This window comes from Pinus tabuliformis, chromosome X (assembly GCF_031772625.1).
Source record: "Pinus tabuliformis cultivar Carrire ecotype Pingquan chromosome X, CPIR1, whole genome shotgun sequence".
Classification (NCBI taxonomy): Eukaryota; Viridiplantae; Streptophyta; class Pinopsida; order Pinales; family Pinaceae; genus Pinus; species Pinus tabuliformis.
The window spans coordinates 1,002,040,736-1,002,112,824 of NC_142308.1; the positions used below are offsets into that span (position 1 = coordinate 1,002,040,736).

General features: G+C 34.3%; 1 protein-coding gene across 1 annotated transcript; it reads right to left on the minus strand.

Moving 5' to 3' along the window:
* Positions 1–25,615: 25,615 nt before the first annotated feature.
* Positions 25,616–26,488, minus strand: LOC149143117 (phospholipase A1-Igamma3, chloroplastic-like). The gene has a single exon (XM_089451684.1). It carries the CDS (start codon positions 26,486–26,488, stop codon positions 25,616–25,618), a length of 873 nt encoding a protein of 290 aa, XP_089307810.1.
* Between the last annotated feature and the right edge of the window lie 45,601 nt (positions 26,489–72,089).

Consider the following 72,089-nt stretch of genomic DNA (forward strand, 5'->3'; position numbering starts at 1 on the left):
AATTCATGCAGGATCATGACATAATCTATAAATTTATGGGAATTTGGCCCAGAGAATCAAATATTCTTTGATGGATCAAAATCAAGTGGTAGTTGAAAGCTCCTTTTGATCTTCGTCTTTGCGCCACGGGTTTCTTCATAGTGATCTTCGAAGATCTCGATGACCATAAGTGCATTTTGCACAATGGACCATATTTCATGAACAACGTTGAGTTGTTCATGAGGCACTGGCAACCCTGCTACAGCTCGGAGAACAAACAATCTTTAGCTACCCCCATCTGTGTCTCACTGTACTCTCTGCCAGAGGATTTATGGGAATGGATATTCTGGAAACAATTGGAAACTCCATAGGTGACTTTGTCGAATTCTCAAATATCACCAGGCATCGATCATTCTCCTCCTGCGCTCGAATTGTGTCTACATGAACATATCACAATCCCTCTCAGAGTCTGTGGAAATAGAGTACCAAGATGAAATCTGGTCCCATCATCGAATCAGGTACCAATCCCTGCAATACAATATGTTGGCAACACTCTTTACCGCCGCGGTACTTATTCTCTCTTTCGGCATTGTTTAACTCACCAAGAGGTTGAAAAAGCATTAAATGATTTCCATTGTGGAGCATGTGGTGGTCATTTGTTTGGGCATGCCACTACCCAAAACATATTACGTGCTAGTTATTTTTGGCCTTCCATGTTTAAATATTGCATAATTGCAGTTGGAAAATGACATAATTGCCAGGTCCATGATCATAAGATGCCAGTGCCTCCATCTCCTCTTCACCCTATTATAGTTGTTGGTCCTTTTGCGAAATAGGGGATAGATTTCATCACCTGTAACCCTCACTTGGCCAGGAAGCAATGCGTACATATAAAGACAATGATGAAGCTGCAACAATTTTGATTTTCAATCATGTGATTTTTTGGTTTGATCTCCCACAAGCTATTGTTACAGACCATGGTGGTCATTTTTGTAACTTTCTAAACACTGAACTATCAAACATCTTGGCCTACGCCATGATAGCTTTACTCCTTATTATCCACAAGAAAATGGTCAAGTCAAAGCCTTCGATACAATTTTAACAAACATGATTAAATGGGTAATTGGTATTCATAAAGGAAACTCGCATACCATGCTTTCTCCAGCACTCTGTCCATGCCGTACTACCACAAAAACATCTATGGATTTTACTTCCTTCCAAATTGTTTATGTCTTGGAGGCATTATTTCCGCTTGAATGTGAAATTCCATCTATGAAACTAGCCATCGAATTATTACCAGCTACCTCTATAGAGGAAGAGCGTTTTTTACACTTAGCACGTTTAGATGAAACTCTCTTTGAGGTTGCATTGGCTAGCGAGGCTCACAAAAAATGAGTTAAATATCAATTTGATCAAAATTTGAATCCTCGTTCATATGCATAAGGTGACCTAGTATTAGTTTATGATCAATCTCATGACAAGTTAGGTGCAAGAAAATTTGAGCCCATGTGGCATGGCCCTTACATTATAAAATGTGTATTAGCTAAAGGAGCCTATGAGCTGGTGGATTATCATAGTACTCCTTTATGAAATCCTCGAAATGGTCTTTATGTAAAGAAATATTATACATAAAATATTTCGTGGAGATTTGTACATTATTTAGTAGTTTTTAGGTGTGTGAAATAGCTTATATTTTACAATTTCTTGCTACTTCTCCTGCTTATCTTATTTTGCGCTTGATTTGTAGATGTCGATGTTCGCTCAAACTTACGTTGGATTTGTTGATGGTGCTAGTCATATAACTCAAAATTTGTCTTTTGCAACCTGGGTTATTTATTCACCGAGTGATGAGTTAGTCTCTATTCATGGAATATGGCTCGATCAAACAACAAATACTATAGCAGAATATAGTGTAGTTATTGAACTATTATATGATGCCATCTCATTTGGTATTCGATGTTTGATTGTTAGGTTATATTCACAACTTGTAGTATTACATTTCAACAATGTGTATGTAGTAAGAAGTTCATCAATGTTAAGAATTTTTTTACAGGTCTGTCTTTTGGAAAGGCAGTTTGATTACAGTAAATATCAACACATTCCAAGAAATTCAAACACATAAACTGATGCAATAGCTAATCATGTGTTAAATAGACATTTGCTACATTTATAAAGTAAAAAAATATTCATCCACATACTGATCAAATATAAGTTGGAATCAAAGTAGTAGTCTTCATTAGTATAAAGTTGGTATAAACCTACACCATACCAAAATGTCATCCGAGGAAATAAGGCCCCGTGGCCTTTATTATCCGAATATGTCAATACAAAAATCAAAATGTGACCCAAATAAATAAACAACTAAGCATGATTATGCTCATGATAGAAAACTATGGCACGGTCAACCCGACACAACAATCACCTAAGTGGTCCTGGAACTCCAACCATGTGTCGTTGGTATCAAAGAGGTATATCATCTACCTAGTCTCTGGGATGTCTAAATTCAACCTATCGAGGTTGTGTTCTAGCTCTGTTAATGCCTCCACTGCATCTAGGTTAGCTGTCGCAACTATTGTAGGCTCCTCACCTCGCCTGTCAAAGTGTCTTAGCCTTGTTGGTCGGATTAGGCACACATCTACATATGCATTTCAGATAATTAGCCTTTGAAGATTAAAAAACACACAAAATATTAAAATTAGAAAAAAATATCAAAATATCAAAATTATTACTTAGGTCGCCCCACTACACTCCTTTTGGATGTGGGATATCAGGGTCACCTATGTAATCCATCACCACGTATGGTAAGTCATCAATATAAATGATTTGTTGACCCAACCAGAAAAAAAAAACTCAGGGGTATATCTCACCACCAGTCCATTGCCTCCATGAAGTGCCATAAGTGGGGCCCATCTCAGCATACGTGGATCTTTGGGACCTCCCTCATCCGCTAAAATTTTCTCTCGCCAAAGGAGTGGAATCCTCTCTAGGGAAAAAGAAACCAAAATTTCACCATAACTGAAGTTCTTCAATTTTTCATTTTTGCATCTGGTTAGCTATCCTTTCATGTGCATAACCACTACCTCCGACCAGTTAAATACCATGGATTCCCAACATTCCATGGCAGTCTGCATCTATGCCCGTGTGGTCAAATGAAGAGTTGTGCTACCACACAATTTGATGAGAGTAAAAACTATGGTCCTTAAAGGCAGGATCCTAATGGTCTGAATGTCAATATTGCCATCCTTGAGTTGTGCGCTCTCACAAAAACATCTTAGGTACCCATCAATAGTGTCTCCATCTATTCTCTGCCCAAATAAAGAAATATCATCTCCTCTAAGAGAAATCCCAATCAGGAAGTAGATGTCATCAACATCAATGGTAACAGGATGATCTCTGATCACAAATCATTGTTCCTGGTCATTCTAGGTCCTTACCAACCATGTCATTAGATCTACTTGAGCTTTCATCCTAGGAAAGCCAATTTTTCAAAAGGCCATAGGTTCTTAAACACTGTAAAGTAGTTGGATTTGCTAAAGCTGCTAAATCAGTGGCTTCATGTTCTCTCCCTCCATTCCGTTATGGAATAATCAATAGACATGAAATAACATTTAAAAAGAGTTAGAATCAATCTTGAAGCCAAAAGCTCATTTTTTTGGGTTTATTTTAATTGTTTAAAAAGTCTCGGTGCCTGATGGAGACAGCCCGCACAAGGCCAAGGGAACATATTTTGACAAAATCTCTCCAAAAAAATATTGCAAGCCAAAAATGAAAATCTGAATAGATGAAACGATAGATCATGAGGATATCTCTCACCTCGAGGAAATGGTACGCAATTTCATCCACCTGTTGGCTCAAAATTAGTCTCGGAAGTTCGTCGGTAAAAATGCCCATTTTATCTGCTCTCAAATGGTAAAAGTTGAATTAATTTTTCAATTTTTATAGGTTTTTGAGAAATTAAAATATTATTTTTTATTATTGGGACCTTTAAAAGTGAAAATTTTATGTTTTTTCCTTAATACGAATCAATTATGATGATTTATTGAGTTTTAAATGTGTAGAACATGTTACAACGTAAAAATAAATCATTTTGACTATCAAAAAACTTTTATTACCTTTCATGCTCTTAAAAAATTATGAAAAGTGAAATCATGGTGTCCTCTTTGAGCCCTTCTCAGACTCTTGAAATATGGAAATATAAAAGTAAATGAACAATAGTCCACTCAGTATAAGTTCATGCCTTTTACCCCTTGACTAGACTCATTAAAATTAAACAGTATAGGACTCGATGATCATAACAAGACCAAACCATTCCTTCTTAGGCTTCGTTAAAAATACTTTGATGGACTCATCTGAAGGATGAGCTTACAAGACAAGCATATGTTATCCTCCTCAAGCTTGTAAGAAATAAAGAGGTACTTGCCAGCAATGGTGGGGGAAAATTGGGAAAAGATGTTCATTTTACATTAATCATAAAGGAAGTATGTCGCTCTTGAATACAACACTTCATCACACTAGTGTCCGGGTTGGGAAATCCATTTGTCTCACAGTTAATCGAACACCATTGAAAGTCTTCAGCTAGTTTTGAGTATTATTGTTAAGTCAAATGCTGCCAAGTCAATTTTCATGTCGTAATGTTTTAAAGAGAAGTTCAACCTTAGTTCATGTTCCTTTTCAAATTTTAGCCTTAAATCACATCGTCCATCCCCGAATCTATCTTTGTAGGCTATTTTTCAAAAATTGAAACTATGATTTGTGTCGCAGGATTTCCTACGACGGGTCACTTCCTATCAACTTCACCTCATTGTCTAGGAAGTTTATCTAGAAACCTTCATTACCTTGAGGCCTGCATGCGTTAATGGTAGGTTTCTCGCCTTCAGCGATAGGTTCCCATCATTGGCCTTCAATCGAATGTTTCTATGACTGTTTAGATCACTTATTCACACTTTATATATTGTACTTGAAGTACCTTGAGAGCCATTGTCATTATTGGTGGTTTCTCTCGCACTTGTTAACGATTCATATCATTGGTCGGTAATCAAGTGGTTTCTACCATGTTCGACTTCGAGACATTCACTCGCATGGTTAGATTCATATTATGGATAGAGAAGATGAAGATCAAGACCCTAGATCTACTTTCATCAATCCAGGTTGCGAGGAGTTTTATATTCATGATTATGTGGACAAAATCATAAATGGATGGCTGCGTCCATACTGTGTCTACTATCGATATGATTCTGGAGATTTTCCGTATATTCTTTAAGTTAGCATTACTCTAAGGATGGGAATTCGTATAAACCCAAGTCATATAAATCCCAAGATAAATATTCTAAACCCAAGGGAATAATATTAAACCCAAGGAAAAAATATTAAACCCAAGGAAAAAATATTATACACCGAAGGAACATAAACCCTAAGATAAATATTTGTCACAATCCAAAATTGGAATATGGTTGACCATGGTTTATTTTCATATTGAGATAATGTTTGTTGCAATGCGACGTTGGACAATGGCTGACAATCATTGACCATGGTTGATCTCCATATTGAAAATTATGTGTCACAATGCGATGTTGGACCATGGTTGACCATGGATTGCCATGGTTCATCTCCATATTGAAAAATTGTTTGTCACAATGCAATGTTGGACCACGGTTGTGACAATGTCACATTGGACCAAGAGACAATCTTTGTCTCAACGTGACCACGGTTGACAAGGGTTATTGACGATGGTTGAACATGATTGACCATGTTTGATCATGGTTGAGACAACCTTTTTCACAATGCAACATTGGAACATGGTTGACCATGGTTAATTTTCATATTGAGACAATGCTTTTCACAATGCAATATTGGTTGATTTTCATATTGAGAAAATCTTTATCACAGTGGACAATGGTTGACCATGATTGTAAACCCAATGAATTTATATTAAACCCAAATATTAATATTAAAAACCCTGTGAACAATATTATACCCTTGGAATATGAAGCCTTAAATTAATAAACCCTATAAATTATTAATTTATACAAATTTTTAATGAAAAAATTCAAAATATAATGCAAAATCTTAAAAACAAATGAATAATAGATAATGATTTTTTCAAAAGTAAATTCATAAAAAATAAAAAGAAACGAAATAAGAATTTGTAAATTCATAAATCCATTTACTATAATCTCATTTGAATATATTAAATTTAAAAAAAACATATCATGTGCAACATTATTGATGGAATTTTAAATCTACAAATTTACAATTTTTTTAATGTATGGTATATTTTAAAAATTGATATATATATAAAATCAATTTACAATATAATTCATTTCAAATTTTAAAAATAAAAATACATTTCAAAACATCAACCTTAATTTCTAAATTTCATAATTTATTAATCATGGAGGAACTTATCATGGAACTTACTAATATAAATAATGTACTTCATAAGTAAGATATTTGAATGTCATATTAAGTAAAATATTTCAATGTCAACTAATATGTACAACAAAAAAGAAATAAATTTTCATGGTTAAAACATTTTTAAGAATTTCAAGTAATGTTATTATTTTAATATTGGGCTATATTGTTTTGTTAATTTTATGTTTGAAATGCAATTTCTTTTTTCAAATTTTGCATTTAAAAAAATTACATCAAACTAAAAACTTCTTAGATTTTAGATTAAAATAGATCAATATTGATCTTTAAAGAAAAAAACTAATAAGATCAGCTTGCAATTTGGAAATTTGTTATAAATGGTTGCTAATAATTCATTCATGCTACTTTGCCTAATTCTCCATTAATCCTACACTAAAAACCTAGGACAAACCAAATTCATAGTTTAGCTACCTTTATACATTTGTATTTTAAAAGTAAATTAATTTTCCATAGGACACTCCTTCAAACTATTAACATCTAAATAATACTCAGTTACCAAATTTACACCCGATACATAATTGATCTTCGTGAGATTCGTTGCATAAGCTGCTCAAAACTTGTACTTCTCATTTGTGCGGCGATGCATATTCCTCTTGAGGGTAAATGTCCCATAAGTCGGTCTCATGTTCCAGTATCAAATTCCCAAACTTCTCATAGAGGTTGTCCATGCTGAATTTTCCACTAGAAGACACATGTGGTAGTGTACAAATATAGTTATCTTCCGATACTGGTAAAGTAGACACAGAAGTAAGTTGTTGCCACGATTATAGGAAAATACCTTGTTATATATGGTATAGAAAACTTTTTTATTAATCGAAGAAGGCATTTCACTCACAACTTGTAGACCACATTCTTCTAGGGTGAGCAGGAGATTGGAGTAGACAATATGATATTCAAACATGTTGAGGGACATCTTAAACCCAATATGCATGGAATTTATTTGCATCATAGTGAAGACATAGGAAAATACCATGTTATATATTTTCTTATATAGAAATGAATGTTATAAATAATAATGAAAAACTTATCATGGAGGAACTTATTAGAATTGGAATAATCTCAAATCCCTAGGAAATTGGTGGTTGGGGAGCCATGTGGCACAAATCTAATTTATTAAATTTATTAAAAGTAATGGATCATTTTACTAAATAAAATTTGCTTATATATAAATGAATGTTATAAGTAATATTGAGGAAGTTATTAGAATTGGAATAATCCCAACATGGAGGAACATATTAGAATTGGAATCATTTCAAATCCCTAGGAAATGGCTTGGTGGGTTGCACCAATCTAACTTTTTAAATTTATTAAAAGCAATGGACCATTTTTCTAAATATGTATATATTTTTTTATATATAGATGAATGTTATAAATAATAATGATGAACTGATTAGAATTGGAATAATATCAACATGGAGGAACTTATTAGAATTGGAGTAATCTCAAATCCCTAGGAAATTGGTGGGCGGTGAGCCACTTGGCGTTTAAATTTATTAAAAGTCAATGCAACCTAAGAAACTGTGTAATACACTACATCCATTGATAAACATTAAGAATAAGTAGATTCCCCTTGAGAATAAATCTAGGCCCTCAATTAATAAAATTAAAAAATGCAAGAAACCTCCTTCCATCTAAAATTCATATATATACCCTAATAAGTAGATACCTCTTGAGAATCAATCTAGGCCCTCAATTAAAACTAGCAATTGCACTGGAAGTTGTGGAGGAAACGCGATCAAGCTTAATTCGAGAAGAACCATCACATGTAAAAGATGATCGAAGATAAGAATTAGTAAATCAGATGTCATTTAATTGTAGAAGATGAATGATTTACATTATGCAAAATCTTTTTCTTAAGTGTACCATCTTTTGATCATTTATCAATTATTTAAAAAAAAATCATTATTTGGTCTTAGGTTCATCCTACAATCTTAAGTGTTACGAATCATAGCATTGACCCTAAGTTTTGGAAATCATAGCATTGAGTTCCTGGTTTTCAAGTTAGTAAATTTGACACGGTTGCATATCAGAGTTTGCTTTTCTTTTTTTCTTTTTCAAATCACTCTATTGAATATTTTTCTCCTCCACGGGTTTTCTTTGTTCAACGGTAATCTTAATAACAGAGTTTTTTTTTGTTCAACGGAGAAGGTCGTTGAATTTGTCAAATCTATTTTACAGTTACCGTGGCCACTGCCCGTACTACCAATAGGAGACTTGTACAATGATAACTTTACGGTAATTTTATTAACAGTGTTTGCTTCTTTCGGTCAATTGAGAAGGTCGCCGAATTTGTCAAATCTATTTTAGAGTTCCGGGGCCACAGCCGGTATTATGAATTAAACACACGTTCAATGGTAATCTTAATAACAGTGTTTCCTTGTAGGTGTGTCGAGCATCAATAGCTCAGCTGTTCAATGGTAATTATGATAACATTGTTTAGGTGTTCAAGTCAAATCAGAATTTTGTTCTATCAATAACTAGATTGTTTAATGGAAATCTTCATCACAGTGGTTCCCTGATTTGGTCAGGCCATAATCGGTATTGCAAAATAATAATAGCCAGTTATTTTACATCAAGTGGATAAGAATCTAACTCAATTGTTTGACATAAAGTGGATAAGAATCTAGAAACACAATTAGATTAGAATCTAGAAACACAATTAGATTGTGAATATTATTTTTTAAATTTTAAAAAACTAATAAGAATGTGAATATTATTTTTGGAAATTTTAGAAACACAATTATAATGTGAATAATATTTTTTAACTTTTATATTTAATTTAGAATGCGAATAATATATTTCTTAGTTCTATTTTAATTTAAATGTATTATACGTTTTTAATTTGTATAATTTAATAGACCATAATGGATACTAGTTGTTAGGTGGATAATATAAATTTGAGATATAATATTAAAATTTTAATTAATAAATAATAATTGTCAAGTGGATAGTAGTTGTTAAGTGGATAATAGAAATTTGACTTATACAAAATATTTTAGAATATAATATTCATATTAGTATATACAAATTAAAGGTTGATATGATTAATTTAAAAAAATGGCGTATCAACTAATGTCATACGAAAATATTCATGGTTTTTTGGGATGTAGTATTCATAAGCCATAATATTGTCCAATGGTATTGTAAATCTCTATAGTTAATAATCTTGTTCCATACTTTTTTAAATGTATAAATGTTTAACCTTGTTCCATGTTTTTTTAAATTTATAAATAGTTAACTTATATATCAATTATTTCTACAAGTAATAATAATAATACTAATTTAATATATATATATATATATATAGATATATTCTTCGTGATATGAGATGTACCATGTAGTAAATGTTTTGATATTTCTTACCAATTGGCCCCTATAAGTGTTTACCATTCAACTTATATGACATCCATTCTATATATATATATATATAATTTGTTAATTATTTTTTATGTTTTAATAAATTATAAAAAAAAAAGTTATATAAAACAAAAATAGCCTAAAAATGTAACATTACATTAACTATGAAATTTTTAGATTGCAAGTTATCACTCTTCAGCTATTAAAAATCTCTAATTCTATCATACATTTTTAATAACACCAACATAGGTCCATCTTAAGTCCGGATCTACCATACCCTGAGAGGAACCAAATCTCTTTTTACATTAGAAGTGTAACCAACCTCCTGAGCCTACCCGAAAACCCTCCACTAGGCTCCACAAGTTTAATTTTTTTTCCTTTGTTTACGGTGAAAATTCACCCTTAACACAAGTGTTATCTTCCTCTTTATGTCATGACCATTTATTAATTCTGCAACTATACTTATCTACATCCTCTTGCAGCTTTTGCAGGTTGGTGATGGGATATTTAGAACTCCTTATGACAAACATGGCATAGATGATTGAACCATAATTAGATGCATTTCCACCTAAATTGTTCTGCATGCCCCATGGTCTTATGCAAATCTTACAACAGAGATACCATCTAATATTAAAATCAGTGGCCATTACCATTATGATCATCTCAGAAGGAAGTCTTAATGAAATCATTATTCTTAATTTACACTGCCATCATCATTAAGCACAATTTTATAATTCTGTGGAAGGAAAACGAGTCCTAACATGTAGCTTGTAACATTCGTTAGTTACTTTTCCCCGTCAACATTTAATACCTTAATTGTAATGCACTTAACCTGATCATGCATCAGAATCATAGTTCACTTGTAAGTATCAATGGACATTAGATTAAGTCTACTATAGCTAACACGAGCATTGTTTTTCATGTAGAGTCTCACAGGTTTGTGATATTACTATTAAATAACACATAACTACCCAACCCTCATGCATGGCATAGAAAACCATTCCCTTATTAATTATACAGTTAAACATTATTTCATAATTCACTCACATACATAAGCATTTATCACCTAACAATAAGGCCTGCTATGATAACCATGTTTAGGTTCAATATTTATGAACATACCATAAAGAGGTTAGTATAAGTAGTTCCATCCACATTGATGGCCCCATGCAATCCTTATCAGGAGTAAGAGAATTCCATAGCCACAGTGATAGTAATCCAACTAATAAGCCTCTACCACTAACTTTACTTTTAGAGGTAATAGTGTAACATGCATAAGGATGAAACCATTGACACAGTTACAGATTACACTACCAACATAACTTATGTAATATGAATACAGAATCATTATCTAGATAACACATAGGTTAGAAGTAATACATATTCACTATCCAAAATAGCTCAACATGCTATACTCTTCCCCAATTAAAATCCATAAATGTCATATTCATAAACTGCAATTATTTCAGTACCAATACAAAGTGCAGCATTTATATAACTGAAACAAATAATAAGAAGATAAGGGTAAGAGACTGACGTACAACACATCCCACGCATGTGAATCCATCTAAAATAATCACTTGGAGGGAGGAGCACCACCACCTAATCATGAATCACCTATGATTCCCCCCGAGCCGAATATCTTGCTAAGGATCAGTTGTCCTCAATTGATCAATGCACTGGGTATTTAATACCCTCTTTCATGATTTAGTTACCATTAGCGATGTCTCTCTTTTATGTATTTTTCCATTTGCCTAGGTCTTTTTCGTAAATCTCGTCTTTATCTCCCACAAGGCTTTTCCTCATAAAAGCTTACCTTTATCTCCCGCAAAGATTTTATGTCCGATGGATATTTATCTCTTATCCATCTGATGGATATCCATTCCATCCAATCTTATCTATAATCACATCTGGAAGCTTATCATGAAAGATTCATCTCTATCCCATTCCTCATGGTATTTGGCAAGAATATCCTCTCTCTTGGTGCTCCACCTTCCAAGTGATTAATTTTATTAATTCATTTAACAACACATTTTCTTTTCATATTAAATATCACCTATCTTTCCTCAGCTTAGGTTTAGAATAGTTTAACCCACAAAGGATGGTATCACACCTAGCTTTAACTCAAATTAGGTTTACAATAATTTAGCACAGAAGGGAGGATATCACACCTACCTTCAACTCATCTTAGGTTTACAATAATTTAGCACGTAAGGGATGGGTGTTACATACACCCCCACTTAAATTTTACACCGTCCTTGGTGTATCACTGCATCATATCCTCGTTCGCAGGTAGCTGGTTTTCGAATCAATAGCTCTCATGGCTCTGCCTTCTGATGAAAATTTTCTAATGTACATTGGTCACAAGGAGTGTTCCCTGCACCTCTCCTTCCATAGATACATCGGTCTGAAGGAGTACTCTCCTTTCATAGCTACCTGTAACATATTTTTTGAAACCATTTGTGAGAATTTATATATGCAAAAGCTTAACTATGATAAATATCATAATCTGTTACTTAATATTATTAGAGAAACTATTTCTTATCAGTTATTTTATCTGAAGAATGCATGTTATCTGGTTGCATTCTATTCCAGCCTTTGTGTTCTTGACGAACATGTGTTTCTTGTAGTTTCTCTGCATTCAATACATCAGTTAGCATATTCTCCACATTAATATGCCTGCAAGGTCATAACAGATTAGTTCACATAAAAATATAGATCCATCATATATATTCATCGTGATTGTATGTATGGCAAACTGTAATTAACCATTCTTAGCTATACCAAACTTACTTTCCTTTTCTTTTTTTTGTCTAACCTGCTGGTCGGTTGCCTTGCGAGACATTTATCTAATGTCTTCATGCATATCTGCACAAATGTGTATTATACCCTCGGATACACATATCATATTTCAATCATATAGCACATGTAATCATACAGGTATTGTATGCACTGTTGTACATAGCACCATCTGTGCTACAGCCCATCATACCATTCCCATGATATCACCTGCATTACAAAAACTTTGTTGACATATTCTCCTACCATGTTAGTATCATGCCAACCATTCCTTTAGTAATTAAAACAACAGTGCTCATTTCACAAGGAATTTGTATGAGCATGGTTCATTTCTGTAATCAAAGAAAGTTTTTTCAAGTGCAGATCATTTCCAGCATTCATTTGGTTACAATATCAGTGGTATAGTACTGTATTCATGCATATTTTCATCATACCTTTTGCTTAGTGTCCTAAAGCAGACTATTAACTCACAGATTATCAGATCATAATTCATCCCATATGATTTACTATTTCTCTTTGTATGCACCAACAAATTTTTGGGCACGCATAATTTAGTATAGTTATACCTGAAAGTTTTTACTACTTTCAATTCTACACTGTTTTAGTTGTAAGTGTTTATGATCTAAGGGCACTTACATGTTAGCTCCTTTTTAACATTAAATCACCCTTAACCAAAGGATGAATTATCTATTTTATGAATTCCTGTTTGAATTGTGCAACCTTTCTTATGTTGTCGAGACACATTATCAATGCAATCCAATAAGTGAACCTCTCAAAATTTCTTGATACAATTTATTCGTTTCAATTGATATGATATCAATCTATTTAAATACATTGTTAAGTACCATCTAATTAACCGAGTAGTCCATACCATTTGAGCACTTCATAAATTACTATGGTTTGCACTCAAGGATACTTATAGGTTTTGTTATGCATATCCATCGGAAGATGCATATGTCCTAGAATCTGTTTAGGTTAAGATTTCCCCTTAACCACAATTTCTTCCATCCTAAGAACAAATCACATTGTATGTAGATGCATTAATCAAAGGATTAATTTGAGTGGCAATTTGTACCGGTTATATATTTCTGTACTATAACATGTTCTCACCATCATTTACCTTGGTATAATGTTTTGGTGGCAATTATACCATTTATATGTTGTTTTTATAGCATGATGACCATTGTTTAATCTCTATCAAGAATTATAGTCTAGTTTTATGAGAATTGGGATTCTTGCATTCATGAAGGCAACATATGTAACTGGGTTACTTCAAGTAATGATATCTTCCCCCTATGTGCATTACTTACTTTTAGGTAATTTGTTCCCTATTGCATGCTATAACAACTTTAATTATAAGACTTTTCCTGTAAGACTAATAACCTACAATTGCCATGTCTAGCCTGACTCTTAAACATAATCATGCACATTTGCCTATTTATTTTTGGCACATAAAAATCCATGCATGTATGCTAACAAAATATAATTTCAATAAGCAACTCAAATCCCCTGCATGGAGGAAACACCAAATTTATACATTCTACGCATATTTGTAAGCATTGTTAGCAGTCTAACATTGATTCTACAAGTCACAACTATGCCCAACATCTAGGCAACAAAACCTACAGTCTATCAAAACAAAACAAGAACTCCACACTACTTTACCAATATAATCATTAGGTCAATCACACACTTTTCCTCTACAGAGCATACTACCCCTTAATAGGCATTGATGTAACCAACATCTTTATGATTGTTGAGCAATGAATTTTACTTTCTTTCGACATGTAAGAGACCATCAATACCAGAATTCATCATAAAGTGCTTACATGGAATATTCATATGACTCATTACTATGCACGGATATTAAGCATGATCCCTTTTAAGACATTTTTATCTGAATGACCACTCAACCAAACTATGGTATAGAAAGAATTCATGTTCATACACAGGTATATGTATCATAACGATAATGATACAATTATGGACTTTCTCTATTATACAATCCTCCTTTCAAGTATTAGGTGATTTTATTTAGCCATGCATCTAAATGTACCATTTTTCTTTTATTTTTTTAAATATGCATAGCGTCACTATTCAAAACTTAATTTTTTCTTTTCACTTCTTATAAGAAGTATGTCCGTCATGTCTCAATTTCTTTCCCAAACTAGAAGGGTTCATATCGGTTAGATATTTCTGGAGAACCTTATCTATATGCGATTTATACATTAAAGTATGCAATTAAGTTGCAAAGTTTCATATTGTTAAGAGGTGTTTATAAACTTAGCACACTCAAGGACGCTTCCATATAACATGTTAACATTAGATTCTCCTTAGTCACTTTTTCGAAGAACCATCACACTCCGTTGTATATAGATGTATTAACACAAGGATTTTGTTATGCCATTTCATGCTCTTTATACTATTATTGTTATTCATGGGAATCTTTACCATTGCATGACACATTACTAAGGTTTAACATTTCCTCCTTTATATAATCATACTTTCACGACTAGTCGCTGGCTTATTGAGCCATTTCACTCAAAGAAACTTTTCCATTTCCAAAATGTTAACATGGAAAAAACTATATTAAGAGATTTTTTCTTCTGGGCAATCACAAAAACTCATATTTAGTCGACCTATGAAATTCTTAACTTTATCTAGCCTCAAGAACAAAATGCTTTCAGAAAATATCTCTTATAAGAGAGTAACACATAATCAATCGTGAATATCCAAACTACAAGGATTGGGGTGTCTTATTCTGCATGTCTGCAACAAATTTTCACAATGTTTTCAATAAAGAAAGGGCAATCGAATGACATGGGAACAACCAATTTTTTTTTCTAAAGTATGGCAAATTTATTTTCAAAAATTTCACCATCTTAAATAGGTTTTCAGTAATGATTCCTTCAGCATGGAAGGTCGAGTGCTTCTGAGCATCCATATTTTGCCAAAATTTCATAAGTGGTCTTTGCTTTCTTTTCAAATTCCCCAGGTAGAACGACTTTACATACAATCTCCATATAAAATATGAAGACAATTAAGCATCCATATTTATGGTGGTAATTTTAATTATCTAAGTATTATTTCTAATTGAATGAAAACTGCGACTTCTCCTCATAGAAAGAAGAAAGAAAGAATTTTTGAATCGAGGCACATTAAGGACCAATATCCATAACAATAATAGGCTTCAAAAAAAAGTTCATCAAATCGGCCTTATTCAGATAGAGATGCATAGTCATGTGAACAGACTCATAGCTCTGCAAGAGACAACGCCGCTAAATTCACTTTACGCTTGCACATAACTCACTTATCCTTTTCCCTTAGAAGGATCTTAGAGGATGCCAACATACTTTACTTCCCTGAAAGGGACCAAATCTCTTTTTACTTTAAAAGTGTAACCAACCTCCTGAGCCTACTTGAAAACCTGCCACTACGCTCCATAAGTTTAAATTTTTTTTTCCTTTATTTACGGTGAAAATTCACCCTTAACACAGGTGTTATGTTCCTTTTTATGTCATGACCATTTATTAATTCTGTAGCTATACTTATCTACATCATCTTGCAGTTTTTGCATGTTCGTGATGGGATATTTAGAATTCCTTATGACAAACATGACATAGATGATTGAACCATAATTATATGCACTTCCACCTAAATTGTTCTGCATGCCCCATGGTCTTATGCAAATCTTACAATAGAGATACCATCTAATATTAAAATCAGTGGCCATTCCCATTATGATCATCTCAGAAAGAAGTCTTAATGAAATCACTATTCTTAATTTACACTGTCGTCATCATTAAGCACAATTTTATAATTTTGTGGAAGGAAAACGAGTCCTAACATGTAACCCATAATATTGGTTAGTTACTTTTCCCCATCAACATTTAATACCTTAATTCTAATGCACTTAACCCGATCATGCATCATAATCATAGTTCACTTGTAAGTATCAATGGACATTAGATTAAGTCTACTGTAGCTAACAAGAGCATGCTTTTTCATGCAGAGTCTCACAGGTTTGTGATATTACTATTAAATAACACATAACTACCCAACCCTCACGCATGGCATAGAAAACCATTCCCTCATTAATTATACAGTTAAAATTTATTTCATAATTCACTCGCATGCATAAGCATTTATCATCTAACAATAAGGCCTGCTATGATAACCATGTTTGGGTTCAATATCTATGAACATACCATAAACAGGTTAGTACAAGTAGTTCCATCCACATTGATGGCCCCATGCAATCCCTATCAATAGTGGGAGAATTCCATAGCCATAGTGATAGTAATACAGCTAATAAGCCTCTACCACTAACTATACTTTTAAAGGTAATAGAGTAACATGCATAAGGATGAAACCATTGACATAGTTACAGATTACACTACCAACATAACTTATGTAATATGAATATAGAATCATTATCTAGATAGCTCATAAGTTAGAAGTAATATATATCCACTATCCCAAACAGCTCAACATGCTATACTCTTCCCCAATTAAAAGCCATAAATGTCATATGCATAAACTGAAATTCTTTCCGTACCAATACAAAGTGCAACATTTATATAACTGAAACAAATAATAAGAACATAAGGGTAAGAGACCGACGTACAACACATCCCACGCATGTGAATCCATCTAAAACAATCACTTGGAGGGAGGAGCACCACCACTGAATCATGAATCACCTCTGATTCCCCCCGAGCTGAAGATCTTGCCAAGGATCAACTGTCCTCAATTGATCAATGCACTGGGTATTTAATACCCTCTTTCATGATTTAGTTACCATTACTGGCATCCCCTTTTTATGGATTTTTCCATTTGCCTAGGTCTTTTTCGAAAGTCTCATCTTTATCTCCCACAAGGCTTTTCCTCATAAAAGCTTGCCTTTATCTCCCACAAATATTTTATGTCTGATGGATATTTATCTCCCATCCATCTGATGGATATCCAATCCATCCAATCTGATCTATAATCACATTTAGAAGCTTATCACGAAAGATTCATCTCTATCCCATTCCTAATGGGATTTGGCAAGCATCTCCTCTCTCTTGGTGCTCCACCCTGCAAGTGATTAATTTTATTAATTTATTTAATAACACATTTTCTTTTCATATTACATATCACCTATCTTTACTCAGCTTAGGTTTAGAATAGTTTAACCCACAAAGCAGGGTATCACACCTAGCTTTAACTCAGCTTAGGTTTACAATAATTTAGCACACAAGGGAGGATATCACACCTAGCTTTAACTCAACCTAGGTTTACAATAATTTAGCATGCAAGGGAGGGGTGTTACATACTCCCCCACTTAAATTTTACATCGTCCTTGGTGTATCACTGCATCATATCCTCATTCACAGGTAGTTGGTTTTCGAATCAACAAATCTCATGGCTCTGCCATCTGACGAAATTTTTTTGATGTACATTGGTCACAAGGAGTGTTCCCTGCACCTTTCCTTTCATAGCTGCATTGGTCTGAAGGAGTACTCTCCTTTCATAACTACCTGTAACATTTTTTTCAAACCATTTGTGAGAATTTATATATGCAAAAGCTTAACTATGATAAATATCATAATCTGTTACTTAATATTATTAGAGAAACTATTTCTTATCAGTTATTTTATCTGAAGAATGCATGTTATCTGGTTGCATTCTATCCAGCCTTTGTGTTCTTGTCGAACATGTGTTTCTTGCAGTTTCTATGCATACAATACATCAGTTAGCATATTTTCCACATTAATATGATTGCAAGGTCATAACAGATAAGCTCACATAAAAATATAGATCCATCATATATATTCATCGTGATTGTATGTATGAAAAACTGCAATTAACAATTCTTAGCTATACCAAACTTACTTTTTTTTTTTTTTCATGTAACCTCTAGGTCAGTTGCCTTGCCAGACATTTATCTAATGTCTTCATGCATATCTGCACAAATGTGTATTATACACTCTGATATGCATATCATATTTCAATCATATAGCACATGTAAGCATACAGGTATTGTATGTATTGTTGTACATAGCACCATTTGTGATACAACCCATCATACCATTCCCATGATATCACATGCATGACAAAAACTTTGTCCACATATTTTTCTACCATGTTAATATCATGCCAACCATTCCTTTAGCAATTAAAACAACGGTGCTCAGTTCACAAGGAATTTGTATGAGCATGGTTCATTTATGTAATCAGAGAAAGTTTTTTCAAGTGCAAATCATTTTGATATTTGATTTGGTTACAATATCAGTAGTATAGTACTATATTCATGCATATTTTCATCATACCTTCTGCTTAATGTCCTAAAGCAGACTATTAGCTCACAGATTATCAGATCATAATTCATCCCATATGATTTACTATTTCTCTTTGTATGCCTCAACAAATTGTTGGGCATGCATAATTTAGTATAGTTATACCTGAAAGTTTTTACTACTTTCAATTCTACACCACTTTTAGTTGTAAGTGTTTATGATCTGAGGGTACTTACATGTTAGCTCCTTTTTAACATTAAATCACCCTTAACCAAAGGATGAATTATCTATTTTATGAATTCCTGTTTGAATTGTGCAACCTTTATTATGTTGTCGAGACACATTATCAATGCAATCCAATAAGAGAACCTCTCAAAATTTCTTGATACAATTTATTCATTTCAATTGATATGATATCAATCTATTTAAATATATTGTTAAATACCATTTAATTGACTCAGTGGTCCATGACATTTGAGCACGTCATCAATTACTATGGTTTGCACTCAAGGATACTTATAGGTTCTGTTATGCATATCCATCGAAATATGCATATGTCCTGGAATCTGTTTAGGCTAAGAATTCACCTTAACCATACTTTCTCCCATCCGAAGAACAAATCAAATTGTATGTAGATGCATTAATCAAAGGATTAATTTGAGTGGCAATTTGTACAGGTTATATATTTTTGTACTCACTATCCTTTACCTTGGTATAATGTTTCCATAGCAATTATACCATTTACATGTTGTTTTTATAGCATGATGACCATTGTTTAATCTCTATTGAGAATTATAGTCTAGTTTTATGAGAATTGGGTTTCTTGCATTCACGAAGGCAACATATGTAAGTGGGTCAATTAAAGTAATGATATCTTCCTCCTATGTGCATTACTTACTTTTAGGTAATTTTTTCCCTATTGCATGCTATAACAACTTTAATTATAAGATGTTTCCTGTAATACTAATAACCTACAATTCCCATGTCCAGCCTAACTCTTAAACATAGTCATGCACATTTTCCCTATTTATTGTTGGCACATAACAACCCATGCATGTATGCTGACAAAATATAATTTCAGTAAGCAACTCAAATCTCCTACATGGAGGAAACACCAAATTTATACATGCTATGCATATTTGTAAGCATTGATAGCAATCTAACATTGATTCTACAAGTCACAACTATGCCCAACATCTAGGCAACAAAACCTATAGTCTATCAAAACAAAACAAGAACTCCACAACACTTTACCAATATAATCATTAGGTCAATCACACTCTTTTCCTCTACAGAGCATACTACCCCTTAATAGGCATTGATGTAACCAACATCTTTAGGATTGTTGAGCAATGAATTTTACTTTCTTTTGACATGTAAGAGACCATCGATACCAGAATTCATCAGAGAGTGCTTACATGTAAGATTCATATTTCTCATTACTATGCATGGATATTAAGCATGACCCTTTTTAAAACATTTTTATCTGAATGACCACTCAACCAAACTATGGTATAGAAACAATTCATGTTCATACATGGGTATATGTATCATAACGACAATGATACAATTCTGGACTTTCTCTATTATACAATCCTCCTTTCAAGTATTAGGTGATTTTATGTAGCCATGCATCTACACCCTAAATGTACCATTTTTCTTTTATTTTTTTAAATATGCATAACGTCACTATTCAAAACTTAATTTTTTCTTTTCACTTCTTATAAGAAGTATGTTCATCATGTCTCAATTTATTTTCCAAATTGGAAGGGTTCATATTGGTTAGATATTTCCCCATAGCCTTATCTATATGAGATTTATATGTTAAAGTATGCAATTAAGTTGCAAAGTTTCATATTGTTAAGAGGTATTTATAAACTTAGCGCACTCTTTTTACCATCAATCAAGAAGCATTAGGACTTGCTTCTTATTAATTACCATGGTTTATATATATTATTGTACTCAAGGACGCTTATATATAACATGTTAACATTAGATTCTCCTTAGTAACTTTTTCGAAGAACCATCACACTCCTTTATATATAGATGTATTAACAAAACGATTTTATTATGCCATTTCGTGCTCTTTATACTATTATTATTATTCATGGGAATCTTTACCATTGCATGACACATTACTAAGGTTTAACATTTCCTCCTTTATATAATCATACTTTCATGACTAGTTGTTCGCTTATTGAGCCATTTCACTCAAAGAAACTTTTCCATTTCCAAAATGTTAACATGGAAAAAACTATGTTAAGAGATTTTTTCTTCTGGGCAATCACAAGAACTCATATTTATTCGACCTACGAGCTTCTTGACTTTATCTAGCCTCAAGAACAAAATGCTTTCAGAAAATATCTCTTATAAGAGAGTAACACACAATCAATCATGAATATCTAGATTACAAGGACTGGGGCATCTTATTCTGCATGTCTGGAACAAATTTTCCAAATGTTTTCAATAGAGAAAGGGCAATCGAATGACATGAGAACAACCAATTTTTTTTCTAAAGTATGGCAGATTTATTTTGAAAATTTTCATCATCTTTTTTAGCTTTTTAGTAAGGATTCCTTCACCTTGAAAGGTCGAGTGCTTCTAAGCATCCATATTTTTCCAAAATTTCATAAGTGGTCTTTCCTTGCTTTTCAAATTCCCCAGGTAGAATGACTTTACATACAATCTCCATACAAAATATGAAGACAATTAAGCATCCTTATTTACAGTGGTAATTTTAATTGTCCAAGTATTATTTCTAATTGAATGAACACTGCGACTTCTCGTGATAGAAGGAAGAAAGAAACAATTTTTGAATCGAGGCACATTAAGGACCAATATCCATAACAAGAAGAGGCTTCAAAAAAAAGTTCGTAAAATAGGCCTTATTCAGATAGAGATGCATAGTCATGTGAATAGACTCACAGCTCTGCAAGAGACAATGCCGCTAAATTCGCTTACTCTTCGCTTGCACATACGTCACTTATCCTTTTCCCTTGCAAGGATCTCAGAGGATGCCAACACACTTTACTTCCTAGAAAGTAAATCATGATTCACAAACTAGTTAATAAAATCAATAAACTTATATGCATTTAAAACGCCAAATCAGGAAATAGATTCAAGTATATACTATTGTTGTATCAGAAAGTCACAGGGAATAGTAAGCAAAACCAGCATATATGTCTGTACGCACGCGAGTGAATGGGCTTGAGAAAATTTTGGTGAGGAACGGGGTTGGGGATTAATAATACACTTCAACCTTAGATGGATCGATTTGTTCGATCATTGTCTTCTTGTTCCTTTAACTCGGCCGAGAGTGATGGTTGAATCCATGCATAACTATGCGCAAAGAGTCATTGCTTCGCTTTCCTACCCACAAGGTAAGTGTTTTTTTTCTTTTTCTTACATAGACAATCTGAAGGCATCGTTGAGAGCACAGCCAGTTGCTGCACTACGCTCCCCTTCAACAAACTCATAAACAACTATGATATTTCCAACCACCTAGCCAACTCTATCCTAATGATCGGATTTGTTCTCTTACTTATGTGCACGGAGGAGTGAGTATTTGCTAAGAATCTAGATAGTCCTTATGCATTCTTCTGCCTCCTAGGATAAGCCAAATCTAGCCAATGATCGATCGCTAAAAGTAGGAAACATTAGATACTTGTCGCGATTTCCTCACAAATAAAAAACCTCGTCGTTGCTATAGAATTCTTACAGACACGTCTTACTCCAATAATTTCTTTCTCATCTGATCCACATCCTTGTCCTATCCATATCTTGCTTTTACTTAAGACTTCATGCATACCTTATGACCGTGTGTTTATCGCTTGGAAAAAAAACATTATGTTTATCTCTTAATCTGATAGGTTGAGAATAATTGTTAACCACCTTCGTATTCAACTCCTCATCGATAGAAGGTGACAATCCAAATTCTAATTTTTCCTCAACTTCCTACCAACTCTCTTACCTCCAAAATGGTGATAAAGCAGGCACTAGTAGCACTGCGTCTTTTTTCAGTGATTTTCAGTATGCATCGCTACTTTTTTTATTATAAACCTAATCTCATTCTCGGGTCAGAATTCGCTGATCATTTCATTCACCCATCCGACCGAAGGAGCAAGCCAGAGACAAATTCAATGCACCCAGAAAATCGATCTAATTCCTCTGTGCCATTTCATTAATAGAAGGCTCAAGTTCTCGACATTTATGTAGGCGTATTCTACACACAATTTTGGCTCGCAGTGACAGTCATGCTATAACCCTATCCACAAGAATCGAAAAGGGACATGCGAGTAGTTTGACTAATAAAACGGTCAGCGAGATCTTTATGTCGATTTTGAGAATCGCCATTGAAGTTCACCAAATATCTTCTCACAATAGTTTGAATCGTGTTTTTATGGTAGATATAAATTCAACATCATAAAAAACCTCTAAAACATCTAAAACCTTGAAGTTTGACCACTGCAACTTAAATTTACAAAAATCCCTACCAAAATTTTATCCGTTTAATTAGAATATGAATATTATGTTTAATTAAAATATGTTATATGTTTTATAATATTGAAATTTTAATTCAATAATTAATAATTGTCATATAGATAGTAGAAATTTGACATGCACAAAATATTTTAGAATATAATATTCAAATTAGTATACACAAATTAAAGGCTGATATTTATCTGTAAAGTATTTACGTCCTTTTTATCTTTTTAATTAAATTGATTAATTAAAAAAAAGGTTGTGTCATATGAAGTTACTCATACTTTTTTGGGATTTGGTATTGATAACCCATGATATTGGCGAGTCCTATTTCAGATCCTATTGAAACATAAATGCAGTCTGACATGCTGGGAGTATAGCAGTTTCTTTGCATTTATATTTCCTTCAAAATTGACTTTGGCGTTTTAGCAGCAAGAAAACTGTTATTTCCCTTGCATGTTAGAAGCATTTATGTTTCAATGGGGTCTGAAATAGGAACTGCCCATGATATTGCACAATGATATTGTAAATCTCTATTGATGTGGTATTAATAAGCCATGATATCGCCCAATGGTATGGTAAATCTCTATAGTCAATAATCTTGTTCCATGTTTTTTAAATGTATAAATATTTAACTTATATATCAATTATTTTTAGAATTAATAATAATAATACTAATTTAAAATAAAGTTATGATTTCTTTTAATTTTTCTATGTACCATGTAGTAAGTATTACTTTAATACTTTTTACAAATTGATGCCTATTTATATGACATCCACACACAGATATATATATATATATATATATATATATATATATATATATAAAATTATAATTTGTTAATCATTTTTTCTATTTTAATAAATTATAATAAAAAAAAAATTGTATTAAAAAAAATTGTTTGAACATGTAATATTACATTCATTGTGAAATTTTAAGATTGAAGGTGATCACTCTATTCAAAATGTCTTAAATATAAATATAAATATTATTATTACTTTTATATTTCATATTTTTTTAATTGCGCCGAGAGGGAACAAACTTAAATGGTAAATGTAAACAACTCGTATAGGGTAGATCTCACATAAAAACGTAAACATGTAAATGTAAACGTAATGTTTAACATTTAACATTTCTAATCTAATGTAGACACTATTTAAAAATCAATCTAATTATTAGTATATATAAACACAATATAAATTTATAATATCCAAAACCCTAATCTATTTATTTGGATTATATTATAAGCATTATTTATATAAAGGCTATCATGTACTAACATGCACTTATAAATTGAGAATGATAAATGCAATAATCTACAAATAAAAATATTTTGATTATTTTATAATTAAAATAAATTAATAATGAGGATGAATATTATGTGTGAATGAAAATTGAGTTGTCTTTAGTAAGATTTTTTGGATGTTTTGGTGGTGGGTTTTCTAGTCTATTTTTTCTAAAATTCCGCAAGAATTTATGGAAATGACAGCCATGGCATGTAGGGTGGAGCTTGCAAATACGCATGGAAGAAGTCTTTCTCTGGAAGATAATGGAACGCCAAAAAATTGCCTTGCCTTCGATTCCGATAGAGTCAAATAACTAGTTTTATCCCCATGGCATCTCGACATTTATCCTTGGCACTTCCATAATGAAATAGGTCAGAATCATTTTATTACACGTTAATTGATAAAAGAGAAAAGGGTTAGCTTCTGATAGAGGGATCTAGGCAGTCTTATAATACAACCACTTGTGCTGGTCACATGATTGGCTCAAAAAGAGCACATCACATGATTTGCTCGAAGAAAGCCCACGGTGATAATAAAGTCTTGGAAAAAATTCAGTCAGTGATCTTGCTGGTTCACAGGGGTTTCGGAGGAGTCAATCAGTCATCTTATTAGTTCTTGTTCTTCTGCTGCTGTTGGTGCAGGTGCTACCACCAAAAGCAAAATTCTAGGATCTTCTATGAGTAAGTCGCAGCGACTGGAGCAGGGTCTCTATTCCCTGAAGATTTGAAAGGTTTGTCGTTCCCGACATAACCGTCAATTAGATGAAGATAATTCTTTAAACTGTGGGCGTAAGCAGGATCAAGATTATGAAGCTCTTTCAGAATGGGAGAGTCGTTATTATTCAAAACAATTTTCACGCCCACGTGAAAATATATCCAGGGAAACCAATCCAACATTTGACTCAACCATGTCCAGCAGTTCTCGTTGAAAACAAGTCCAGGAACTTTGGGAACAATATCGTTCTTGAACAATATCGTTCTTGTTCACCAACCGCAACACCTTCACTCCCACCTCTGCCATTCGCAGGGCGAATGCTCTATTCCCAACGCGTGGGCTCCTAAGCTGTGTCCAGTTAAAGTTACGCTCAAACTTTCTTCCTTGTATTCATCTACCAGTCTTAAAATTTCTGAAATAACAGTATCTCTTGCAGATATTGAATTGTCTCCATGAGAAGTGTAACAGCTCAAAACTCCCTCCTCCACTCGGACGTCGTTGTCGTTGAAAGGAGCAACAGACGATAATCTGGCTCCGATGCGCTTGTGTTTGAGAGGAGTAATTGATAATCTGGAAGGAACTAAAATATCTCTTGTGTCCTCTATCCATTCTTGAACCATTTGGGTTCCTCTCCACGCTACTACAATATCCCGCCGTCCTAGTCTTCGTATCTCTTGAGTATCTGTGCAAACTGCAATAAAGCCAATCCACACAGATTGCTCTATTTTCCTCCGTAAGATATTTGTGTCCGCATACAAATATTTGGTCATTTTATAGCCCTTGGGGTAATACTGGGAATCACCGGCCATTTCACAGCTGTCGAACAATTTATCAGGACTATAGTTAGCCCCACCATAACCATTCATGAAAAGTTCACTATCAAACACATCGTAGCACAACTCTGAAAAATCACCATATCTGAGAATCTCAGCTTTGAATACTGGATTAATGGGATCTAATAACCCATTCCACGACTCTTCTCCTTCAATATCTTGCCACATATCTGCAAGCGCTATGTTTTCGTATCGGTCCATCTCTTTTAATAGTGGGTGTCTTGAAGAACACGCGATCGATTTTCGGTTTTGGGTCCGAATCAGTTTTTTATGGAGAAGAGTGCCCTTGCTGCTTGAAGCTGTAAGGAATGAAGGGAGCATCCCCATCCTTCGTAGTACTGAATATAGGTGATCTATGAAGCGAGACACGAATTTCTGAATCTCAATGTCCTCAAGTATAAAAAGGCTGGATATCTTAAAGACAGTTCTGCTTCTGTGGTTTTATGCAAGTTGTTAGCTTAGTTTTTCTTATGTGCAATGCCAATCCCAATATTTGTATCTTACCAGAGCTTGGTACCCATATATATATCAATATCATACACGAAATTCATTAGCAGCAGCAAGTGGATTGATTTCCTGGATTCGAAGTTAGTAAATTTGACACGGTTGCATGAGGCCAATGTTGGAAATTTCTTGTAATTTCAAACACAAATTAACTGAACACAGAGACAATGCTTTGTTTTTCTCCACATGATCTTTAACACAGGGAAGCAAATAAAATCTCTGAGCAAAGTAGAGTTTCTCAATCAAAATAAACTTGTATTAATTCATAATCTGCCTGATACAAATTTCTTCCTCTCTTTCAGAGGGATTCACCAAGAACTTCCACCAAAAAGAAAATTACCCTGCCTCTTTTACAAATAATTTTACACTGCTGTGTAAAATTCTCATTCACTGCTATGTTAAAAGTTTTTACATTCACTGTTGTAAAATAGAAATTCTTACATAGGTTTACTGCTGTAAAAATCTTTTTTTCAATACAGTGTGAATCCCTTGTTTTTCATTCGCTGCCGTGAACTCTTTTTTTCATTCCATTGCACATTTAATGAATACAAAAACATATACCAAAACCAAAATTTTTTTAATAAAGCGTTGACTTGCCCATACCTCCGTGGTTTAAAAAACTATTAAAATTAAAACCTTTTACCAAACATTCTATGAACTACATTAAATTACATTCATTTTTTTACTGACAAAGTCGGTAGTCAACAAAAATTTAATTCACGTCAAGTCATGGTGCAACAGGCCCGTTGATTTAATGCAACAGTTGACACAATTTCCTCGGAAGCCCTTTTAACACGAACTTTACGTTCCGGGAGATGGGCGGTTTTGGAGACGTACACTGGACGTGTGTCGCTCGGTCGGGGTGATCGGATCCCTCCTGACAAATATCGCTTTCTGCAAAAGGTGGTGCGGGAAGATACCGATGGTTTTCTGAATTAAATGCCGCATCACTGTTCAGCTGTTACGACAGTTGAAATTACGATTTCAACACTCCCCTTTAATTTCAACTGCTGGGTTATCAGTGATACCCAGACATTTCCTCAAAAATTCGAAGCTTTTCTCGTCCAACAGCTTTGTCAAAATGTCTGCAACCTATTCCTGAGTCATGCAATGTTGTAAAACAATTTCTCCATTGCTTACCAATTCCCTCATGTAATGAAACCTTGTGTCAATGTGTTTCGTTCTCTTATGAAACACCGAATTCTTGGATAATGCAATAGCTGAGCTATTGTCACTAAAAATTACCGTTCCTTTTGCCTGGTCTTGGCCCAAACTCCTTAACATCCTTCTCAACCAAACTGCTTGACATGCTGCTGCTGTAGCTGCCACATATTCTGCCTCTGCTGTAGACAACGCCACGATAGGCTGTTTCTTAGAAGCCCATGAAATGGATCCTAAACCGATATGAAAGACATAATCGGATGTGCTTTTCTGATCATCTACACTTCCAGCCTAATCACTATCAGTGTATCCAAATAAATCTGAACATTCTGAGACAGTATATAGAATGCCAAACCTTTTAGTACCTTTGACATACCTCAGAATCCTTTTTGTTGTCTGCCAATGTGCTTCTTTTGGCCTCTCCATGAATCTGGAAATTAAACTAATAGCAAACATTATATCCGACCTAGTTGCAGTTAAATACATAAGGCTGCCAACTATGCTCTTATACAAGCTAGGATCAAAATCCTTGCTGCTGTCTTCTTTGCTGAGTTTTAATCCCATTACTGTGGGAGTGATTGCTGCCTTGCTGTCTTGCATATTGAATCTCTCCAACACTTCATTAACATATTTTTCTTGTGAGATAAAAATCCCATTTTCATTTTGATCTACTTCTATTCCTAAGAAGTATCTCAACAAACCCATGTTAGTCATTTCAAATTCCTCTTTCATGACTGCTTTGAAATTTTCAATGAGGTAGTCATCATTACTTGTGAAAATTACATCATCAACATATAACACAACAATTAGCAATTTACCATCCTTTTCTTTGATGTAGACGGTGGGTTCTCCCTCACATTTTTCAAATCCATTCTCCAGTAGATAGGAATCTATCCTACTGTACCACGCTCTTGGTGCTTGCTTCAGCCCATAAAGATCTTTCTTCAATCTGCACACTTTGTGCTCTTGGTCTTTCTTCTCATAGCCAAGAGGTTGCTCAATATAAACCTCTTCCATTAACACTCCATTTAGGAATGTTGACTTCACGTCCATTTGGTAAACTTTCCACTTGTTTTGTGCTGCTATGGATAGCATTGCCCTCACTGTTTCCATTCTTGCAACTGGTGCGAAAGTTTCCTCATAATCTCTCCCATACTGTTGTTTGTATCCTTTGACAACTAGCCTTGCTCTGTGTCTTTCTATTTTGCCTTCAGCATTGCACTTGGTCTTGTAGACCCATTTAACTCCAATGACCTCTACCTTTTGGTAGTTCAACCAAATCCCATGTCTTGTTTCTCTCTATGGCATTGATCTCCTCATCCATAGCTTCTATCCATTGCCTATTTTTAATAGCATCTTCGAAATGAATAGGGTCATCAACATGACAATACAAAGCAAACAAGGAATTCATTCCTTCATCATAAATGTCACTTAAATTTCTGAACTTCTTACCTCTCTCATTTGGTGTGCAAGTGCTTGAAGAAGCACTTGAATTTCCTCCTTGTGGTGCGCTTGGAGAAGCACTTTCATTTCTCCTCAAGGGTGTCTCTTGCTGTCCTTGGGTTGGTACTGCTGTTTGGGGATGTATTTCAGCCATCTCCTCATCATTTTCATCATGAGACAAACAATTTTTAACATTTACTGTTTTCTCTATGCTTCCATCCCAAGCTTCTTCCTCAATGAACTGAACAGATCTCTATTCACAAAAAACTTCTTGGTAGATGGGATATACAACATGTAAGCTTTGGATTCCTCACTGTATCCTATGAAAATACATTTCTCCTCTTTGTTGTCCAACTTCTTCCTTAGCTGATCTGGAATGTGTGCATAGGCCACACATCCAAAAAATTTCATGTGGGTGACTCCTTGCTTTCTCCCACTCCATGCTTCTTCCGACACTTTATTCATAACTACTTTTGTAGGACACCTATTCAAAATATATATTGCATAGTGTACAACTTCAGCCCAATAATCATTTGGCAAATGCTTTGCCTTCAACATGCTCCTTGCCATATCCATGATGGTCTTGTTCTTCCTTTCAGCAACTCTATTTTGCTGCGGGGTGTACCTAGCTGTAAATTGCTTATGAATTCCATTTTCTCTACAAAACCATAGGAATTCCTTGGAGATATACTCACCTCCTTTATCAGTTCTTAGAACTTTGATATGCAACCCGCTTTGGTTTTCTACAAGTGCTTTGAAATTCCGAAATTTTTCAAAGACTTCACTTTTCTTCTTCAGGAAATAAACCCAAGTCATTCTGGTAAAGTAATCAGTGAATGTTAGAAAATATTGGCTGCCTGCTAATGATGGAGTTTGTATCGGTCCACATAAATCTGAGTGGACAATCTCTAAGGGTGCTTTTGCTCTTATGCTTTTCCCTGATGTAAAACTTTCTCTTTGTTGTTTCCGCAATATACAACCTTCACAAACGCTGTCCGGTTTCTCTATCAATGGTAGTCCTCTTACCATTCCTTTCCTACTCAACAAGTTAAGACCTCCAAAGTTGAGATGTCCAAATCTCAAGTGCCACAACCAATTTTCATCCTTTGGTACGCTTTGGAAAGCCTCTTGGGTAACTGTTGCAATTACTTCTTTGTTTTTCAAATCCCCCCTTATTCTGAGAGGGAACATCTTGTTCCTCGTCATCTTCACTTCAGCAATACATCTTTTGCTGGGTGCTCTATCCATGATGGTGCATACATCATTCTCAAAGAAAACATTGTACCCGTTTTGAACAAGTTGTCCAATACTTAAGAGGTTACACTTCATTCCAGGAACATAATAGACATCTGCTATGGTTTTCTTTTCACCTCTCTTTGTAAATATTTTTACTTCTCCTTTTCCCATAATAGAAATTTTACTATCAGTCCCAAGTGTGACTTGTGATTTCACATTCTGATCTAAAGCAGAAAACAAGGCTATGTTTCCTGTCATATGGTTGCTGCAACCAGAATCTAGAAACCATATATCATCACTGTTTGTTTCAGCCATATTACAAGATAACATCACATTATCTTGGCATATATTTTCTCTAGTTATATTTGCATTAGATCTATTATTTATATCATGCTGCTTCTTCCTACATTCATTTGCATAATGCCCATATTTTTTATAGTAATAACATTGGACATTGGATTTTTCATACCTTTGTCCTTGAGCATGATGTTGTCCACTTTGTTGGTTGCTGCCTTGGCCTTGGTTCTGATTTGGATTGCTGCCTCTTCCTTGAGCATTTGCTGGACTCTTTCTTCCACCTCTGTTTTGGCTTCTGCCTCTTCCTCTCTTGTTTCCTCTGCCTTGACCTCTTCCTCTTCCAAAGGACATCTGGGTCTTGAAGGCTTTCTCTAGAGATGAGTTTACATTTCTACTCAACCTCTGTTCATGTATTATCAGTGATGCATGAAGTTCATCAACTGAAAAGTTTGAGAGATCCTTTGTCTCTTCTATGGTGGTGACAATCACATCAAACTTTGAGGGTAGGACCCTCAATATTTTCTCCACAATCCTCCTTTCTTCAAGAGTTTCTCCATGAGATCTTATTTGTGTGACCAGAGCGATCGCATGTGTGAAGAATGAGTCAATATTGTCTGACTCCTTCATGCACAGATTCTCAAAATCTCTCCTCAGCAATTGTAGTTTTGCTGTCTTCACTTTCTCCATGCCTTGATAGGTTGTCTTGAGAGTTTTCCATGCTTCTTTGGATGCCTTGGCTGCTGCTATCCTTGGAAACACACTCTCATGCACTGCTTGATACAAAAATACGAGGGATTTTGAATCCTTCTTCCTATTTCTCTTCAACAAATCTTTCTCTGCCTGTGTGAAGTTATTAAAATCATCTTCATCTGCTGGTTCTTCAAATCCATATTCAACAAGTTCCCATAAATCTTGTGAGGCAAACAGGGCTCTCATGGTTATTGCCCAATAGTCATAGTTTTTCCCATTAAACTGTGGGAGCTGAGTATTAAAAATACCCATACTAGTGATGGTGTTGGCCATTCCTTGCACTCTTAGCTATGCTTCAGATATTTGACTGTGTATTTAAAAAACACTGACTTTCTTCAACAGCTACAAAAAAAAAACTTTGAGAAATACCTTGGATTCTTTTGCCTAAGACTTCATTCTGTTGGAGAAATTGTTGCAGCAAAAAACTCCTTCCTTCAGTTCCTTTGACACCTTCAAAGAGCCTGGATCTGCTCTGATATCACTGTTGGAAATTTCTGGTAATTTCAAACACAAATTAACTGAACACAGAGACAATGCTCTATTTTTCTCCACATGATCTTTAACACAGGGAAGCAAATAAAATTTCTGAGCAAAGCAGAGTTTCTCAACCAAAATAAACTTGTATTAATTCATAATCTGCCTGATACAAATTTCTTCCTCTCTCTCAGAGGGATTCACCAAGAACTTCCACCAAAAAAAAAATTACCCTGCCTCTTTTACAAATAATTTTACACTGTTGTGTAAAATTCTCATTCACTGCTATGTTAAAAGTTTTTACATTCACTGCTGTAAAATGAGAAATTCTTACATAGGTTTACTGCTGTAAAAATATTTTTCTACTCATTTCATTCACGGCCAATATTTTTTTTATTTCAATCTCCAAAAACTTCTTCTTCTTGCGCTGCTGCGCATATTACATTTCATATATTGAAATTACAAAAAAAACATTACATTTACTGCAGCATCGCACCTCACATTAGCACCCCTGTGCATTACCTATGCTTTGAACAACCCTCGACATTTTCACTGCAGTGTGAATCCCCTGTTTTTCATTCGCTGCCGTGAACTCTTTTTTTCATTCCATTACACATTTCAATACATATGCGAATGAATACAAAAACATATACCAAAACGAAAAAAAAATTAATAAAGTGTTGACTTGCCCATACCTCCGTGGTTTAAAAAACTATTAAAATTAAAACCTTTTACCAAACATTCTACGAACTACATTAAATTACATTCATTGCTTTACTGACAAAGTCAGTCGGGGTGATCGGAGCCCTCCTGACAAATACTGCTTTGTGCGAAAGGTGGTGCGGGAAGATACCGGTGGTTTTCTTAATTAAATGCTGCGTCATTGTTCAGCTGTTACGACAGTTGAAATTACGATTCCAACAACCAAAGGATTGACTTTGACTATGAATTGTTTACATGGTATTCCTCTGCCTTCAGGTTTTAAATTTTTAATCGTTCAAACGTGCGCACGTCTCTTTCAGGTTCCCCACTCCCTTTCCCCCAATTCTAAGGGGTTCCAGGCAAAATGATGATATAACAACGTAGTGAGGGGTTCTAAGCAAAATGATGAGATAAGAACGTTAATCGACATCCTTCTCCCATATCATTAGAGATCACTGGTGTTCTTCCTCGAAAGAATAGCTTATTATTTTTTTTTTCAAATCACTCTGTTCCGCGTTTTTTCTTTCAACTTTGTTCAACGGTAATCTTTTTGTTCAACGTAGAAGGTAGTTGAATTTGTCAAATCTATTTTACAGTTACCGTGGCCACTGCCTGTACTATCAATAGGAGACTTGTCTAATGATAATCTTTTTTTTAGGAAGAAAAAGCATAATTGTATTATATTGAGACTATATAAAGGATCCAGATAGTACATTGTCAAGCATTTGAAGATGGAGAGACTAAAAACAAAAGGAACAAAAACTAGAGGAAGATACAAAAGTCCCTCTATGAAGAGAAGGCGGTTGTGCAGCTACACATCAGAAATGGTTCCAAAATGATCTTACAGCATATGCAGATTCTCAGATGAAAACAGAGATTTTTCAAGACACTTCATATACCATACATATACCGAGATGAAAAACGAGAGGGGGAAAAATAGCAGACCTCGAGATGCTTGAAAGGAGATTAGAAGCCAGGAATAGAGAAATATTGTATGACATAAGATTCCTTGCCAAAAGTTACCTTCATGGACCAGGTACCTGTTGCTAGAAGAAGACCATCGTTTGACAGGCAGTCAACTTGCTGGTTCTGAGCCCTGGAAATATGCTGAATGGAGCTATCTCTCATAAGTCCCCAGTAAAACATAATCCTGTCCATCCAGCCTGTGAGGTGTGGGTTCCTGATATTGCACTTTCCTTTGACATGATCGACCATGATCTTGGAGTCTCCAAAAATTGAAATGGACTGTATATAAAAAAAAATGTAGAAAGCCAGGAGACCCGCAAGGGCACACACCTCAACCATGCTGTTGGTGCCCTTTATAGCATGCCATGAAATAAAATATTGAAGATTCTCATTCATTATAATGTGTAACCCATAGCCACAGGAGTTTTGCTGAGCAGCGCCATCAAAAAACGCCCTTGGGGTCCTAGAGAGATAATCTTCATGCACATTTCTGTTGACAGCTTTCGTTTTGGATTGCTTTTTCAGGACAGAGTCATAGATGGATATGATATGTTGTAAAATATCCTTGAGAGGCTCTTTTTCATCTTTGAAAATTTCCCTGTTCCTCCATCTCCATGCACACCATAGGACAATAATAATGAGAGATCTCCATGAATCTCTTTGCCCATTCCACCATTCAAAAGTTGCATGTGTTGAAGCATGTAAAACAAGAGGAAAGCCATATAATACTGCCAATTCATGCCATATTTTCTGAATAGATTGGCATTGGAAGAACATATGAAAATTGGATTCCTCTTCTGATTCGCACATTAAACATCTGCTCGGTCCATGCCATTTCCTTTTCTTTAGATTCTCCCAGGAAAGATTTTTATTGTGGAACACCAGCCACAAGAAGTAAATTAATTTGGGAGAGCATCCAGTTTTCCAAAAAGCTGATGGAAATTTAGGATTTGAATGCATGGTCTTAAACCCAATCAGCTTTGAATAGATATCCTTTACACAGACTTGTGTATTTTCTGTTTGCGCCTTCCAGATTAGATAATCATGTTGTTTGGATCGATGAAAACCACAACATCTCAAAACATCCCTGACAACATTCCATTGCCTTGCCGTAGGTTCTGACATACCTAGATCATAGGCCTCTTTCCATAAAGGAAGTGGTCCATGCCATCCTGCTATAAGCTTATCCCACGTAAAAAAGCCTTTGCTATGGAGGAATATTAGAAGCCTTTCGGGGATGGAGATGCTCTCTCTCCCACACATGATGGGATCTATCCCAATGAGGATTCTGCTGCCAGATTGTAAGTGCCATTTTAGATTCTTTAGGAAAAATTGCTCTATTTTACAAAAATTGAGCCATATAGCTGACCCGAACTTGGCTCCAATCCTTCCTAATCTGAACCAGTATTCCATGTCTTTGCCTTTCAAATATTTAATTTTTATAGTAATGCTCCACGGCCCTTCCCCAAAAATGCCTCTCCACAGTGACTTGCACAGTAGTGCTTTTCCGAAAACCCTCAAATCCAATAAACCCCAACCTCCTGAACTCTTCGGCATAGAGATTTTTTCCATTTTAGCAAGATGATATTTTCCATGTTTCGACTTGCTGCCCCATATAAAGTTTGCAGTTATCTTGTTCATTTTCTGGATGATACTTGCAGGGAGAAAGAAAATGTGTGCCCAATATATAGCAAGTTGAGTTAGAACTACTTGAGTTAGAACAATTCTTCCTGCCAAAGATAGACACTTGTATTTCTAGGCAGAGATCTTTTTATAGTATATATCTATTAACCATTGCCAATCTTCTTTAGAGTAACCCTTGGCCTTTAGCTGGAAACCCAAATATTTTAATCCTTCCTTAATAGACCTCGTCTCTACTCCAAACAGCACAGAAATCCATTCCATTGTTTCCATATTGGCGTCATTGTGGAAGATAATGGATTTAGATTTGTTAATTTGTAAACTAGTAGCATTCTGGAACCTGTTTAGAATGTCATTAAGACATATCCATGAGATTCTGCACAGCATTGCAAAAATGAGCACATCGTCGACAAATAAGTTGTGCGAGATGTAGTTTTTGCGGCAAATCTTCACAGGCCTGCATCTATTTTCAGAAACTGCCTTATTAATATGAAGTCTTAGAGAGTTCATTGCAGGAATGAACAACAGAGGAGAGAGAGGGAATCCTTGAGCAGCCCCCTCTCTGCTAGGAAATAAGGAGAAGGAATCCCATTTATAATGACAGCATAGTTCACGTTCTCTACACACGCCATGAGCCAGGATATGACATTTGATTTTAGGCCGATCTTAGCTAATAAGCATCTAATGAATCCCCAATCTAAACAATCAAAGCTTTTTGTAAATCAATTTTCAGAATGGCAGCTTCAGATTTATTTGAGAGCATGGTAAACAGGCTTTCTTGAGTGTTGGCAACTGCATCCAATATATTCCTCCCCTTTAAAAAAGCATGTTGATCCTTTGTTAAAGAGTTGGCTAAGGTCGTCTTGATCCTTTCAGCAATAATTTTTGTGATGATTTTGAAGGTTATATTGCATAATGAGATCAGCCTGAGATCTTTAAAGGAGTCCGCTTCCAATTTCTTTGGGATAAGAGCTATCTGCGTGGAAGATGTAATTTGATGAATGCTACCTGAGATTCTTGTTGCCTCAACCATCCTTAGCAAATCTAATTTCATGATATCAAACAAGTGTATAAAGAATTCTATTGTCCAGCCATCCGGGTTGGGGCATTTGTCCTTCTTGAAGGCCTTCATAAATCCTAGAAGCTCTTCCTCTGTTATGGGCTGGAACAGGTGATCATTTTTATCATCATCGAACATTTGAGGGACCAGATCTATGCCCCATAAGATATCTTGAAAACTGCAATTTTCCCTTCTTTTATATTGGTTTTTAAAATGTCTCACAGCTTCCTTTGAGATTTCTTGTTGTGAGAAGAGAAAGCCTCCCTGACCATCACTTATTTTCCATATGGTGTTTCTCTCTCGCCTGGAATTTGCATACTTATGGAAAAATTTAGTGTTTCTGTCACCGTCCTTGAGCCAGATTGCCCTGCTCTTTAGTCTCCATGAGACTTCTTCCTGCTTCAGTAAATTTTGTTTTTTCCTTTCTAGTTCATTTCGACGGCATCTCATGCTAAAAGGAAGTGATTTGGCATTTGAATCCTTGGATATACTGTCGAGTTCCATTTGTATTTCTTGCAAGGCCAATCTATCCGCCTGTTTCTTTTTGTATTGCCATTCTTTGACCACTTTCCTCATAGTGGATAGCTTGTCTCTAAAAGTCATAAAAGGGGGGGATGTATTTTTTGCAGATAAGTCCTTCCATGTTTTTGTAATAAGTTCATTGAAGTCTGTATCCTCTAAGCATAATCTGTTGAATTTAAAAGGGTAGTCATTTCTATACCCCTTTTCCCTCTAGCTAAGAGAAATCGGCCTATTGTCAGATATGTATACATTCTCAATGGACGAGAATGGCATGCCCATTTTATCAATTATGCTGACATGTACAATAAACCGATCTATCCTTTTTGCAATGTAGGCTTCTTCTGTTCTTCCATTGTCCCACGTAGGCATCATTTTTGGTGGGGAGATATCTACAAGGTTTCTGTGCAAGAGTTCATACTTTATTCGATCAACAAGCGGGTCTTTCTTCCTGTAATTTCCCCACCGTTCCTCTGAGCTTAGAGTAATGTTTAGATCACCTGCAATCATTAATGAGTCAATGTCAAAAATTTGTGAAGCAAAAAATTTGTCCCAGAAAGGAGTCCTGTTCTTATAAGGGGTGTAGATATTCAAGATATTAATGGGAGAGTCATTTCCTCTGATAAATGCTGAGATGAGAATGCCTTTGCTCTGATCCAATAAGGATCCCACAAAACCACTAGTCCTCCCGAAAGTCCCTTGGCTTCCGAGGCTGCCATATGCCACGAGGGGAACATTTTCCTAAAATAGGAAATGGATACATGTTTGCTATGCATGGTTTCTTGTACTAAAATGATTTTTGGCTTGACTGAATAGAAGAGATTTTTGAGCCACAAAAACTTTAGGTCTGCTCCCAGACCTCTGATATTCATAGATATGATGAAGGTCATTTGGGGGGGAGTCCAGCCACGCTTGCTCTAAGAGGCTGTGTCTCTGACATGTCAATGATGGGAACGTCGATAAGGGACAGGTTTCTCACACCACTATCTGCATCTTTTGTCCGCCCCCGATAATGTCTACTTCCACCATTGTTTTTTCCTGACTGTTATATTTTTTGCGGAATTCGGGCTAATGAGAGGAGGCGAGGGTTTACGAGGTTTATGGATGGTTAAGGGCTCCAACTCCAGATATTTCTTTCTTAGAAGAAAATCTAAGTCGTTGTCATATAAATTTGTTGGAGATGAAACAGGGGAATTTAAAGGGGTGGTTAATGTGATCGGCTCTTTGCCTTTCGTGGATGGAATACAGATCTTTTTGGGCGTAAGCGAGGATGATGAGATGAGAATGGAATGGGAGCCCACAGAAAAATCCTTGAAAGGCTTAGGAATCGGAGGGGGACGGGGTATTGCAATGTCGTCTTTTGGTTCCGGGGGAGGCGGGAATAGGATAGGTTGAAAATTTTTATCAGCAATGTAACCAGTCGATTCTTCAGGCCTACTGCCGTGGCCCTGAGGAGATTGATATGTTCTATTTTCCAGATTGTAATCTTGCACAGCATCCAGTTCTGTCGGAGACGAGTTAGCTGTGGGGTATAGCTTCTCCTTTTCAGAAGACAGGGGAGAGTCTGCCCGGAGCTTCTCATGATGCATTCTGCTTTTATGTGTCAGGCGCCGAGGGCAATTTTTAATAAGTTGTCCAGTACTGTGACAAGCAGAACATCTGAAGGGTATGCCCCAAAATTCAAGTCTTTGTTTTATTTTTAAATCCCTCCATGCAATCTCTATATGGTCAAGAAAACCTCCCCTGTAGGCCTTTTCAATGAGAATCCATGCTATGCGCTTGTCTTTTTCCCCAAGACACCTTGGGTCAACGTAGACGAATCTTCCAATGGAATTACCTATCTCTGTTAGAGTCTCCTTAGACCACATCTCCAGGGGAAGGTTTGGGAGTTTGACCCAGATCAAGTTATTTGAAGGGGTATTTTTCAGAGGGTTTTACCCGATATACCATCTGCAAAAGGAAAGGAAGCTCCTTCTGTGAACTCAAGGGCACATCTGAATGGCTTCTTCATCACTGGCACTTAAAAAATGAAAGCAGTACCACTCCTTCATAAGATTTGAAACAATGGGGAGGTATCCTATCAGTGACTTCCACTGAACCTCAAGCCATTTCCTCATCGAGGCATCATCCATTTCTAGAAAGTGCCATCTACCCACTGAGGCGAGCTCCTAGAGACTTTCTATGCGCTCAGTCAGGTGGACGTTGTCCAGTTTTATAGCAGCAGGCAGAGGGGTGGTTTTGACGGGATTTCAAGCCTTGTTGTAGCGGCTAGCTTGTTCACAGAGGAAGTTATCCTTCTGTTGGAGACTACTTTTCCTATTAACCTCCCGAAATAGGTGCTCTCTTTATGACCGTTTCCTCTCCTTATTGGCAGTAGGCATTGATGATTGGACAACCATGTCATCCAAAGTAGATTGCCATCCTCTGTATGACGTGGCGTCGCCCTTATCCTTCTCGGCCTGAATTGTTGCTCGTATCATGGCCCTTATCCTTCTCGGCCTGAATTGTTGCTCGTATCATGGCCTCAATGGCCGATGCATCTGACTCACCCTCCATGCGCCTCCGAAAACTTCCTGCTGGCTTGGCTGTAGGATTTTTGTCCTGGGAAAATTTCCAAATCGGGCTTTTATACTAGAAATAAATGATCGGCTGGTCCGATCTCTGAAAGTAGAGCCTGTATAAGGTAATGCCAAGTGGGGGGAGAAAGACCTCTTCTGACAAAAGATTTGATAAACAGAAGACTCGGCAAGGAATGTCTTTACAAAAACAGAGGGGCGCGGATCCAGGAGTAGCCCGTCGTCCAAGGATAATAACTAAGGGATAGATTTCGAATCGAGAGATTGTACAAGAAATGAATGGGCATCTGACCAAGCTCTGAATACAAAGACCCGGATTAGATAATGCTATAGGAGAGATTTATGACTCTTCTGACAGAAGACTTTTTATTCGAGAGGAGCTCGGAAACAGAAAAAGCCAGCTGTCCAAGGCTAATAACAAAAGATTACTATGTCAATTAAGGCAGGGTGACAGAGCTTAAGTTCATTTATCCCGCGGGTACGGTCCACGTCGCCTATGGTACTTTATCCCAAAACCCGGTGGAATGTAGGATTTTAGACTCTCAATTCCAGCCCCGAGAAATGGAATTCTGGCTCTGAAAACCAGGGATACTGAGAAGGTGGTAAGAGTTCCGTAGCAGGCTCGTGAGCTATGGCAAAACAGGCTCTAACAAAGGATTCTACCAGGCATTTTGGAGATAAAATTTAGTGCCTTTTCATATTTTCAGCTAGATTGTGAATCTTGGCAGACTATGCAACAACAGTAAGTTTTGAAAGTGCACCACCAGTCACCAATCTTAATTCGAAAATCTGAACAAGGCAGATCACTACAGATTTATTCAATTTGTGAAATATTACCCAAAACATGTTGTATAAAACCATAACCTATGCATAGATTTAACGGTAATCTTATTTACAGTGTTTGCTTCTTTCGGTCAATTGAGAAGGTTGCCGAATTTGTCAAATCTATTTTGCAGTTCCGTTCTGTGGCCATCGCCGGTATTATGAATTAAACACACGTTCAATGGTAATCTTAATAACAGTGTTTCCTTGTTGGTCAGTCGAGCATCAATAGCTCAGCTGTTCAATGGTAATCTTGATAACAATGTTTAGGTATTCAAGTCAACTCAGAATTTTGTTTTATCAATAACTAACTTGTTGAATGGAAATCTTCATAACGGTGGTTCCCTGATTTGGTCAGGCCATAATCGGTATTGGAAAATAATAACAATGACTAAAGCGGATAAGAATCTAACTCAATTGTTTGGATAAGAATCTAGAAACACAATTAGATTGTGAATATTATTCTTAAAATTTTAAAAAACCAATAAGAATGTGAATATTAATTTTTGAAATTTTAGAAACACAATTATAATGTGAATAATATTTATTAACTTTTATATTTAATTTAAAACGCCAATAATATATCTTTTAGTTCTATATTTAATTTAAATGTATTATATGTTTTAATTTAATAAACCATAATTGTCACATGGATACTAGTTGTTAGGTGGGTAATAGAAATTTTAGATATAATATTAAAATTTTAATTAATAAATAATAATTGTCAAGTGGATAGTCGTTGTTAGGTGGATAATAGAAATTTGATTTGTATAAAATATTTTAGAATATAATATTAATATTACTATACACCAATCAAAGGTTGATATGATTAATTAAAAGAAAATGTCATACGAAATTATTCATGGTTTTTTGGGATGTGGTGTTGATAAGTCATAATATTGCCCAATGATATTGTAAATATCTATAGTCAATAATCTTGTTTCATATTTTCTTAAATGTATAAATGTTTAACCTTGTTCCATGTTTTTTAAACTTATAAATATTTAACTTATATATCAATTATTTCTACAAGTAATAATAATAATACTAATTTAAAATAAAGTTATATATATATATATATATATATATATATATTCTTCTCTGATATGAGATGTACCATATAGTAAGCATTTTGATACTTCTTACCAATTGATCCCTATAAGTGTTTACCATCTATTCAATTTATATGACATCCATTATATATATATATATATATATATAGATAATTTGTTAATTAATTTTTATGTTTTAAAAAAACTACAAAAAAGATACTATATTAAAGAAATTGTCTGAAAATGTAACATTACATTAATTATGAAATTTTAAGATTGCAGGTTATCACTCTTGAGCTATTAAAAATGTCCAATTCTATCACATATTTTTAATAACACCAACCTAGATCCATCTTAATTCGGGATCTACCATACCCTGAAAGGGACCAAATCTCTTTTCACTTTAAAAGTGGTTTGCAACTCAAGGCATTTGATCCCTCCGAGGGTTTGGTACACTACGTATTAAGATGTATCTAGGTTGTTTTTATTATTAATTATAATTAATTATAGATATAAATATAAATATAATTATTGCTTTTATATTTTATAATTTTATAATTTTATTTTTATCAAGTCTAAATGTTAAGCATTGCATCTCTACCATACTTGGATCAAATGTTTATATAGGACTTATGTTTACTTATGAACATCAAATATAAAGAAATACTGTAATAAAAAGTGGATTAGGTGAGGGGAAATGTTAGATAAAATATAATAATTCAAGTTTCCCAATCTTTATTTGCCAAACTTGGGGTGGGGGTCGGGCGGAATACATAATATTTCCCATCACCCCAACCTAAATATCAAATCTTACTTAGTATTTCACGTAACCAATGTTAATTTTGTAATTAAGTTTGTTTACTTTTAAAATTCAAATATGATGAAAAATTACAATAAGAAGTGGACAAGTTGAGGTAAATACTCGATGAAATGTAATATTATAGTATTATGTTTTACACAATATAAACTAGTAAACATTGGATGGGGGTAGGCAAAAATATTAAGTAAAATGTAATAATTACATTTTACCTAATATTTCCCCACCTCCTCCACTCACCCTAGTTCACTTTCATAGCTAGGCTTATTCAATTATTATTATTATTAGACATAAGTCAAAAGAATATATTACAATTATTATATTATAGTGATTATCAAAGAATCTATTATAATGAAGAAGTAAGTACTGTAAGGGACAGGTTGTGAGTTAAGGGGAAGGGTGCTAACCAACGAATGAAATGCAGACCTTTGATGCTTCTATACATATCTACACATTATGTATTCACCCATTCAATAATAGAAACAACGCATTAAAAGGCTGCAGGGCCACCAAACATATCCAAACAATTTCCCAATATGAACATATCCTTAAAAAAAATTACCTTTACAAGCTACATGCATTCAATGCCATCATTTTCTAAAGCTAATTATGTATCTAAATATTTGCATTACATTATGTTATGTTATGCCTAGCATATTTGCCTAGAGAACGCCTCTTAGCCTATTAAAAAATGAATAATTTTGTTTAAAAAATGAAAAATATTATTTTAAATTTTAAAATAAAAGTATTATGTTTTAAAATGTTATATTCAAAATCTATAGTCCAAAATGGTTAAAAAAAATTAACAAATAAAACACTCTGACACTCTACAAGGGTTTTGGTAGCACTAGGGTTTCGGGCCACCTGATACCGCGTAGCAGGCTCTCCTCCTCACTCACGCATCTGTCACCGCTCCCTGACATTGTCCTTTGACTGAGCGAGCACATGTTGGGCCCTCTCGGGTGAGGGAGATCAACCGCCTCCTTCAGATCGGTACTACCTGGCGCACACCGAACACCCAATGATTCATCTTCTAGTTTGGGGGAACAAAAGGGTAAACAAACTGAAACGCCTGCTCTGAGATCTTAATGGAAGTCCCAAATATAGGGTCAATGCATTGCAAAAGATACAAAAAATCCACGAGTGGTGATCCATAACCATCGCCTAGAACAATCTCGATAATTCATGCAATATCATGTCATAATCTATAAATTTATGGGCATTTGGCCCAGAGAATCGAATATTCTCTGATGGATCCAATTCAAGTGGTAGCTGAAAGCTCCATTTGATCTATGTCTCTGCGCCAAGGGTTTCACTGTACTCTCTACCAGAGGATTTATGGGAATGGATATTCTGGAAATAATTGGAAACTCCATAGGTTACTTTGTCGAATTCCGAAATATCACCAACCGCCAATGATTCTCCTCCTGTGCTTGAATTGTGTCTACATGAACATATCAAAACCCCTCTCAAAGTCGGTGGAAATAGAGTACCAAGGTGAAATTTGGTTCCATCGTCGAATCGGGAACCAATCCCAGCAATACGATATTGTTGGTGACACTCTTTACCACCGCGGTACTGATTCTCTCTTTCCGCGTTGTTTAACTCACCAAGAGGCTAAAAAAACATTAAGTGGTTTCCATTCTGGAGCATGTGGTGGTCCTATGTCTGGGTATGCCACTGCCCAAAACATATTACGTGCTAGTTATTTTTGGCCTTCCATGTTTAAATATTGCATAATTGCAACCGAAAATTAACATAATTGCCAGGTCCACGATCATAATTTGCCAGTGCCTCCATCTACTCTTCACCCTATTATAGTTGTCGGTCCTTTTGGGAAATAGGGGATAGATTTCATCACCTGTAACCCTCACTTGGTCGGGGGGCATGGATATATTATCCTTGGAGTTGATTACTTTATGAAACTGGCTCAAGCAATGCCTACATATAAAGACGATGATGAAACTGCACAATTTTGATTTTCAATCATGTGATTGTTCGGTTTGATGTCCCATAAGCTATTTTTACGGACCATGGTGGCCATTTCTATAACTTTCTAAAGACTGAACTATCAGCACATCTCGGCATATGCCATGGTAGCTCTACTCCTTATTATCCACAAGAAAATGGTCAAGTCGAAGCCTTCAATACAATTTTAACAAACATGATTAAATGGATAATTGGTATTCATAAAGGAAACTCGCATACCATGCTATTTCCAACATTGTGTCCATGTTGTACTACCACAAAAACATCTACGGATTTTACTTCTTTCCAAATTTTTTATGGCTTGGAGGCAGTATTTCCGATTGAATGTGAAATTCCATCTTTGAAACTAGACATCGAATTGTTACCAACTACCTCTACAGAGGAAGAGGATTTTTTACACTTAGCACGTTTAGATGAAACTCGCTTTGAGGTTGGATTGGCTAGTGAGGCTCACAAAAAATGAGTTAAAGATCAGTTTGATCAAAATGTGAATCCTTGTTCATATGCATAAGGTGACTTAGTATTAGTTTATGATCAATCTCATGAAAAGTTAGGTGCAGGAAAACTCGAGCCCATGTGGCATGGCCCTTACATTATAAAAGGCGTATTAGCTAAAGGAGGCTATGAGCTGGTGGATTATGATGGTACTCCCTTAGGAAATCCTGGAAATGGTCTTTGCGTAAAGAAATATTATCCATAAAATATTTCGTGGAGATTTGTACATTATTTAGTAGATTTTAGGTGTGTGAAATAGCTTATATTTTACAATTTCCTGCTACTTCTCCTGCTTATCTTGTTTTGCGCTTGATTTGCAGATGTCGATGTTCCCTCAAAATTACGTTGCATTTGTTGAGGGTGTTAGTCATAGAGCTCAGAATTTGTCTTCTGCAGCCTTGGTTATTTATTCACCGAGTGATGAGTTAGTCTCTATTAATGGAATATGCCTCGGTCAAACAACAAATACTATAGCAGAATATAGTACAGTTATTGAACTATTATCTTATGTCATCTCATTTGGTATTTGACGAACTTGATTGTTAGGTTATATTTGCAACTTGTAGTATTACATTTAAACAATGTCTATGCAGTACGAAGTTCATCAAAGTTAAGAATTTTTTGCAGGTCTGTCTTTTGGAAAGGCAGTTTGATTACAGTAAATATCAACACATTCCAAGAAATTTGAACACATAAAGTAATGCACTAGCTAATCATGTGGTAAATAGACATTTTTTACATTTATAAAGTAAAAAAATATTATCCACATACTGATCAAATATAAGTTGGAGTCAAAGTGGTAGTCTTCATTAGTATAAAGTTTGTATAAAAGTACATCATACCAAAATGTCATCCGAGGAAATAAGGCTCCGTGGCATTTATTATCCGAATATGTCGATACAAAAATCAAAATATGACCCAAATAACTAAACAACTAAGCATGATGATGTTCATGATAGAAAACTATGGCACGTCAACCCAACACAACAATCACCTAAGTGGTCCTGGAACTCCAACCATGTGTCGCTGGTATCAAAGAGGTATATCATCTACCCTAGTCTCTGGGATGTCTAAATTTAACCTCTCGAGGTTGTGTTATAGCTTTGTTAATGCCTCCACTGCATCTAGGTTAGCTGTCGCAACTGTTATAGGCTCCTCACCTCACCTGTCAAAGTGTCTTAGCCTTGTTGGTCGTATTAGGCCCACATCTGCATATGCATTTAAGATAATTAGCCTTTGAAGATAAAAAACACATAAAATATTAAAATTAAGAAAAAAACATATCAAAATTAGAAATTATTACTTAGGTCGCCCCACTACACTCTTGTTGGATGTGGGATATCAAGGTCACCTATGTAATGCATCACTACATTTGGTAAGTCCTCAATAGAAATGATTTGTTGACCCAACCAGAAAAAAAACTCGGGGGTATATCTCACCACCGGTCCATCACCTCCATGACGTGCCATAAGTAAGGCCCATCTCAGCATACGTGGATCTTTAGGACCTCCCTCATTTGCTAAAATTGCTCTCGCCAAAGGAGTGGAATCCTCTCTAGGGAAAAAGCAACCAAAATTTCACCATAACCAAAGTTCTTAAGTTTGTCATTTTTGCATTTGGTTAGCTATCCTTTCACGTTCATAACCACTACCTTGGATGACTTAAATACCATGGATTCCTAACATTCCATGGTAGTCTGCATCTATCCCCGTGTGGTCAAATGAAGAGATGTGCTGCCACACAATTTCATGACAGTAAAAACTATGGTCCTCAAAGGCAAGATACTAATGGTCTGAATGTCAATCCTGCCATCCTTGAGTTGTGCACTCCCACAAAAACGTCATAGGTACCCATCAATAGTGTCTCCATCTGTTCTCTGCCCAAATAAAGAAATATCATCTCCTCTACGAGAAATCCTAGTCAAGAAGTAGATGTCATCAACATCAATCGTAACACGATGATCTCTGACCACAAACCATTGTTCCTGGAAATTCTAGGTCCTTACCAACCATTTCATTAGATCTTCCAGAGATTTCATCCTAGGAAAGAGCTAATTTTTCAAAAGGCCATAGGTTCTCAAAGACTGCAAAGTAGTTGGATTTACTAAAGCTGCTAAATCAATGTCTTCATGTTCTCTCTCCCTCCATTCCATTTTGGAATAATCAATAGACATGAAATAACATTTAAAAGGAGGTAGTATCAATCTTGAAGCCAAATCGCTCATTTTTTTGGGTTTATTTTGATTGTTTTAAACACTCTCAGTGTCTGCATTGCCAGTCTTTTATAAATAGGGCACAACTACACGTATTTATAGGAATATTTCCGCATAGGCTACTCTTTTCTGCGTATAAAAAATTATCAGCCTGCACTAGCCTGATGGAGACAGCCCACGCAAGGCCGAGGGAACATTTTTTGACAAAATCTCTCCAAAAAAAAATGCAAGCCTAAAATGAAAATCTGAACAGATGAAAACGTATATCATGAGGACATCTCTCACCTAGAGGAAATTGTTCATAATTTCGTTCATCGGTTGGCTCAGAATTAGTCTCGGAAGTTCGTTGGTAAAAAGGGCTCTTTTATCTGCTCTCAAATGGTAAAGAATGAATTAATTTTTCAACTTTTATAGGTTTTTGAGAAATTAAAATATTATTTTTTATGATTGGGAGCTTTAAAAGTGAAAATTTTATGCTTTTTCCATAACACTGATCAATTATGGTGATTTATTGAGTTTTAAATGTGTAGAACATGTTACAACATAAAAATAAATCATTTTGACTATCAACATACTTTTATTACCTTTCATTCTCTTAAAAAATTATGAAAAGTGAAATCATGGTGTTCTCTTTGAGCCCTTCTCATACTCTTGAAATATGAAAAGATAAAAGTAAATGAACAATCGTCCACTCAGTATAAGTTTACGCGTTTTACCCCTTGACTAGACTCATTAAAATTAAACAGTATAGGACTCGATGAGCATAATGAGAATGAACCATTCCTTCTTAGGCTTCATTAAAAATACTTTGATGGACTCATCCGAAGGATGAGCTTACACGAAAAGCATATGTTATCCTCCTCAAGCTTGTAAGAACTAAAGAAGTACTTGCCAGCAATAGTGGGGGAAAATTGGGAAAAGATGTTCATTTTACATTAATCATAAAGGCAGTATGTCGTTCTTGAATACAACATTTCATCACAGTAATGTCCGAGTTGGGAAATCCATTTGTCTTATAGTTAATTGAACCCCCTTGAAAGTCTTCAGCTAGTTTTCAGTATTATTGTTAAGTCGAATGCTGCCAAGTAAATTTTCATGTCGTAATGTGTTCAAGAGAAGTTCAACCTCAATTCATGTTCCTTTTCAAATTTTAACCTTAAATCATGTTGTCCATCCCCAAATCAGTCTTTGCAAACTATTTTTCAAAACTTGAAACTATGTTTTGTGTCCTAGGATTTCCTACGACCGGTCACTTCCTATCGACTTCACCTCATTGTCTAGGAATTTGATCTAGAAACCTTCAGTACCTTGAGGCCTGCATGTGTTAATGGCACGTTTCTCACCTTTAGCAATAAATTCTCATCATTGGCCTTTGATTGAATGATTCTATAAGTGTTTAGATCACCTATTCACACTTTATAGATTGTATTTGAAGTTCCTTGAGAGGCATTGTCATTATTGGTGGTTTCTCTCACACTTGTTAACGATTCATATCATTGGTCGGTAATCAAGTGGTTTCTACCATGTTCGACTTCAAGACATTCACTCGCATGGTTAGATTCATATTATGGATAGAGAAGATGAAGATCAAGACCCTGGATCTACTTTCATCAATCCAGGTTGCAAGAAGTTTTATATTCATGATTATGTAGACAAAATCATAAATAGATGGCTACGTCCATACTGTGTCTACTATCGATATGATTCTGGAGTTAGAATTACCTTGAGGATGGGAAAGCCTATAAAACCAAGTCATATAAATCCTAATATAAATATTATAAACCCAAGGGAATAATATTAAACCCAAGGGAAAAATATTATACACCGAAGAAATATAAACCCTAATATAAATATTTGTCACAATTCAAAATTGGAATATGGTTGACCATGATTTATTTTCATATTGAGATAATTTTTGTCGCAATGCGACATTGGACAATGGCTGACAATCATTGACTATGGTTGATCTCCATATTGAAAAATTATGTGTCACAATGCGATGTTGGACCATGGTTGACTATGGATGACCATGGCTGATCTCCATATTGAAAACTTATGTGTCACAATGCGATGTTGGACCATGGTTGACCATGGATGACCATGGTTGTGACAATGTGACATTAGACCAAGAGGTAGTCTTTGTCACAATGTGACTATGGTTGACAAGGGTTATTGATGATGGCTGACCATGATTGACCATATTTGATAATGGTTGAGACAACCTTTTTCACAATGCAATGTTGGAACATGGTTGACCATGATTAATTTTCATATTGAGAGAATGCTTTTCACAATGCAACATTGGTTGATTTTCATATTGAGAAAATCTTTATCACAATTGACAATGGTTGACCATGATTATAAACCCAACGAATTTATATTAAATATAAATATTAATATTATAAACCCTGTGAATAATATCATACCCTAGGAATATGAAGCCTTAAGTTAATAAACCCTATAAATTATTATTTTATACACATTTTTAATGAAAAAAATTAAAATATAGTGCAAAATATTAAAAAAAAATGAATAATAGATAATGAATTTTTCAAAAATAAGTTCATAAAAAATAAAAAGAAACGAAATAAGAATTTGTAAATTCATAAATTCATTTACTGTAATCTCATTTGAATATATTAGATTTTAAAAAAATATATCATGTGAAACATTATTGATGGAATTTTAGATCTACAAATTTGCAATTTTTTTAATGTATGGTATATTTTAAAAATTGATATATATATATATATCCATTTTTTAAGGTCACAGCTAGGCCAGACACCAAATTGGTGTATGAGACCGCTTTGTTTGTGGGACAAGGGACCCACCTCCGCGTAGCGATTTGACTGCTAAGTCTACGAAGGCATACATACTCTACCCCCTTTGGTTTTGAACATGTGACCTTTTAGGAGGAAACACATCCTCTTAACCATTAGGCCCACTCAGTACATATATATATATATATATATATATATATATATATATATATATATATATATAGATATATCTATATATATATATATATATATATATATATATATATATATATATATATATATATATATATCTTACTTATAATCAATTTACAATATAATTCATTTCAATAATAGAAACAACGCATTAAAAGGCTGCAGGGCCACCAAACATATCCAAACAATTTCCCAATATGAACATATCCTTAAAAAAAATTACCTTTACAAGCTACATGCATTCAATGCCATCATTTTCTAAAGCTAATTATGTATCTAAATCTTTGCATTACATTATGTTATGTTATGCCTAGCATATTGGCCTAGAGAACGCCTCTTAGCCTATTAAAAAATGAATAATTTTGTTTAAAAAATGAAAAATATTATTTTAAATTTTAAAATAAAAGTATTATGTTTTAAAATGTTATATTCAAAATCTATAGTCCAAAATGGTTAAAAAAAATTAACAAATAAAACACTCTGACACTCTACAAGGGTTTTGGTAGCACTAGGGTTTCGGGCCACCTGATACCACGTAGCAAGCTCTCCTCCTCACTCACGCATCTATCACCGCTCCCTGACATTGTCCTTTGATTGAGCGAGCACATGTTGGGCCCTCTCGGGTGAGGGAGATCAACCGCCTCCTTCAGATCGGTACTACCTGGCGCACACCGAACACCCAATGATTCATCTTCTAGTTTGGAGGAACAAAAGGGTAAACAAACTGAAACGCCTGCTCTGAGATCTTAATGGAAGTCCCAAATATATGGTCAATGCATTACAAAAGATACAAAAAATCCACGAGTGGTGATCCATAACCATCGCCTAGAACAATCTCGATAATTCATGCAATATCATGTCATAATCTATAAATTTATGGGCATTTGGCCCAGAGAATCGAATATTCTCTGATGGATCCAATTCAAGTGGTAGCTGAAAGCTCCATTTGATCTATGTCTCTGCGCCAAGGGTTTCACTGTACTCTCTACCAGAGGATTTATGGGAATGGATATTCTGGAAATAATTGGAAACTCCATAGGTTACTTTGTCGAATTCCGAAATATCACCAACCGCCAATGATTCTCCTCCTGTGCTTGAATTGTGTCTACATGAACATATCAAAACCCCTCTCAAAGTCGGTGGAAATAGAGTACCAAGGTGAAATTTGGTCCCATCGTCGAATCGGGAACCAATCCCAGCAATACAATATTGTTGGTGACACTCTTTACCACCGCGGTACTGATTCTCTCTTTCCGCGTTGTTTAACTCACCAAGAGGCTGAAAAAACATTAAGTGGTTTCCATTCTGGAGCATGTGGTGGTCCTATGTCTGGGTATGCCACTGCCCAAAACATATTACGTGCTAGTTATTTTTGGCCTTCCATGTTTAAATATTGCATAATTGCAGCCGAAAATTAACATAATTGCCAGGTCCACGATCATAATTTGCCAGTGCCTCCATCTACTCTTCGCCCTATTATAGTTGTCGGTCCTTTTGGGAAATAGGGGATAGATTTCATCACCTGTAACCCTCACTTGGTCGGGGGGCATGGATATATTATCCTTGGAGTTGATTACTTTATGAAACTGGCTCAAGCAATGCCTACATATAAAGACGATGATGAAACTGCACAATTTTGATTTTCAATCATGTGATTGTTCGGTTTGATGTCCCATAAGCTATTTTTACGGACCATGGTGGCCATTTCTATAACTTTCTAAAGACTGAACTATCAGCACATCTCGGCATATGCCATGGTAGCTCTACTCCTTATTATCCACAAGAAAATGGTCAAGTCGAAGCCTTCAATACAATTTTAACAAACATGATTAAATGGATAATTGGTACTCATAAAGGAAACTTGCATACCATGCTTTTTCCAACATTGTGTCCATGTTGTACTACCACAAAAACATCTACGGATTTTACTTCTTTCCAAATTTTTTATGGCTTGGAGGCAGTATTTCTGATTGAATGTGAAATTCCATCTTTGAAACTAGACATCGAATTGTTACCAACTACCTCTACAGAGGAAGTGGATTTTTTACAATTAGCACGTTTAGATGAAACTCGCTTTGAGGTTGGATTGGCTAGTGAGGCTCACAAAAAATGAGTTAAAGATCAGTTTGATCAAAATTTGAATCCTTGTTCATATGCATAAGGTGACCTAGTATTAGTTTATGATCAATCTCATGAAAAGTTAGGTGCAGGAAAACTTAAGCCCATGTGGCATGGCCCTTACATTATAAAAGGCGTATTAGCTAAAGGAGGCTATGAGCTGGTGGATTATGATGGTACTCCCTTAGGAAATCCTGGAAATGGTCTTTGCGTAAAGAAATATTATCCATAAAATATTTCGTGGAGATTTGTACATTATTTAGTAGATTTTAGGTGTGTGAAATAGCTTATATTTTACAATTTCCTGCTACTTCTCCTGCTTATCTTGTTTTGCGCTTGATTTGCAGATGTCGATGTTCCCTCAAAATTACGTTGCATTTGTTGAGGGTGTTAGTCATAGAGCTCAGAATTTGTCTTCTGCAGCCTCGGTTATTTATTCACCGAGTGATGAGTTAGTCTCTATTCATGGAATATGCCTCGGTCAAACAACAAATACTATAGCAGAATATAGTGCAGTTATTGAACTATTATCTTATGTCATCTCAATTGGTATTTGACAAACTTGATTGTTAAGTTATATTTGCAACTTGTAGTATTACATTTAAACAATGTCTATGCAGTACGAAGTTCATCAAAGTTAAGAATTTTTTGCAGGTCTGTCTTTTGGAAAGGCAGTTTGATTACAGTAAATATCAACACATTCCAAGAAATTTGAACACATAAACTAATGCACTAGCTAATCATGTGGTAAATAGACATTTTTTACATTTATAAAGTAAAAAAATATTATCCACATACTGATCAAATATAAGTTGGAGTCAAAGTGGTAGTCTTCATTAGTATAAAGTTTGTATAAAAGTACATCATACCAAAATGTCATCCGAGGAAATAAGGCTCCGTGGCATTTATTATCCGAATATGTCGATACAAAAATCAAAATATGACCCAAATAACTAAACAACTAAGCATGATGATGTTCATGATAGAAAACTATGGCACGTCAACCCAACACAACAATCACCTAAGTGGTCCTGGAACTCCAACCATGTGTCGCTGGTATCAAAGAGGTATATCATCTACCCTAGTCTCTGGGATGTCTAAATTTAACCTCTCGAGGTTGTGTTATAGCTTTGTTAATGCCTCCACTGCATCTAGGTTAGCTGTCGCAACTGTTATAGGCTCCTCACCTCACCTGTCAAAGTGTCTTAGCCTTGTTGGTCGGATTAGGCCCACATCTGCATATGCATTTAAGATAATTAGCCTTTGAAGATAAAAAACACATAAAATATTAAAATTAAGAAAAAAACATATCAAAATTAGAAATTATTACTTAGGTCGCCCCACTACACTCTTGTTGGATGTGGGATATCAAGGTCACCTATGTAATGCATCACTACATTTGGTAAGTCCTCAATAGAAATGATTTGTTGACCCAACCAGAAAAAAAACTCGGGGGTATATCTCACCACCGGTCCATCACCTCCATGACGTGCCATAAGTAAGGCCCATCTCAGCATACGTGGATCTTTAGGACCTCCCTCATTTGCTAAAATTGCTCTCGCCAAAGGAGTGGAATCCTCTCTAGGGAAAAAGCAACCAAAATTTCACCATAACCAAAGTTCTTAAGTTTGTCATTTTTGCATCTGGTTAGCTATCCTTTCACGTTCATAACCACTACCTTGGATGACTTAAATACCATGGATTCCTAACATTCCATGGTAGTCTGCATCTATCCCCGTGTGGTCAAATGAAGAGATGTGCTGCCACACAATTTCATGACAGTAAAAACTATGGTCCTCAAAGGCAAGATCCTAATGGTCTGAATGTCAATCCTACCATCCTTGAGTTGTGCACTCCCACAAAAACGTCATAGGTACCCATCAATAGTGTCGCCATCTGTTCTCTGCCCAAATAAAGAAATATCATCTCCTCTACGAGAAATCCTAGTCAAGAAGTAGATGTCATCAACATCAATCGTAACACGATGATCTCTGACCACAAACCATTGTTCCTGGAAATTCTAGGTCCTTACCAACCATTTCATTAGATCTTCCAGAGATTTCATCCTAGGAAAGAGCTAATTTTTCAAAAGGCCATAGGTTCTCAAAGACTGCAAAGTAGTTGGATTTACTAAAGCTGCTAAATCAATGTCTTCATGTTCTCTCTCCCTCCATTCCATTTTGGAATAATCAATAGACATGAAATAACATTTAAAAGGAGGTAGTATCAGTCTTGAAGCCAAATCGCTCATTTTTTTGGGCTTATTTTGATTGTTTTAAAAACTCTCAGTGTCTGCATTGCCAGTCTTTTATAAATAGGGCACAACTACAAGTATTTATAGGAATATTTCCGCATAGGCTACGCTTTTCTGCGTATAAAAAATTATCGGCCTGCACTAGCCTGATGGAGACAACCCACGCAAGGCCGAGGGAACATTTTTTGACAAAATCTCTCCAAAAAAAAATGCAAGCCTAAAATGAAAATCTGAACAGATGAAAACGTATATCATGAGGACATCTCTCACCTAGAGGAAATTGTTCATAATTTCGTTCACCAGTTGGCTCAGAATTAGTCTCGGAAGTTCGTTGGTAAAAAGGGCTCTTTTATCTGCTCTCAAATGGTAAAGAATGAATTAATTTTTCAAATTTTATAGGTTTTTGAGAAATTAAAATATTATTTTTTATGATTGGGAGCTTTAAAAGTGAAAATTTTATGCTTTTTCCATAACACTGATCAATTATGGTGATTTATTGAGTTTTAAATGTGTAGAACATGTTACAACGTAAAAATAAATCATTTTGACTATCAACATACTTTTATTACCTTTCATTCTCTTAAAAAATTATGAAAAGTGAAATCATGGTGTTCTCTTTGAGCCCTTCTCAGACTCTTGAAATATGAAAAGATAAAAGTAAATGAACAATCGTCCACTTAGTATAAGTTTACGCGTTTTACCCCTTGACTAGACTCATTAAAATTAAACAGTATAGGACTCGATGAGCATAATGAGAATGAACCATTCCTTCTTAGGCTTCATTAAAAATACTTTGATGGACTCATCCGAAGGATGAGCTTACACGAAAAGCATATGTTATCCTCCTCAAGATTGTAAGAACTAAAGAAGTACTTGCCAGCAATAGTGGGGGAAAATTGGGAAAAGATGTTCATTTTACATTAATCATAAAGGCAGTATGTCATTCTTGAATACAACATTTCATCACAGTAATGTCCGAGTTGGGAAATCCATTTGTCTTCTAGTTAATTGAACCCCCTTGAAAGTCTTTAGCTAGTTTTCAGTATTATTGTTAAGTCGAATGCTGCCAAGTCAATTTTCATGTCGTAATGTGTTCAAGAGAAGTTCAACCTCAATTCATGTTCCTTTTCAAATTTTAACCTTAAATCATGTTGTCCATCCCCAAATCAGTCCTTGCAAACTATTTTTCAAAACTTGAAACTATGTTTTGTGTCCTAGGATTTCCTACGACCGGTCACTTCCTATCGACTTCACCTCATTGTCTAGGAATTTGATCTAGAAACCTTCAGTACCTTGAGGCCTGCATGTGTTAATGGCACGTTTCTCACCTTTAGCAATAGATTCTCATCATTGGCCTTTGATTGAATGATTCTATAAGTGTTTAGATCACCTATTCACACTTTATAGATTGTATTTGAAGTTCCTTGAGAGGCATTGTCATTATTGGTGGTTTCTCTCACACTTGTTAACGATTCATATCATTGGTCGGTAATCAAGTGGTTTCTACCATGTTCGACTTCAAGACATTCACTCGCATGGTTAGATTCATATTATGGATAGAGAAGATGAAGATCAAGACCCTGGATCTACTTTCATCAATCCAGGTTGCGAGAAGTTTTATATTCATGATTATGTAGACAAAATCATAAATAGATGGCTACGTCCATACTGTGTCTACTATCGATATGATTCTGGAGTTAGAATTACCTTGAGGATTGGAAAGCCTATAAAACCAAGTCATATAAATCCTAATATAAATATTATAAACCCAAGGGAATAATATTAAACCCAAGGGAAAAATATTATACACCGAAGAAATATAAACCCTAATATAAATATTTGTCACAATTCAAAATTGGAATATGGTTGACCATGATTTATTTTCATATTGAGATAATTTTTGTCGCAATGCGACATTGGACAATGGCTGACAATCATTGACTATGGCTAATCTCCATATTGAAAAATTATGTGTCACAATGCGATGTTGGACCATGGTTGACTATGGATGACCATGGCTGATCTCCATATTGAAAACTTATGTGTCACAATGCGATGTTGGACCATGGTTGACCATGGATGACCATGGTTGTGACAATGTGACATTGGACCAAGAGGCAGTCTTTGTCACAATGTGACTATGGTTGACAAGGGTTATTGATGATGGCTGACCATGATTGACCATATTTGATAATGGTTGAGACAACCTTTTTCACAATGCAATGTTGGAACATGGTTGACCATGATTAATTTTCATATTGAGAGAATGCTTTTCACAATGCAACATTGGTTGATTTTCATATTGAGAAAATCTTTATCACAATTGACAATGGTTGACCATGATTATAAACCCAACGAATTTATATTAAATATAAATATTAATATTATAAACCCTGTGAATAATATCATACCCTAGGAATATGAAGCCTTAAGTTAATAAACGCTATAAATTATTATTTTATACACATTTTTAATGAAAAAAATTAAAATATAGTGCAAAATATTAAAAAAAAATGAATAATAGATAATGAATTTTTCAAAAATAAGTTCATAAAAAATAAAAAGAAACGAAATAAGAATTTGTAAATTCATAAATTCATTTACTGTAATCTCATTTGAATATATTAGATTTTAAAAAAATATATCATGTGAAACATTATTGATGGAATTTTAGATCTACAAATTTGCAATTTTTTTAATGCATGGTATATTTTAAAAATTGATATATATATATATATATATATATATATATATATATATATATATATATATATATATATATATATATATATCTATATATATCCATTTTTTAAGGTCACAGCTAGGCCAGACACTAAATTGGTGTATGAGACCGCTTTGTTTGTGGGACAAGGGACCCACCTCCGCGTAGCGATTTGACTGCTAAGTCTACGAAGGCATACATACTCTACCCCCTTTGGTTTTGAACATGTGACCTTTTAGGAGGAAACACATCCTCTTAACCATTAGGCCCACTCAGTACATATATATATATATATATATATATATATATATATATATATATATATATATCTTACTTATAATCAATTTACAATATAATTCATTTCAAATTTTAAAATAAGAATACATTTCAAAAATATCAACCTGAATTTCTAAATTTCATAATTTATTAATCATGGAGGAACTTATCATGGAACTTACTAGTATAAATAATGTACTTCGTAAGTAAAATATTTAAATGCCATATTAAGTAAAATATTTCTATGTCAACTAATATTTACGATGAAAAGAAATAAATTTTCATGGTTAAAACATTTTTAAGAATTTCAAGTAATGTTATTATTTTAAAATTGGGCTATATCGTTTTGTAAATTTTATCTTTGAGATGTAATTTTTTTTTTTTTTTCAAATTTTGCATTTAAAATTTTTTTATATCACTCTAAACACTTCTTAGATTTTAGATTATGCAATTTCTTTTTTCAAATTTTTCATTTAAAATTTTTTACATCACTCTAAACACTTCTTAGATTTTAGATTATGCAATTTTGTTTCAAATTTTGCATTTAAAATAATTTATATCACTCTAAACACTTCTTAGATTTTAGATTAAAATAAATCAATACCGATCTTTAAAGAAAAAGACTAATAATATCAACTTGAAATTTGGAAATTTGTTATTAAATGATTACTAATAATTCATTCATGCTACTTCTACACTAAAAACCTAGGACAAACCAAATTGATAGTTGAGCTACATTTATACATTTGTACTTTAAAAGTAAATTAATCTTCCATATAATACTCCTTCAAATTATTAACATTTAAACAACACTCAGTTACTAAATTTACACTCGACACAGAATTGATCTCGTGGAGATTCGTTGCATATGCTGGTCAAACCTTGTACTCCTCATTTGTGCGGCGACACATATTCCTCTTGAGGGTAAATGTCCCATAATTCGGTCTCATGATCAAATATCAAATTCCCAAACTTCTCATAGAGGTTGTCCACATTGAATTTTCCACTAGCAGACAGATGTGGTAGCGTACAAATATATGTATGTTTTGATACTGGTAAAGTAGACACAGAAGTAAGTTGTTGCCATGATTATAGGAAAATACCTTGTTATATATGATATGGAAAACTTTTTCATTAATTGAAGAAGAAATTTCACTCACAACTTATAGACCACATTCCTCTAGGGTGAGCAGGAGATTGGAGTAGACAATATGATATTCGAACATGTTGAGGAACATCTTAAACTCATAATGGATGGAATTTATTTGCACCATAGTGAAGACATAGGAAAATACCTTGTTATATATTTTCTTATATAGAAATTAATGTTATAAATAATAATGAGGAACTTATCATGGAGGAACTTATTAAAAATTGAATAATCTCAAATCCATAGGAAATTGGTGGGTGGGGAGACACCTGACACGAATCTATTTTTTTAAATTTATTATATATAAATGAATGTTATAAATAATAATGAGGAAATTATTAGAATTAGAATAATCTCAACATGGAGGAACTAATTAGAATTGGAATAATCTCAAATCCCTAGGAAATTGGTGGTTGGGGAGCCATGTGGCACAAATCTAATTTATTAAATTTATTAAAAGTAATGGACCATTTTGCTAAATAAAGTTTTCTTATATATAAACGAATGTTATAAGTCATATTGAGGAACTTATTAGAATTGGAATCATTTCAAATCCCTAGAAAATGGGTTGGTGGGGAGCCACTTGCACCAATCTAACTTTTTAAATTTATTAAAAGTAATGGACCATTTTTCTAAATAAAATTTTCTTATATATAAATGAGTGTTATAAATAATGATGAACTAATTAGAATTGGAATAATCTCAACATGGAGGGTCTTATTAGAATTGGAATAATCTCAAATCCCTAGGAAATTAAAAGTAATGGACCATTTTGCTAAATAAAAATTGCTTATATATAAATGAACGTTATAAATAATAATGAGGAACTTATTATAATCAGAATAATCTCCACATGGAGGAATTTATTATAATTGGAATAATATCAAATGGCTAGGAAATTGGTAGGTGAGGAGTCATGTTTTTTAATTTATTGAAACTAATCAACCATTTTTCTAAATAAAATTTGCTTATATATAAATGAATGTTATAAGTAATAATGAGAACTTATTAGAATTGGAATAATCTCAATATGGAGGAACTTATTAGAATTGGAATAATCTCAAATCCCTAGAAAATTGGAGGGTGTGGCACAACATGGCATGAATCTAAATTTTTAAATTTACTAAAAGTAATGGACCATTTTTCTAAATAAAATTTTCTTATATATAAATGAATGTTATAAATAATAATGAGGAACTTACTAGAATTGCAATAATCTCAACATGGAGGAACTTATTAGAATTGGAATAATCTCAAGTCTCTAGAAAATTTGTGGGTGGGGAGCCACGTGGCATGAATCTAATTTCTTAAATTTATTAAAAGGAATGGACCAGTTTCCTAAATAAAATTTGCTTATATATAAATTAATGTTATAAATAATAATGAAGAACTTATTAGAATTGGAATAATATCAACATGGAGAAACTTATTAGAATTGGAGTAATCTCAAATTCCTAGGAAATTGGTGGGTGGTGAGCCACTTGGCGTTTAAAATTATTAAAAGTCAATGCAACCTAACAAACTCGGTAATGTACTACATCCGTTGATAAAAATTAAGAATAAGTAGATGCCCCTTGAGAATAAATCTAGGCCCTCAATTAAAAAAATAAAGATATGCAAGAAACCTCCTTCCATATAAAGTTCATATATATACCCTAATAAGTAGACGCCCCTTGAGAATCAATCTAGGCCCTCAATTAAAACTAGCAATTGCACCGGAAGTTGAGAAGTAGACAGGATAAGGCTTAATTCGAGAAGAATCATCACATGTAAAAGATGATTGAAGATAAGGATTAGTAAACCAGATGTCATTTAAATGTAGAAGATGAATGATTTACATTATGCAAAATCTTTGCCTTTCCCCTAATGGACTCCTCTTCTTCCTTGAGTGTACCATCTTTTCATCATTCATCAATTATTTAAAAAAAAATCATTGTTTAGTCTTAGATTCATCCTACAATCTTAAGTTTTCCAAATCATAGCATTGACCCTAAGTTGTCGAAATCATAGAATTGAATTCCTGGATTCGAAGTTAGTAAATTTGACACGGTTGCATGACAGAGTTTGCTTTTTTTTTTTCTTTCAAATCACTCTGTTGAATATTTTTCTCCTCCACGTTTTTTTCTTTTAGCTCAATCACTTATTTGTTCAACGGTAATCTTAATAACAGAGTTTTCTTTTTTGTTCAAGGGAGAAGGTCGTTGAATTTTTCAAATCTATTTTACAGTTACCGTGGCCACTGCCAATAGGAGACTTGTCCAATGATAATCTTAATGGTAATGTTATTAACAGTGATTTCTTCTTTCGGACAATCGAGAAGGTCACCGAATTTGTCAAATCTATTTTACAGTTCCGTGGCCACCGCCTGTATTATGAATTAAACACATGTTCAATGGTAATCCTAATAACAATGTTTCCTTGTAGGTCGGTCGAGCATCAATAGCTCAGCTGTTCAATGGTAATCATGATAACACTACTTAGGTGTTCAAGTCAAATCAGGATTTTGTTTTATCAATAACTCACTTGTTTAATGGAAATCTTCATCACGGTGGTTCCCTGATTTGGTCAAGCCATAATCGGTATTGGAAAATAATAATAGCCAGTTATTTTACATCAAGTGGATAAAAATCTAACTCAATATAATAATAGCCAGTTATTTTACATCAAGTGGATAACAATCTAACTCAATTGTTTGGTATAAAGTGGATAGGAATCTAGAAACACAAATATATTGTGAATATTATTTTTAAAATTTTAAAAAACCAGTAAGAATGTGAATATTATTTTTGAAATTTTAGAAACACAATTATAATGTGAATAATACTTTTTAACTTTTATATTTAATTTAAAATGTGAATAATTTTATTTTTATTTATTTATTTATTTTTATTTTTTTCGGGTGGAAAAAGTCTTAATTTTCATTAATGAGAGAAAATTACATTTTGTAGATGTTGATCATATGCGGTGTGTAAGGCATTGCCTGTCCAAAATAGTTTAAAACAGTGGTGTAATGCTCCACACAGTGAGCAAACTGATCAAAAAGAAAAAAAAATATGATCTCTACCTAGAGAGAGTATAGTTCAACTTAGTTATGTGACAACATGTAGGAAAAGGCATAAATATTTACATATAATCAAAATACTTCCTCACTCAAATTGAGCCTTCAGTTATGCTTACGGATTTATGAACGATCTATGATAGTCTTGATAGGTAACACCATCCTTCTTCTCATATATCAACTAAGTACCATCATCCCTCTGTGCTGTCTCCTTGGATAGGTGATCGCCAGCTAAGTTGTGCTCCCTGTAAATGTGATGGCAAACAAAAGAGTCATAGATGAGCCTGTGAATGTCATCCAAGATATGCCTCAATGAGTATGCATTGCAATTAAATTTTTTATTTATCGAGTTGCATACTAATTTTGAATCACCAAAAAGTTGTAGGTTCGAGCACTGTTTGTTCATGGCAAAATGAATGAGGTATTTGGCAGTTAAGAGCTCAACGAAGTTATTGGTGCCTCTACCCAAGCCGATTTGTATTTTAAAGGAATGAGTTTCTGATATGTGTAATATAGCTCCCCCCACAGCCGATCTCCTGTGCCGATCCATGAAATAAGCCCATGGCATAGAGGTATTTATGGTTTCAGATGTGATGTTCCTATTGTGCTGATGAGTGGTCTCTTCTGGAATGGAGTGATAGTCGGCTATTGTTCTAGACAGTATAGAGGGCCAGTGTGGAGCCTTCTGCTGAAATATGGTATTGTTCCTAGCTATCCATATAGCCTAGCATGTGAGTAATGGAAAATTACTCTCGTTTAGAATGCGAATAATATATCTTTTAGTTCTATATTTAATTTATTATAGGTTTTAATTTAATAAACCATAATTGTCAGATGGATACTAGTACTTGGGTGGATAATAGAAATTTGAGATATAATATTAAAATTTTCATTAACAAATAATAATTGTCAAGTGGATGGTAGTTGTTGGGTGGATAATAGAAATTTGACTTATATAAAATATTTTAGAATATAATATTCATATTATTATACATAAATTAAAGGTTGATATGATTAATTAAAAAGAAAATGTCATATCAACTAATGTCATATGAAACTATTCATAGTTTTTTGGGATGTAGTGTTGATAAGCCATAATATTGCCCAATTGTATTGTAAATCTCTATAGTCAATAATATTGTTCTATACTTTTTTAATTGTATAAATGTTTAACCTTGTTCCATGTTTTTTTAAATTTATAAATATTTAACTTATATATCAATCATTTCTACAAGTAATAATAATGATACTAATTTAAAATAAAGCTATATATATATATATATATATATATATATATATATATATATATATATATATATATATATATATATCTATATCTATATATATATATATATATTCTTTCGTGATATGAGATGTACCATGTAGTAAGTGTTTTGATACTTCTTACCAATTGGCTCCTATAAGTGTTTACCATCCATTCAAATTATATGGCATCCATTCGATATATATATATATATATATATATATATATATATATATATATATAATTTGTTAATTATTTTTTATGTTTTAATAAATTATAAAAAAATATATTATATTAAAAAAATAGTCTGAAAATGTAACATTACATTAATTATGAAATTTTAAGATTGCAAGTTATCACTCTTGAGCTATTAAAAATGTCTAATTCTATCACAAATTTTTAATAACACCAACCTGGATTCATCTTAAGTCAGGATCTACCATACCCTGAGAGGGATCAAATCTCTTTTCACTTTAAAAGTGTAACCAACCTCCTGAGCCTACCCGGAAAACCCACCTCCATAAGTTTAATTTTTTTTTCTTCGTTTATGGTGAAAATTCACCCTTAATGCACGTGTTATGTTCCTTTTTATGTCATGACCATTTATTAATTTTGCAACTATACTTATGTACATCCTCTTCCAGTTTTTGTGGGTTCATGATGGGATATTTAGAATTCCTTATGACAAACATGGCATAGATGATTGAACCATAATTGAATGCATTTCCACCTAAATTGTTCTGCATGCCCCATGGTCTTATGCAAATCTTACAACAAAGATACCCGAATTCAAGCTTTTGTGATCCATATCTTAATATAAAATAATTTTTTGGAAGAAATCACATTGAAGAGTTTGGTCGAGGCGTTTCGTACCAACGAGTGTGGTTCATCTTCAGGACAAGATGAAGAAATAGATCCGGGAAGAGGGTTAAATAGGAAAACAGGCAATTCCTAACGGCTAGATGAAAACGACTAATTTGACTAGGAGAGGAAAAGTGTTTTTTTTTTTTAAATATATATTTTATTAAATATCTACTTATTAATAAAGGACTATATTTGACTAGGGTTCTATTTAATAATATTTATTAATTAATTAATTACTTTTTTTTTAATTTTTTTCTAACGACTATATTTAAATGGAAGAATTAATTTATTTTATTATTTTATTTAATGGATCTGAAAAGGACTAAGAAACAAGGATGAAACAAAATTTCTAATTAAGGGATAAGTTTGGAAAAAAATAAAATGAACAATAAAAATGAAAAGTAAAAATAACTATGAAATAAATAAATAAAGTTAGTGGCCATTCCCATTATGATCATCTCAAAAAGAAGTCTTAATGAAATCATTATTGTTAATTTACACTGCCATCATCATTAAGCAACAATTTTATAATTTTGTGGAAGGAAAACTAGTCCTAACATGTAACCCGTAACATTCATTAGTTAGTTTTCCCCATCAACATATAATACCTTAATTCTAATGCACTTAACCTTATCATGCATCAGAATCACAGTTCACTTGTAAGTGTCAATGGACATTAGATCAAGTCTATTGTAGCTAACACGAACATGGTTTCTCATGTAGAGTCTCACAGGTTTGTGATATTACTGTTAAATAACACATAACTACCCAACCCTCACGCATGGCATAGAAAACCATTCCCTCATTAATTATACAGTTAAACTTTATTTGATAATTCACTCACATGCATAACCATTTATAAACTAACAATAAGGCCTGATATGATAACCATGTTTAGGTTCAATATTTATGAACATATCATAAACATGTTAGGACAAGTAGTTCTGTCCACATTGATGGCCCCATGCAATCCCTATCAACAGTAAGATAGTTCCATAGCCACAGTGATAGTAATCTAACTAATAAGCCTCTACCACTAACTTTACTTTTAGAGGTGATAGTGTAACATGCATAAGGATGAAACCAGATTACACTACTAACATAACTTATGTAATATGAATACAAAATCATTATCCAGATAGCACATAAGTTAGAAGTAATACATATCCACTATCCCAAATAGCTCAACATGCTATACTCTTCCCCAATTAAAAGCCATAAATGTCATATGCATAAACTGCAATTCTTTCCATACCAATACAAAGTGCAACATTTATATAACTGAAAAAAATAATAAGAAAATAAGGGTAAGATACTGATGTACAACACATCCCACACATGTGAATCCATCCAAAACAATCACTTGGAGGGAGGAGCACCACCACTCAATCATGAATCACCTCTGATTCCCCCCGAGCTGAAGATCTTGCCAAGGATCAATTGTCCTCAATTGATCAATGCATTGGGTATTTAATACCCTCTTTCATGATTTAGTTACCATTAGCGGCGTCCCCATTTCATGGATTTTTCTATTTTCCTAGGTCTTTTTCGGAAAGCTCGTCTTTATCTCCCACAAGGATTTTCCTCATAAAATCTTGCCTTTATCTCCCGCAAAGATTTTATGTCCAATGGATATTTATCTCCCATCCATATGATGGATATCCAATCCATCCAATCTTATCTATAATCACATCTAGAAGCTTATCATGAAAGATTCATCTCTATCCCATTCCTAATGGGATTTGGCAAGCATCTCCTCTCTCTTGGTGCTCCACCCTCCAAGTGATTTATTTTATTAATTTATTTAATAACACATTTTCTTTTCATATCAAATATCACCTATCTTTCCTCAGCTTAGGTTTAGAATAGTTTAACCCACAAATGAGGGCATCACACCTAGCTTTAACTCATCTTAGGTTTACAATAATTTAGCACACAAGGGAGGATATTACACCTAGCTTTAACTCAGATTTGGTTTACAATAATTTACCACACAAGGTAGTGGTGTTACATACTCCCCCCCTTGAATTTTACATCATCCTCGGTGTATCACTACATCATATCCTCATTCATAGGTAGCTGGTTTCTGAATCAACAACTCTCATGGCTCTTCCATTTGATGCAAATTTTTTGATGCACATTGGTCACAAGGAGTGTTCCCCGCACCTCTCCTTCCATACCTACATCGATGTGAAGGAGTGCTCTCCTTTCATAGCTACCTGTAACATTTATTTTTCAAACCATTTGTGAGAATTTATATATGAAAAAGCTTAACTATGATAAATATCATAATCTATTACTTAATATTATTAGAGCAGCTATTTCTTATCAGTTATTTTATATGAACAATGCATGTTCTTTGCTTGCATTCTTTTCCAATCTTTGTGTTCTTGTTGAACACCTGTTTCTTGCAGTTTCTCTGCATACAATACATCAGTTAGCATATTTTCCACATTAGTATGCCTACAAGGTCATAACAGATTAGTTCACATAACAATATAGATCCATCATATATATTCACCATGATTGTATGTATGGAAAAATGCAATTAACCATGGTTAGCTATACCAATCTTACTTTCTTTTTCTTTGTGTAACCTCCAGGTCGGTTGCCCTGCCAGATATTTATTTAATGTCTTCATGTATATCTGCACAAATGTGTATTATAAACTCTGATATACATATCATATTTCAATCCTATAACACATGTAATCATACAGGTACTGTATGTACTGTTGTACATAGCACCATCTGTGCTATGGCCCATCATACCATTCCCATGATATCACCTGCATGACAAAACTTTGTCCACATATTTTTCTACCAAGTTAGTATCATGCCAAGCATTCCTTTAGCAATTAAAACAACGGTGCTCAATTCACAAGGAATTTGTATGAGCATGGTTCATCTTTGTAATCAAAGAAAGTTTTTTCAAGTGTAGAACATTTTTAGATTTCATTTGGTTACAATATCAGTAGTATAGTATTGTATTCATGCATATTTTCATCATACCTTCTGTTTGATGTCCTAAAGCAGACTATTAGCTCACAGATTATTATATCATAATTCATCCCATATGATTTACTATTGCCCTTTGTATGCTTCAACAAATTGTTGGGCATGCATAATTTAGCATAGTTGTACCTGAAAGTTTTACTACTTTCAATTCTACACCCCTTTTAGTTGTAAGTGTTTATGATCTCAGGGTAGTTACATGTTAGCTCCTCCTTAACATTAAATCACCCTTAACCAAGGGATGAGTTATCTATTTTATGAATTCATGTTTGAATTGTGCAACCTTTATTATGTTGTTGAGACACATTATCAATGCAATCCAATAAGACAACCTCTCAAAATTTCTTGATACAATTTATTCATTTCAATTGATATGATATCAATCTATTTAAATAGATTGTTAAATACCATTTAATTGACCTAGTGGTCCATACCATTTGAGCACTTCATCAATTACTATGGTTTTCACTCAAGGATACTTATAGGTTATGTTATGCATATTCATCGAAAGATGCATATGTCCTAGAATCTATTTAGGTTAAGATTTCCCATTAACCATACTTTTTTCCATTCGAAGAACAAACCACATTGTATGTAGATGCATTGATTAAAGGATTGAATTGAGTGATAATTGTACATGTTATATTTTTGTACTATAACATGTTCTCACCATCCTTTACCTTGGTATAATGTTTTCATAGCAGTTATACCATTTATAAGTTGTTTTTATAGCATGATGACCATTGTTTAATCTCTATCAAGAATCGTAGTCAAGTTTTATGAGAATTCTGATTATTGCATTCATGAAGGCAACATATGTAAGTGGGTCACTTCAAGTAATGATATCTTCCACCCATGTGCATTACTTTTAGGGAATTTGTTCCCTAATGCATGCTATAACAACTTTAATTATAAGATTTTTCCTGTAAGACTAATAACCTACAATTCCCGTGTCCAGCCTGACTCTTAAATATAGTCATGCACATTTTTCCTATTTATTGTTGGCACATAACAGCCCATGCATGTATGCTAACAAAGTATAATGTCAGTAACCAACTCAAATCCCCTGCATGGAGGAAACACCAAATTTATACATGCTACGCATATTTGTAATCATTGATAGCAATCTAACATTTATTCTACAAGTCACAACTATTCCCAACATCTAGGCAAAAAAACCTATAGTCTATCAAAACAAAACAACAAATCCATACTACTTAAACAATATAATAATTAGGTCAATCACTCTCTTTTCCTCTACATAACATACTACCCCTTAATAGGAACTATTGTAACCAACATCTTTAAGATTGTTGAGCAATGACTTTTACTTTCTTTCGACATGTAAGAGACCATCAATACTAGAATTCATCAGAAAGTGATTACATGGAAGATTTATATGACCCATTACTATTCACAGATATTAAGCATGATCCTTTTTAAAACATTTTTATCTGAATGCCCAGTCAGCCAGACTATGGTATAGAAACAATTCATGTCCATACATGGGTATATGTATCACAACAATAATGATATAATTCTAAAATTTCTCTATTATACAATCCTCCTTTCAAGTATTAGGTGATTTTATTTAGCCATGCATCTACACCCTAAATGTACCATTTTTCTTTTATTTTTTTAAATATGCATAGCGTCACTATTCAAAACTTAAAATTTTCTTTTTACTTCTTATAAGAAGTATGTTCGTCATGTCTCAATTTATTTTCCAACTTGGAAGGGTTCATATTGGTTAGATATTTCCCGAGAACCTTATCTATATGAGATGTATACATTAAAGTATGCTCTTAAGTTGCAAACTGTTAAGAGGTATTTATAAACTTAACACACTCTTTTTACCATCAATCAAGAAGCATTAGGAATTTCTTCTTATTAATTACCATGGTTTATATATATTATTGTACTCAAGGATGCTTATATATAACATGTTAACATTAGATTCTCCTTAGTCACTTTTTCAAAGAACCATCACACTCCTTTGTATATAGATGTATTAACAAAAGGATTTTATTATGCCATTTCATGCTCTTTATACTTTTATTATTTTTCATGGGAATCTTTACCATTGCATGACACATTACTAAGGTTTAACATTTCCTCCTTTATATAATCATACTTTATATAATCATACTTTCACGACTAGTTGTTGTCTTATTGAGCCATTTGACTCAAAGAAACTTTTCCATTTCCAAAATGTTAACATGGAAAAAGCTATATTAAGAGATATTTTCTTCTGGGCAATCACAAAAACTCATATTTATTTGACCTACGAGCTTCTTGACTTTATCTAGCCTGAAGAACAAAATGCTTTTGGAAAATATCTCTTATAAGAGAGTAACACACAATCAATCATGAATACCCAGACTACAAGGACTAGGGCGTCTTATTCTCCATGTCTGCAACAAATTTTCCCAATGTTTTCAATAGAGAAAGGGCAATCAAATGACATGGGAACAACCAATCTTTTTTTCTAAAGTATGGAAAATTTATTTTGAAAATTTTCACCATCTTAAATAGGTTTTCATAAGGATTCCTTCACCTAGAAATTTTGAGTGCTTCTGAGCATCCATATTTTGCCAAACATTTATAAGTGGTCTTTCCTTGCTTTTCAAATTCCCCATGTAGAATGAATTTACATACAATCTCCATACAAAATATGAATACAATTAACCATCCTTATTTACGTTGGTAACTTTAATTGTCCAAATATTATTTCTAATTGAATGAACACTGCGAATTCTCCTCACAGAAGGAAGAAAGAAACATTTTTTGAATCGAGGCACATTAAATACCAATATCCATAACAAGAAGAGACTTCAAACAAATAGTTCCTAAAATCGGCCTTATTCAGATAGAGATGCATAGTCATGTGAACAGACTCACAAGTCTGCAAGAGATAACGCCGCTAAATTCACTTACTCTACGCTTCCACAGAATTCACTTATACTTTTCCCTTGCAAGGATCTAAGAGAATGCCAACACACTTTACTTCCTAGAATGTAAATCACGATTCACAAACTAGCTAAAAGAATCAATAAAATTATATGCATTTTAAACACCAAATCAGGAAACAGATTCAAGTATATACTATTGTTGTATAAAAAACTCGTAAGGAACAGTAAGAAAAACCAGCATATATGTATGTATGCACGCGAGCGCATGGCCTAGAGAGAATTTTGGTGAGGAACGGGGTTGGGGATCAATAATACACTTCAACCTTAGATGGATGGATTTGTGCGATCATTGTCTTCTTGTTCCTTTAACTCGGCCGAGAGTGATGGTTGAATCCATGCATAACTATGCGCAGAGAGTCTTTGCTCGAATTTCCTACCCACTAGGTAAGTGTTTTCTTTCTTTTTCTTACATAGACAATCTGAAGTCATCGTTGAGAGCACAACCTGTTGCTACACTATGCTCCCTTTCAACAAACTCATAAACAACTGTGATATTTCCACCCGCCTAGCCACCTCTGTCCTAATAATCGGATTTTTTCTCTTATGTGCATCGGAGGAGAGAGTATTTGCTCAGAATCTAGATAGTCATTATCCATTCTTCTTCCTCGCAGGATAAGCCTTACCCAGCTAACGATCGATCTCCGAAAGAAGGAAACATTAGATACTTAACGTTATTTCCTCACAAGTCAAAAAGCTCGTGGCTGTTATAGAATGCTTACAGTCAAGTCTTATTCCACTAATTTCTTTCTCATCCGATCCACATCCTCATCCTATCAAGATCCTGCTTTTACTTAACACGTCACGCATACCTTATGACCGTGTGTTTATCGCTTGGAAAAAAAACATTATGTTTATCGCTTAATCCAATAGGTTGAAAATAGTTGTTAACCACCTTTGTATTCAAATCCTTATCAACAGAAGGTGACAAGCTGAATTCTGAATTTTCTTCAACTTCCTACCAACTCTCTTACCTCCAAAATGGTGATAAAGCGGACAACGATAGCACTGCGTCTTTCTTTCTGTGATTTTCAGTTTGTGTTTCCTTTTTTTCGATAAACCTAATCTCATTCTCAAGTCAGAATTCACTGATGATTTCATTCACCCACCCGACCGAAGGAGTAAGCCAGAGACAGATTCAATGCACCTATAAAATTGATCTAATTCCTCTGTGGAATTTCATTAATAGAAGGCACAAGTTCTCGACATTTATGTAGGTGTATTCTACAGAGAATTTTGGCTCGTCGTGACAGTCATGCTATAACCCTATCCATGAGAATCGAAAAGGGACATGCGAGTAGTTTGATTGATAAAACGATCATCCAGATCTTTATGTCGATTTTGAGAATCACCATTGAAGCTCATCGACTATCTTCTCATAATATCCAAGATAATCACCTTTGCTCATCGTTCTGAAGCGTGGATGAAATCCCCGTAATTTTCGTCACATAGTTGTATTAATACAGTGGTCTTCGGAACACCCGATTCTATGTTTTAAATCTTGGTTGAACGCATACGGCGGTGTGACCTTATCTTACGGATTATCCTTTTCAACCTCGGCGGTGAGTCTTTTGCCTTCTTCATATACCCAGCGCCATCTTTTGGTACACAGACTATAACGTTATTCAAGCTCTCGATTATATTCCTTTCCTATTCTAGTTCCCTTAATACGTCCTACCGCAACAACTTTTCAATGCCTTACTACATGTAGTGAACCTTATGGCACCCCTCGTGGGCTCCTTCTTTGGTGGCTCAGCTCTAAACTAGAGAACTAGGTTGTGTGTTATCTTGAACTTGGTTTTTCTAGCAGTCATCATTTTGTCACCACTACGAGTGAACCAAGGCAGATTTATGCTTATTTTCGTCATAAACCTTCACTCTTTTTTCACTTTATTTCAGGAGGGTTTTCCTTGTGATAGCGAACATGCCACACGCTACTTAAGAGGATTGGAAGCTCTCTAACGACACGTTTATCCATTCTATTCTTAAAACGATGCCTCTTATTTTACCTTTGGATTTCGAGCAAGTTAAAAAACCTTGTTTGGAAAGAGAGATTCGTTCTACTTTTCGTACATTCTTTAGTTACAGGCCTGCATAAATATAATCAGCTCATTTTTACAGCGTAATTAAACACTCTAAGGGTTCAACTATTTGGTGATAGTAATTTATATTTGGTCACTTTAAAGCCCTTAGGGTAATAGTGGGAATCACCAACCATTTCATAGCTGTCAAACAATTTATCAGGACTATACTTAGCCCCACCATAACCATTCATGAAAAGTTCACTATCAAACGCATTGTAGCACAACTCTGCAAAATCACCATATATAAGAATCTCAGCTTTGAATATTGGATTAATGGGATCTAATAACCCATTCCACGACTCTACTCCTTGAATATCTTTCCACATATCTGCAAGCGCTATGTTTTTGAATCGGCCCATCTCTTTTACTAGTGGGTGTCTTAAAGAACAAGCGATCGATTTTTGGTTTTCGGTCCGGATCAGCTTTACTTATACATATATATATTCTTCTGTGATATGAGATGTACC

What these genes read in the sequence shown, in the direction of transcription:
- LOC149143117 (XM_089451684.1), bottom strand. Translation starts at nt 26,488, where the DNA reads ATGGGGATGCTCCCTTCATTCCTTACAGCTTCAAGCAGCAAGGGCACT.